General features: G+C 38.0%; 1 protein-coding gene across 1 annotated transcript; it reads right to left on the bottom strand.

Moving 5' to 3' along the window:
* Window positions 1–1616: 1616 nt before the first annotated feature.
* LOC135203035 (sarcosine dehydrogenase, mitochondrial-like) lies at window positions 1617–26693 on the bottom strand. The gene is made up of 15 exons (XM_064232616.1): window positions 26537–26693; window positions 19357–19534; window positions 18687–18840; window positions 18149–18312; window positions 13659–13806; window positions 12829–13017; window positions 11984–12189; window positions 10534–10696; window positions 9619–9766; window positions 8972–9110; window positions 8477–8671; window positions 4387–4587; window positions 3329–3656; window positions 3034–3158; window positions 1617–2787 (listed from the first exon to the last, which is right to left on the bottom strand). The coding sequence occupies exons 2-15, from the start codon at window positions 19486–19488 to the stop codon at window positions 2317–2319; spliced, it is 2763 nt and encodes a 920-aa protein (XP_064088686.1). The 5' UTR covers window positions 19489–19534; window positions 26537–26693; the 3' UTR covers window positions 1617–2316.
* Window positions 26694–60948: the final 34255 nt, after the last annotated feature.

Here is a 60948-nt window from a genome sequence, read left to right as displayed (position 1 = left end):
CACCGAGTCGTTTGACAGTGGGGATAGTCCTGTCCAATAAGGTTATGCAAAGCAGTGACGTTGCTTTTATGATTTTTGGGATTCTTTCATTCTTTTTATCCAATATGATTACGTAGAAGAGTAATGGGATTATAATGATCTTTTTGGGATTTCTTTAATTATTTTTTTCATGTCAGTTATTTTGGGAAATAAAGGTTATATTTTCGTATAGCAAGTTTTTGAATTCTCCTAAGATTTATTGATTGACTTTCAGCTAGCTACAGGGAAGGCAGGCGATAAGAATCAACAAAAGTTGGTCAAGCTATCAAAAAGTTCTCTCCTTTTAGTTAAATGAAGCCATATTGACACCCATAACATATGTCCTATACTACAGTTTGAAACATATCTTTTTGGTATTTGGAGAAAGTCCTACAAGGGTTTGCAACATCTTTTGGGGGTTTGAAAAATGTCCTATTTGGGTTTAAAACATGTCCAATTAGGATTTGAAACATATCCTTTTAGGGTTTGAAGAATGTCCTATAAGGGTTTGAAACATTTCCTACAAGGGTCTGAAACATATCCTTTAGGGGTTTGAAAAATGTCCTATAAGGGTTTGAAACATATCCTATTTGGGTCTGAGACATATCTTTTTGGAGGTTTGAAAAATGTCCTACAAGGGTTTAAAACATGTCCAATTAGGGTTTGAACCATATGCTTTTTGAGTTTGAAAAATGTCCTACAAGGGTTTAAAAATGTCCTACTATGGTTTGGAACATTTCCCATTTGGATCTGAAACATATCTTTTTGGGGTTTGAAAAATGTCCTACAAGGGTTTGAAACATGTCCTAGTAGAGTTTGAAACATGCCTAGTTTGGTTTGAAACATATTTCTGGGGGGGTTTGAAAAATGTCCTACAAGGGTTTGAAACATATCCCTTTGGGGTTAGAAAAATATCCTATAAGGGTTTAAAACATGCCCTATTGTTGTTGAAATCCTGTGTTGAAAAATAGCTCATGGAAATTGCCATACCTCAACATAATGTAGCTGTTGACATTTTGGAAAGTGGACACCCCACACCATTCTCCACAAGCAGACTCTTAAAGGCAACGCTATTAGTTCTTTGTAAAAAAAAAAAAAAAGCTTATGGAAGATGGACAGTGATTTAGTCCCTTCTGTGAACTGCCACAGAAAGGAATCAGTGTCCAGACAGGACAACAATATCTGAATAACAGTAGAGTAATTTTTGTGTATTACGTAACTTCCTGGTAGGAATGCGTTTGTGCAAGTACGGTCAAAATGTTAGCTTGGATTGGAAGGTTAATTCAAATATGGTCTAAAATTCTATAGTCATTGTGTAAGGCTTTCCTTTCATAAGTAACGGAGGAGAAGTAAAATACAAGATTGGCTAATGAAAATTGCAACACTTGTAATTCATTCTCCTAATCCACAGAATTCTGCACTTTCCATTTCATTCTAGAAGTTTTTTATGGCAAGCAGACACTTCATTTCACATCTATGTGGCGCAAATAACTGCCTGCACAAGTGGTATCGTAAGTGCGCTCCTGTAACGAGTCTCAAATAGTATTTGAGACACTTCAGACAGTGACAGTAAAGGTATTGCATGGAATAACATCAAGGGTTTTTTGTACTTCATATAATATTATATCACAGTATAAAATCTCCATTGAATTCTTGAGCTTATTTCTTAAATTTATCTCTTATACTTATCAACAAATTATCTTACAGAATACAACATGAGCCAATATGGCTTAAACGAAGTCCAAGGAAAGACAAACTCTCCTCTGATGCCCACAACATTAACCTGTCATTTGCACCAGAGAAGGTGAATGTGTAAAAATAGCTTATAAACTAAATATTCTAAAGTGGAGAGTAACCAGACAAATGGTAATGCTGTGTGACGAACTGAGGATGTGACGTTTAGATTAATCAAACAATTTAGTACTAAGGTAGCGATGGTAATTTAGACGCCCATATCACACGTCCCACTAAACAGGATACCTGCTTAAGTGGGACACTTGATTCTATTCATTAGGAAAGCAGTCACGGAAAATCTATGACATGACGACGTAAACAGTACATAATGAATGCAAATATGCATGCGTGAAAGATTTCTGTACAAAAAATGCTTACAATTTGCACCACCCTTGTCAAATACAACTTCACTCTCCACTATAAAACTGACGCCGTTTTCGAAGGTTGAAAGTTGTGTCAGAGTGGATGATAGCATTTCCAAAAGTCTACCAAAAGTGCGACATATCTCCTTAGCATCCTACAGCATAAATAGACTGAATTAACCTAAAATCCCTCCAACCAAGTTTACTGAGCTGCCACCCACTGCTCTGTTGGAGGCTCTTCGTAAAATCCTTTGACTCTGAGGTTCTTTGGGTCAAATGGTGGTCGAATGTGAACGGTTGCATCCAGGAGTTCTCCTCTTGATTCAATTTTCCACGTGCCAGTCTTCAAAAACTCGTTGGTTATCTTTTCTTTGTCGGGCCTTTGCACGTAACCGTACGCGAGAGCTCGGCCTAGGAAGAAGGTGAAGTCTGCTCTTCTGACATAGCCAACCGGCTCTCCATCTCTCCAGATACCTTCCAAGCCCCAGAGTGGCTTTGTGGGGTCATCCAGGGTGATGGTCACAAGCTTCTTCCTGATACCATGCAGCTTCTGTTGTTCTATGGCCTCGCGACCCAGGAAATTGACGTCTGTTTTCAGCTTGCAGGTGAAAGCCAGCCCACCTTCCAGAGGGGTATCGTCGGGTCGGACATCAGCGTGCCAGTGTCTGTAGCCCTGTGATGATTATATCATATTGCACGTTTAAAATCTATAAATATAATGGCTCCACATTTAGATGACGTAACTTGTTGTCATATATATCCTGCACACTCTAAGGGGAGGGAAAGACCATTCATATGCTTACTGGAGTGTAGATTCATGACTCACAAGCCTATAACGAAGCCTAGTATCTGTTTAATAGGAGTAAACTTACTTGTTTGTATATTAAGTAAAAAAAAAAAAAAATAGAAAAAAACTCACCTTTTCACATGATAAGGAATCGATGGCCCGATAGCCAGCATTGACTAGACCGAGCGGCTTGCCAGCCGCCATCAAAGCTTTGTAGACAGCAACTGCAGATTCATTGGGAATATGTAGTTCCCAGCCTGTTCAGATGAGAATGAAATGAGCACAACCCAAAAATAATTAACCTTCATTCATTTGACTCAGTTTTGTTTTGAATCTGTGGGTATTTACTAATCGTTCCCAGTATTTTTCAAAGAGCCATCCTTAACGGAAGCGAAATAGTAACATTCAGACTTTTAAAAAATCTTACCCATTTCCCCCACGAAGGACAGCCTCAGCGCTCTCACTTTGTGACCGGCAACTTCGATGACTTTGTGTGTGGAGAATGGGAAGGCCTCGTTGCTGAAATCAGCGTCAGAAACCATCTGGAGGATTTCCCTGCTGTTGGGTCCTTGCACGGACAACATGGCCATATCGTCAGTGTGATTGACCAGCTGGACATCCCATTCGTGTGTCCTCAGTTCCTTCAGGACGTGCGCCAAGTTCTGAAGAGCTGCCGCGCCTCCTGCCGCCAGGTAGAATCCTCGACCGTCGAACGCTGGGTCGCATGGCGATCCCTGGCCGCCTTCGCACACGCTCTGGAAAAGGATTCCGTATTATTATCATTAATTAATATGTAGTGTTCATAAACTTCATCAACTCTTATGGTGAAACGGTGCACACAGTTGTCAACGTACTTTGCGGGTTTTCGGGCAATTAGTTGCTCTTACGATAGTAAACAGGGAAGGAAAATTGTCTACAAAAATCAGAGAAGGAGGACAAACGTGAACTTGACAATGCAACACATTACTATCCTCATATCTTAATTACAAAGTAACACCTTCTAATTTTTTCCTAATGGTCAGTCATTTCACCTCCTTAATTAAGGATCTGCTTACAATATTACCATAATATTAAGCCAGGTTGTTTTAGGCTCCTCCCACTAAATGATGCCTTGGGTTTCTTCAAGTACATCGTCTGACAACTCTTCAAAAGCAACATTTTTTTTTTTCTTTTTTTAGCTGATAGGTAAGATGGGCGCAAGAAGAGTAGGGGCAGTTAGCTAGCTAACCATGGTAGGGAATAGTTTAGAAAGTTAAGTATTAGTAAGAGTAATGTCAAGTGTGGTTTATCCTCAATTTCATTTGGGTAAGGGTACAATTTTTCTAACTAATGTTAACATAATACAATAATGCTTTTACATTATATTAACATGGTGAATTGTACAGATGACTTATTTTGAATTTTATTTCTTCATAGCATAATCATATTTAACAAAAGTTCAAAGCAACATCGGAAAACAAAATCTCATTTCTCAGATTTACTCACGACAGTCAAATCAGCTTCGATGCCTCCGCTCTTGTTGAGCATGCAGGTGTAGACTGTGGAACCCACATCTTTCCTGACATCGGCAGAGAACAGCCAGTCGGCTGCCTTTTGAGCGTCGGGTCCCGTGACATAGAATTTCCCGAAATATGACATATCGAACACAGCTGCTGCATTGCGGCATCCCAAGCATTCCTTCTCGATCTGGGAGGAGAAGTGATTGGAACAATTTACGTCAAAAGGCTGCACGCAAAAAAGAAAGGAAGAAAGAAAGAAAAACTATTTCTACATTTTCTCTATTACACTGAAACATGATAAACCTCAAGCATTCCTTCTCGATCTGGGAGGAGGAATGATTGGAACAATTTAGTTCAAAAGGCTGCACGCCAAAAAAAACAACAACTTTATTTTTACACTTTATACCACTAAAGCATGATGAACCTATATAGCTTAAGAGTCCAGTAATCATCCTACGTTATTGCAGTTTTATGTAGATGGACATAGAAAAATTTACTTGAAAAAGTTTAAATCGATACAGAATTTAGTGAGTAAAGCAATAAAAGAACAGACTGATATTTGAAAATCTATCCATTACAAGCTATTAGCATATCATGTTCCATTCATAGACCTAGAAAAAGCATACGACAGAATCCCAAGGGAAGTGATGTTTTGGTGTTTAAGGAAAAGGAGTCCCAGAAAAGTTGGTTAGGCTGGTCGAGATGATATATAAAAGAATGCGCACAAAAGTGATAACAGCAGTTGGGGAAACAGAAAACTTTGGAGTTACTACTGGATTACACCAGGGGTCAGCATTAAGCCCATTTTTGTTCGTACTGAGTGAAGCGATAAGGAATGAAGGGCTGTGGGAATTGTTCTACGCCGATGATCTGGTGATGACTGCCGAAAATGAGGTGGACCTACAGAGAAGAGTTGGAGAGTGGCAGGAATCTTTAGAGAGGGGTGGCTTAAAGGTGAATGTAAATAAAACAGGAGTTTTGCTCAGCAGTATGGGAGATAGAGACAGAATAGTAATACAAGAAAAAAGAGGCTCCATTATAAAACAGGCCGAAAAGTTTAAATACTTAGGATCTACTTTAAGCCAAGAGGGAGGATGTGAGGCTGAAGTTGACAGTAGGATGAAAGCTGCATAGGGGGAAGTGGAGGGAGGTAGATGGAGTAGTATGTAATAAGAAAATGCCAATCAAGCTAAAAAGTCAAGATATATAGCACAGTGATAAGACCAGTGTTAATGTAAGGAACAGAAACATGGGCTCTGAGAAGAAAAGAGGAAGTAAAGCTTGAGAGAAAAGAGATGAGAATGCTGAGGTGGATTATGGGAATCACTACTTGAGAGATTGGAAAATGATGAAATAAGAATGCAGGCAGGCTTAGTAAAGATTACAGAGGTGATAAGAGAGTCAGGATTGAGATGGTATGGGCATGAGTCTAGGATGGATGACGAGGAGGGAGTGAAAAGGGCTTCGGAGGAACCTGTTAGAGGAAGAAGATCGAGAGGGAGACAGAGAATCAGATGACGAGATAAAGTGAAGAAAGATATGGAGAGAAGAGGTTTGGTGGAGGATGATGCCTTTGATAGAAGGCAGTGGAGAAGGTGCATCAGGCAACCGACCCCTTAAGGCAGGGATAACGGTGAGAAAGAAGAAGAAGCCTTCCATATTCCCTTAGGGTTTCTTGACTTTGTAAATTTGGCTTTATTCACAATGGGAAGTCACGGTGTGCGTGTGTGTGTGTGTGTGTGTGTGTGTATGTATGTATGTATATATATATATATATATATATATATATATAGATATATATATATATATATATATATATATATAAAATCACAGTATAGGCACGTAACTTTATTATATAAGCGACTGCCCAGGAAAATCATAGGCAGAAGGTCAGTACCAAACACTTTTTCCTTTATTCAGGCATCGTCGGGCCACAAATGAAATGCAGTTGGAAAGAAGGTTACATGAGAAGCAAAACGACCAAGAAAACCAGAAGATTAACTGTCAAAAGGTTAAAAAATCAAAGAGATAATGCTGGATAATCGAGGAACACGCAGTCAGAGACTAAAACTATTGTTTTATTTTGTGACCACGTGATCTCCGATTATCCTGGATTATCTCTCTGATTTTTAACCTTTTGACGAGTAACCATCTGGCATTCTTGATCTTTTTGTTTACCTTGTAACCTTCTTTTCAACTGCATTTCATTTGTGGCCCGACGATGCCTGAATAAAAGAGAAAGTGTGGTACTGACCTTCTGCCTATGATTTTCCTGTGGTAGTCGCTACATATATATATATATATATATATATATATATATATATATATATATATATATATATATATATATATATATATATATATATATATATACTAGCTGGTTACCCGCCTTACGGGCGTGTCCCAGCTAGATTGGTCCGTGTAACCCAGAGCGTAGTTTATGAAAAGAAAATAGTTAAACCAAGCCACAATTGAATACAGTACCACGACCTGAATTGTGAGGAATGCAAATCTGACAAAACAAACAACATCCTTGAAAATGAATATCAAAATGAAGCATCATAAACATATGGAAAGAAAAATTCTTGGTGTTGGTAGAGAGATTCCAATTCACCAGAGAGCCTTTTGGTAGACTATGTTCTTTGTTTTTCCCTCTGGTGACAAAATGAACAGGCGTTCCGCAGAGCCCACTCTTGAGCACACCACATGAAGCTGCCCGTGAGAAAAGCAAGGTTGCTCCAAGTTGATGCCAGCCGCTCTGAGAGAGACTGTCCCTGGGCTTTATTGATAGTCATGGAAAAAGCCAACACGACTGGGAACTGAAGGTGCTTGAAACTGAAATGGAAAAGAAAGAAAAGAGAAAGCTCCTTTCTCTGACTCTCTTTCTGTCTCCAACCATCACTGTCTCTTTCTTCTCACTAATACCAACTCTCTGTCTCTGTCTCCAAACAACTGCTCTTCTCTGTCTGTCTGTCTGTCTCTCCCTCTCTCACTTTTCCTTTTTTCTCCTACCTAACACTCCCTCAATTCGCTCTCTCTTTCTTCCCCTCTCGCTCCTTTCTCTCTCTCTTTTCCTCTCCCTCTCGTTTTCCTTTCTCTTACTCTCTCTTTCTCTCTCCAACAATCATTGCCTCTTACCCTCTTTCTCCTTAGTAATACCAACTCTCTCTCTCTCTCTGTCTGTCTGTCTTTTTTCCTCTTTCTTCTCCCTAACACCCCATCTACTCTCTCTCACTCTCTCTCCCTCTCAGTTTCTCTCTCTGTCAACCCCCTTCTAAAACCACCCTCTTTGATGTCATTGATGTTTACCCTTTAGTATTCTTTTCCAAATGGTAAGTCATATGTATATAGAAATTTGTAAAGTAACTAAGTCTACGGGCATAGCCAGTCCCGTTTCACGGGCAGAACCAGCTCTGTTTCAGGTAATCCCTTCTCACCCTTCGGAGGGGGTTTGGCGGGAGGGAGTAGAAATTTTGGGAGTCCGGGCCCCCGAATGTAGGTCTCGACCTTCCTGGGGTGGAAACCCAACTCCGTTCCGAACCTCAGTCCCGACAGACCGACGGCCTGGGCGCCCATACCAATCATACATACATAAACACATTGCCAAATATATAATATATATATATATATAATATATGTAAATAGATATATAATATTATTAGATTAATATATATATCATATATATATATATTAATATATATATATATAATATATATATATATAGTTATTATATTTCATGCTGATGATACAGAATAAGCCAATATACTAATCTTGAGGAGGTTTGGCATAGATCTGACAGTTGATGTCAATGATGTTGGTATATTTGTGCCGCCAGTTGTAGGTTTAAAACCAGTGAATCAATTAATCACATGAGGGAAGAAGGGAACAGGGGAAAGAGGATGTGAGAGGAAGGCGTGTGAGTGGTAATATCTAGAAAATCATAAGAAGCAGAAGAAGAAGAAGCAGACAAAGTTTAATGAGCTTTCATCGACACGGTGAGAATTACTGTAAGAACTCCCTATGCGCAAACAATGAAAAATCCTTGGCTTTGGACCTTAGTGGCCCTTAGAACTAACCACTGCATGATGTTTGGGGAAGTCGAATGAATAATCGTCGACCAAAGCATCCCAGTATCTCCTGTCGACGTTCTGAGGCGTGTCATAGGCGCCATACCAGTCGTATGGCTGGGTAGGCGTTGGGTGAGTGTTGAACCATCCTGGTCTCTCCCAGCCGTGGCGTTCCTGGAAAACGCAGCCCTGCTCCTCTAGGATCTGAGGAAGGTAGTTTTGAGTTCTAGTATAAAATTCTATAAAAATGGCCATGAAATCACTAAAAGAGCAAAGATTCATACAGGACAAGCCTATGGCTAAGGGTACCAACTCGCATGTGGAAGAGGAAAGAAGAGGCACAATTATGAATTAACAGAGGACAATCAACAAGCTGATGAAAATATACATAACAAACAACAATATAATTCAAACGAATTAAGGAAATAGTATAAGGTGTCTCCAGAATGACCTTTTATGCCAGAAGACTAGACGGACAACCTTCCAAAACCAACTAAACCTTACCTCGTGCAAGGGGGACATCCTCTGCCTCCTGGCTGCCAGAGGTTCGTCATGAGGAAAGACGATGCTGTAGTTCTTAGCATAAGACTCGTGAGATCTCCCAATGACCCAGTCTTTGTTCGAGTTTAGGGGAGTGTGGAATCTTGCAGAGTAAAAGGAAGAAACTGTAAGCCTGAATATGACGAGGAATCTTGTAGATTTATCACAGTTTTATACAGATATGTCTTATGGAACACTTGGCGACTGTTATGAGCCTCAGACTGCATGGATTTACTTGCATTAATATATTTTGTAATTTTAATGAACCCCAATGCCCTATTAAATTTTGGATTTCTTAACATTTTGGATACATCTGTCACTACAAAGACAGGATCCAAACGAAGAATGAAGTGGAGAAATTTTGATACCTGCGTCCGGAATATCAGAACAAGTTAACGTTATCCAACTGGCCTCTTTCGCGGGGCTCAGAATGTCTTCTTCTGGTTCTCCACTTGGATACTAGGCTTTGTAGCGACAATTACATCCAAAATTTGAAGGAAATCGATTAGTTAAGGAAGGCATTGTGGTAACATACTTATCAGATAGAAAAGTACCAGTGGAGTCTAAATCTATTCTGTCACTACTCCAAAAGCACCTTTCAGAATCATTACCTCCTGATGTCGTAACCGAACATGTCAAATTCGGGTCTGCCGTGGGCCACCCACTTGGCTATCTGATCTCCACAGCCTCCGCCCAGCATCATTCCGGAGCTGTTGAAGCCACAGCAGTGGAAGAATCCCTGGACGTTCGGGTCCTCACCTGAGTAAACAGAATCCCAGTTATTATAGTGCCACTCAGTGGGAATTATGAATACTCTTCTACCAACTGACTACTGTACCACAGAAGCTTCTAGAGATATTATGGTGTCCGAATCATGGATGCTCCTTTACTAACTTTATATTTTTCAGAAGCTTTTAAAGTCCTTTTAGTGCCACCATCAGTTAAATCGTGAATACTCTTTTACTTAAGGAATTCTATACTCAAACTTGCTAAATCCAGATAGAACATGTTAGTGATATTACTGATAAGCAGTTCAAAAAATTCCGCAAAGCTAAAGCTTTCACAACTGAATTTTAATCTTATTGTTACCTAATTTCGTGATATGAAGGCGACATACTACAGTTCAATATATTTGCAAATTCCCACACTACCAAAAGGTAGTACATGAAGCAAAGTGTAGCTATACAACGTCAGAAATAAAAACAAGATTTTGAATATCACTACTTGCACTCTCCTTTCAAGAGATGAGTGGAAACTTTGATTTTTGAGCACAGGATCTCTCTCTCTCACTCTCTCTCTCTCTCTCTCTGACTAACTTGTATAACTAGTACTATCATCAGCAATAATTTTCACGCAAGTGATATCTGAAAACTACTTGATCCATTTGTATAAGATCTCTCTCTTTACTATGGTAAATCATTTGCAATGAATCTGAAAAACTGCTTGATTTATAAGATCTATTTCTTTCTCGCTCTCTCTCCCCCTTTATCTGTCTAACCTTCTGTCTGTTTATATCTCTGCCTTACCCATGAGAGGCTTGTGATCTGGGGTGAAGGACTCGGGTCCGCAGACGGTGGATTTAATACCAGTTTGTTCCAAGACGGGTACGCGGTTCATGGCACCCTCGATGTGCGCGCTGAACACGTCCCAGTCGAGCTCGTACAGACCGAAGGCGAAGTCTCTGTCCAGCTGAAGGAGAGAAGAAAATCAGTCGTACGGCGCAAGCCAACCGCTTCATGGCACTGCCTCAGTAACAGAATAAAGGGGACCTTTCTTAGAGCGACCCCCAGCAAAGTCTGGGGGATCGTTATCCAGAACTAATATTTCTTTGTGGTCATTATCTTTGTGATATTTACAGTCTTTTGTTTTTAAGGTCATCCCCAACGGGCTCGTACTAAACACTCCGCACAGGTGGATACACGCCGGGTTAAAACCCTTGTGGGTCACTATCCAGGAAAGATCCCAAAAATGAAAGGATGAGTGTTAAAAGTCAAGTAGAAATTTATTGAAAACATTTGGTAAAAATTAGTTTAGAAACATCTCTAACTTTTTTGGGGGTTCTTGTTGCAGAAAAGAGTATTGGCCACGGATTAAAATAAACAGTTTGATGTAACTATTAATTAAAGTAAAGTTAAAGACGTTTAAATTTGTGAAAAAGAAAAACAATGGAATTCATCCAGTGTCAGTCTAAATAATGTAGTAAACAGTATGAAAGAGAAAGCATAGAGAGTAAAACAGTATGACGTTAAAAAGTGTGACCACAACTGTGTTTGTGGAGTGAGCTGTGAACTTCATTTTCTCATATGAAAATGATCGAAATTGATTAAAATGAACCAATTCGTGGTATCTTATGGCAAGGATTGCTGGTGAAATGCGTCTATAGGTTCTATAAGTGTATGAACCATGTTTTGCCTTACCTAACTGGATTGGATTCTTTTATAATTGAATGAACTAGACCTATTTTCCTTCAAAAAACATGGAACCCTTTGTGCCTTGTCTGAGAGAATGGGACCGCTTGAAAATGGTAACAACCAGAATTTATAAAGTTAAAAAGGCATAAAATCTTTTCCACTTATTTAAAAGGATTAAATTTTCTAAAATTTGTAAAAAATAACTGAACTTGTAACGTTCAGAGCAAGGAATGAAATCGCTCTTATCGTATCTAAACGACTTAAGGCATTTTGAAATGGTATAAAATAAAAAATGCGTCTAGAGAAGCTCATGAATCCGCATTACATTACATAAAAGAATTAGACCCTTAACAAATCCTACAAGCTAGAATAGTGTTTAAATATGAGTATAACACACCCCTCTTACCTTACCTAAGTGGATTCGATCCTTTATGAAACTGTATAAGGTAGAGTAGCTTCTAAACAAGAGTATAAGCCCTTTTACCTTATCTAAGACCAAACCCTTTATAAAATCGTATAAGCTATAGTATAACGCGTCTAAATGAGAACAGGAAACCTCTCATACCTTATCCAAGAGGATCGGATCCTTCTCATAGCCTCCGACGGACAGGGCGTCGCCCTGCAGCCGGAGGTAGACGGAAGAATCGTGATCTCTAACGTTAGGCATATTCTCGATCCCTTCTATCCTCTCGGTGACGACGTAGGCGTGTTTCATTGGCGCCAACGGAAGCTCCACGCCAACCATGTTTGCGATGCTGTTGGCCCAGGCACCTGAGGAGAATGATAATAATTCGGGGGTGATGATCTTTCGTTTCTCGGTTCTCCGGGCGATGCTTCGAGGTCATTGATTAATCAAATACAATTAAGTGAGACATTGATTAATCAAATATAATTAGCTGTGTTATTGAGTAATCAAATATAGTTCAATGAGTCATTGATTACTCAATATAATTCATTAAGCAATTGATTAATCAAATGAGTTAAAATAGTCATTGATTAATCAAATATAATCCCTTGAGTCATTAATTAATCAAATATAATTCACCAAGTCATTGATTAATCAAATAGAATTCACAGAGTCTATGAATAATCAAATATAATTAACTGGGTCACTGATTAATCAAATATAGTTCAATCAGTCATTTATCAATCAATATATATTCACTAAGTCATTGATTAATCAAATAAAGTTCAATAAGTCATTTATTAATCAATATATATTCACTAAGTCATTGATTAATCAAATAAAATTCACTAAGTCATTGATTAATCAAATAAACTCCCTTGAGTCATTAATTAGTCAAATATAATTCACTGAGTCATTGATTAGTTAAACTATAAAACTATAATTCACTGAGTCATTGAATAATCAAATATAATTCAGTGAATCATTGATTACTGGTTCCAGACCTGTGGCATTGACCACGGCGTTGGTCTTGATGACGCCATAGGGCGTGTGAACTTCGCTGACCTTCTTCCCTCCTAGAGTCGTCTCCACGCATCGGATGTCATCCACGGGGCATCCTTCGATCACTTTGGCCCCCGCCCGCGTCGCAGAGCGAGTGAGTGCAGTGCAGAAGCCGGCAGGATCGAGCGTACCTGTGTGTGGCGAATATTTTTAAAAAGAGTTGCATCTGGTGAGTCACTGGACTAAAAGACATCTGCAAGTCTTCCAGTAATCTTTAGACCTTGCTGTCTGTCTTGTTCCAGTAATCTCCGGACCTATCTGCCTATTTTGTCCCAGTAATCTCTAGACTTATCTCTCCATTTTATTCTGATTATCTCTAGACTTCTCTGTCTATCTTGTTCCAGTATTCTCTAGACTTATCTGTCTATTCTGTTCCAATACTCTTTAGACTTATCTGTCCATTTTGTTCTGATAATCTCTAGACTTCTCTGTCTATCTTGTTCCAGTATTCTCTAGACCTATCTGTCTAAATTGTTCTAATAATGTAGACCTATCTGTCTATTATGTTCCAATAATCTCTAGACCTATCTGTCTATTTTGTACCAGTAACCTCTAAACTTAGCTGTCTATTTTGTTTTAATAATCTCTAGACTTATCTGTTTATCTTGTTCCAGTATTCTCTAGACCTATTTGTCTATACTGTTCTAATAATCTCTAGACATATCTGTCTAGTTTACTCCAATAATCTCTACACCTATCTTCCTATCAAATAAAACTTATGCCCCCATGAATAAGCCTATCCATTTATCTATTAAAGGCACGCATGGCTCACCATCGCCAGGGCAGTACAGTGTACCGGTTATGTCACCGACGTTCATGAGAGGATAGAGTTCCTTCGTATCTGAAGGATCCAGTATGAAACTCTCGATTCCTTGGGTCCTGCCCATCGTCACGAGTCGCCTGTATTCGTCCAGGCGAGGCTGGAAGGAAACGAGTAAAAGATCTTTAGGGTTTTCGGGTTGTTGTGGAAAATGAGAATCATTATGTGGCTATTAAGGTTGGTTGTGAAAAATGGTAATCCTTATGACAGTTGGGTTCGTTGTAAAAAAAAATGAGAACCATTACGAGGTATCATTTTATTACATGATTTTTTGTTTAGTGGAATGCAAAAAGTTATGAGTATTGTTTTTTATTTATGACGAAGCTTTGAGGTTTAATTTCAATGTAAGAAAGAAAGATATATATCGTAATAATATCTTTTACATTTAGGTTTGACCAACTATAGTCATAAATTATATTAATATTCTCTTCCGAGTATCAGTGTCCTTACAAGAAAATATATGTTAATGAAAATTCTATATATATATATATATACATTATAATATTATATATATATATATATATATCTATATATATATATATATATATAATCACTGTCACAAAGATTAATATTAATTCTCTCTTCTATGATTAAGAAAAGTCGAACTTTTATAATAAAAAAAGAATTAACTTTTAGTACAAAATCTTTATCTTCATTTTGCTCAGTCCAGAATACAGACAACCCTCTTGAAAGAAAGAATATAATAGTAAAAGGGAAAAAAACACATTAATGGAATTCTCATTCATTTATTGTTTATATTATAACTTCTGTAACCTGACTTTCAAGAGCCAGTTTTTTTTCAATATCTCGTATTTCAGGTCTGGGCAGTACATAGAAACTTGTTGGGTGGAAAAAGGACACCACAGCTTGGCAGTATTAAGGAGAGACACAATACTCTATAACCTGTTTGCGAGAGAGAGGGATCATGTTTCTGATGTATTGTTATGTGGTGGGAGAAGGAATACAGTATTCTATAACCTGGCAATATGGTGAAAAAAAAAAAAACAGGATATTAAGGCTTGGTGTTAAGAGTGAAAGAAGTAGAACTATAAAGACAAGTGTCACATAAAATTCTCAAAACTCCGATATATGAAAGAAACTGAACTTCAGACTGACAGTAGAATGAAAGAAACAGACCTTCAGACTGAAAGTAGCGTGAAAGAAACAGAACTCCAGACTGACAATAGAGTGAAAGAAACAGAACTCCAGACTGACAATAGAGTGAAAGAAACAGAACTCCAGACTGACAATAGAGTGAAAGAAACAGAACTCCAGACTGACAATAGAGTGAAAGAAACAGAACTTCAGACTGACAGAAGAGTGAAAGAAACGGAATTCCAGACTGACAATAGAGTGATAGAAACAGAACTTCAGACTGACAATAGAGTGAAAGAAACAGAACTCCAGACTGACAATAGAGTGAAAGAAACAGAATTCCAGACTGACAAGTAGAGTGAAAGAAACAGAATTCCAGACTGACAATAGAGTGAAAGAAATAGAATTCCAGACTGACAATAGAGTGAAAGAAATAGAATTCCAGACTGACAATAGAGTGAAAGAAACAGAACTCCAGACTGACAATAGGAAGTGAAAGAAATAAAGAAACTCCAGACTGAACAATAGAGTGCAAAGAAACAGACCTAGACTGGACAGTAGAGTTGAAAGGAAACAGAACTCCAGACTGACAAAGAGGTGAAAGAAACAGAACTCCAAGACTGAAGTAGAAGTGAAAGAAACCAGAACTCCAGAAACTGACAACAGGTGAAAGAAACAAAGAAACTCCAGACTGAACCCCAATAGAGTGAAAGAAACAGAACTCCAGATGAAGTTAGAGTGGAAAGAAACAGGAAAACTCCAGACTGACAACAGAGTGAAAGTAAACAGAATCCAGACTGACAATGAGTGAAAAGAAACAGAACTCCAGACTGGACAAACAGAGTGAAAGAACAGAACTCCAGACTGACAACAGATGGAAAGGAAACAAAGAACTAACAGACTGGAAAACAGAGTGAAAGAAACAGAACTCCCACTGACAATAGAGTGAAAAGAAAAAGAACTCCAGACTTTTTTTTTGGACCACAGAGTGGAAAGAAACAAACGAGACTGAACGTAGAGTGAAAGAAACCAGAAACTCCAGACGGACAGTAGGAGTGAAAGAAACAGAAACTCCAGGACTGACAAGAGTAGGAAAGAACAAGAGACTCAGACTGACATAGAGTGAAAGAAACAGAACTCCAAGATGACATTAGGATGAAAGAAAAGAAATCCAGAACTGACAACAGAGTGAAAGAAAACAGAACTCCAGACTGACATGAGTGAAAAGAAACAGAAACTCCAGACGACATTAGAGTGAAAGAAACAGAACTCCAGCTGACAAAAGAGTGAAAGAAAACGAACCCAGACTGACAATTAGAGTGAAAGAAACAGAACTCCAAGAACTGACAGTAAGAGAGAAAGAAACAGAACTCCAGACTGACAGTAGAGAGAAAGAAACAAAACAGAACAGAACTGACATAGAGTGAAAGAAAACAGATCCAGACTTGAATAGAAAAGTTTGAAAGAAAAAGAACTCCAGACTGACAACAGAGTGGGAAAAGAAAACAGAAACTCCAGACTGACAATAGAGTGAAAGAAACAGAAACTCCAGAACTGACATTAGTGAAAAGAAACAGGAACATCCAGACTGAACATTAGAGTGAAAGAAAACAGAAACTCCAGACTGCCATTAGAGGTGAAAGAAAAGAACTCCAGACTGACAGAGAGAAAGAAACCCAAAAGAAAGAAACTCTAGAAACTGACAGTAGAGTGAAAGAAAAACAGAACTCCAGACCTGACATTAGAGTGAAAGAACAGAAACGCCAGACTGACAGAGAGAAAGAAACAGAAAACCTCTAGACTGACAGTAGAGTGAAAACCAAAGAAACAGAACTCTAGACTGACAGTTAGAGTGAAGAAACAAAAGAAAAACTCTAGACTGACAGTAGAGTGGAAAGAAACAGAAAACTCCAGAACTGACATTAGAGTGGAAAAAGCAACAGAAACTCCAGACTGAAACAGAGAGAAAGAAACAGAACTCTAGACTGACAGTAGAGTGAAAGAAACAGAACTCCAGACTGACAGTAGAGTGAAAGAAACAGAACCTCCCCCTAGACTGACAGTAGAGTGAAAAAAGAAACAGAAACTCCCAGACTGAACAGTAGAGTGAAAGAAACAGAACTCTAGACTGACAGTAGAGTGAAAAGAAACAGAACTCCAGACTGACAGTAGAGTGGAAAGAAACAGAACCTCCCAGACTGACAGTAGTGAAAGAAACAGAACTCCAGACTGACAGTAGAGTGAAAACAGAAACAGAAACTAAACCCCAGACTGACAGTAAGGAGGTGAAAGAAACAGAACTCCAGACTGAACATTAGAGTGAAACAGCAACAGAACTCGGGTCCAGCACTGACAGAGAGAAAGAAAACAGAACCTCTAGACTGACAGTAGAGTTGAAAGCAACAGAACCTCCAGACTGGACAGAGAGAAAGAACAGAACTCTAGACTGACAGTAGAGTTTGAAAGAAAACAGAACTCCAGACTGACAGTAGAGTGAAAGAAAACAGAAAACTCTAGACTGAACAGTAGAGTGAAAAGAAACAGAACTCCAGACCCTGGACAGTAGAGTGAAAGAAACAGAAACTCAGACTGACAGTAGAGTGAAAGAAACAGAAACCCAGAAACTGACAGTAAAAAAAGAAACAACCTCCCCCCAACCCCCTTCCCCCTTCCCCAACTAGAGTGAAAGAAACAGAACTCCCGACTGACAGTAGAGAGAAAGAAACAGAAAAACTCCAGACTGACAGAGAGAAAGAAACAGAAAAACTCTAGAACTGACAGTAGAGTGAAAGAAACAGAACGCCAGAACTGATAGTAGAGTGAAAGAAACAGAACTCCAGACTGACAGTAGAGAGAAAGAAACAGAACTCCAGACTGACAGAGAGAAAGAAACAGAACTCCAGACTGACAGTAGAGAGAAAGAAACAGAACTCCAGACTGACAGAGAGAAAGAAACAGAACTCTAGACTGACAGTAGAGTGAAAGAAACAGAACTCCAGACTGACAGTAGAGTGAAAGAAACAGAACTCCAGACTGACAGTAGAGAGAAAGAAACAGAACTCCAGACTGACAGTAGAGTGAAAGAAACAGAACTCCAGACTGACAGTAGAGTGAAAGAAACGAAATCCAGACTGACATAGAGTGAAAGAAACAGAACTCCAGACTGACAGTAGACTGAATGAAAAAACTACACTGCATGATAACACACTGAGAGAAACAATACTAAACCTCATTACCAGAGCGAGAGAAACAGCACCAAAACCATCTTACAGACGGAAAGAAACAGAATCCTCGGACAAAAAAAAAAAAAAAAAAAAAAAAAAAAACTCAAAAACTCAAAAACTCACCTTGCTGGAGGCGATGAACAATCCTCCGTTGTTGATCCATCCGGGATTGATCCCCGTCTCGTCCTCGAGCCTCAAGAGTAGTTCCCGTGTGGTATTGATGAGGTGGATCTCGGCGTCACTCGGGCGGAGGCGCCATAGAAGGCCTGCCGTGTGCCAGGTCGTACCTGTTTGTGAAAAGTATCCTGAGTTTCGAATGATCGGAGTAGAAGTTTCCTAACATGTTCTCTCTCTCTCTCTCTCTCTCTCTCTCTCTCTCTCTCTCTCTCTCTCTCTCTCTCTCTCTCTCTCTCTCTCTCTCTCTCTCATTACATTGCAACTTACAATGGATTATTATTTACCTGTTCAATTACGAATGTACGTTTCAAAAGTTGTTAGTCTTTATGAGACTAATGTGATTCATGCCAGATAGCGACAGATGATTATCTCAAATTTATCATTAACTTTTTGCATTAAGTATTATATAATGACTTACTAAAAAAATCTGACAAACTTATCTAGGATTCAGTACATTTGTAAACTCTCTCCTTGCTTGCCGTACCTGCTGTTAATTTATTTGTCTCCAAGAGGACGGTGTTAGTGATGCCAAGTCTCGCAAGGTGATACAATGTGTTACAACCCAAGGATCCACCCCCAATGACCACGACTTCGGCTTCGGAAGGGACCGATTTGTGTCCGGACGAACTCTCCTGATCCTGCGTTCGAAAGTCGTTATGTTAGAGTATTATGGTCTTATATTCTTCCATTGTTCATTTCTAATACTTTTATTATTTATCTAAACAATAAAATTTATCATAAATCGGTAAGATATTCGAATACACTGGATGATCCCGAAACCAGGTAGATAAGACGACTTTAGTAAAATTATAAACAGACTATCATTATTCTATTTGCTGTATCAGTAATTTTTAACATAATAATAATAATAATAATAATAATAATAATAATAATAATAATAATAATAATAATATACTTTCATTTAATTTAATTGCTGCTACAGTGCCATTAAGCTTAAAGTTATCTGTTTCTATTCTTCTGATGTTGCCTTTTTCTTCTTTTTATAATAATAATAATAATAATAATAATAATAATAATAATAATAATAATAATAATAAAAATAATAATAATAATAATAATTTAGGTACAACTGGCTTTAAAAAATAACTGATTTGCAGGGCCCATTATACATAATGTTACCAAAGGATTCCCACCTTTATCGTCTTCTTGTAAGGGACTCCTTCCTTGATGTCGCCGACGGGGACGCTGCTGGTGGTGGCACTTCGAGCGTGGCGGAGAGGATGCCACACCTTGTGCCAACGCCTCAGGGGCACTGTCGCCATCATGGCACCTGTTTGGGGGCTGTTTGTTTGTTTGTTTTGTTTTGGGGGCCTGAGAAAGAGAGAGAAAAAAAGAGTCAAATAAAGGAATTACTTGGGGACTTTCGTTAGAGAGAGAGAGAGAGAGAGAGAGAGAGAGAGAGAGAGAGAGAGAGAGAGAATCATTCAAGGGCATTCATTTGAGCACTGACTCTTGTCAGAGAGAGAGAGAGAGAGAGAGAGAGAGAGAGAGAGAGAGAGACTTAAGGGTATTTACTTAGGCACTGAATTTAGACTTTAAATTGAATAGCTTTGGTGGGTTTTTCCTAAAATTGGAGAACAAAAGCGGCCATAAATGTATAAAAATGTGAAAAAAATTATAAATAAGAAAAATGCGCATATATTTCAGTCGTATGTAAATGAATCGATATACAGTAATTAAATCAGTCAAGTTGCCCAAAGATGTTGGAAAATGGTGGCAATATAATACTTTAAATTCACAAAATATTAAAAAAAATATTGACTTTACTTTCTGTTATAAGATCAGCAAGGAATATGGGGACATTCCCTACATACATACATACATACATGCATAAAGACCAGCATTTTCCTTCCCCCAGTCTCAGAATTCAATCTATTTGTTGTAAAAAGCGATTGCCATGAAGTACTGCGTTGCTATCAAGTGCAGATAACATTTTTATCTTTACAAGTTCAGGGTAGTAGAACACAAAAAACACAGATCGAAGATATTGCCACAATGCTGAACCAGTTGCCAATAGATAATGAGTGGTTGCCAATCAGAGCGCAGAAATCTATCAGGCGGATTACTGGACAGGAGATGATTTACAATACAGAGGAGACTGACTCAAAATGCAGAACAGTGTACCAGTTAAAACTCATGTGAGCCTACTAGTCAGGAACCAATATAACCTATCAGTTAGAACACAAGTGAGTCTTACAGTGAAAGTACAAGCTACCAGTCAGAATACAAGTGAATCTAACATTCAAAGGACAGTCTAACAGTCATAACAGGAGTCTAGCATTCAAAGGACAATCTACCAGTCAGAACATAATAGTCTAACAGTCAGACACAGAACAAGCTGCTGATCAGAACACGAGAAACGCAACCAATCAGAACGTTAGAGAATATGCTAATCAGAACGCAAGATATTCTACCAGCCAGAATCTATGAGACAGGCAGAACGGAGGACAGTCTACAAATCAGAACACGACACTATCAGCCAGAACGTAGGACAATCTACCAATCAGAACGCAAGAGGATTTACCAATCAGATAACAGGATCGTGTACCAAGCAATTTAAATCACAGATAAGTAATGAATTTTTTCTTTTCCATGTTGAATTTCTCATTTCTTCATTCTCCCACCGTCCCCTCCCCCATCCCCCAAGTGTCAACAAGTATCATGATAAAACTCACAGGAAGGATTTGGCGACTTTCCAAGAGGTTATATGATAAACATTGGAATATCCAAAGCGAAAGGATAATTAAGAAGTATGATGAAGAACACTTCTCGGGAGGACATGGTGACTTTCCAAGGAGCTGAATTTAATTAGAAATAAAATCATATTATAAGCTACGGAACATTTACGAGAAGGTTGAATATTCTAATCAATACTTTCTTCAGGATGATTTTGTTGCCTGTGTTTGAGTCTCTTGAGAAAAGAGAAAGTTTACAAATGATTTGTTGTCCTTTGCTGAAGAGAAAATAGTTTTGTACAAGTTAACCTTGGCTTACCAGACACTGATTTCAAGTAGTGGAGCAGATGAAATCATTTTACTCACTAAAATACTCGCATGAAATTAGGTACATATCATTTTCTCCACAGCCACTTTTTGAAAATCACTGGGTGTCGACCCAAAATTCCAAAATGGCTGTCATTTTTCAAGATGACCGCTAGTCAAGGTTTTAGCATGGCACTCGTGCGCCTTTGGTTACGTTTTTATGCAATTATTTTGGTTATACACATTTTAGGCAAAATACCAAGCAAAAGTAAAATGTATGTCTGTTAAAGATTTCATATAACATATATAAAGAAAGATGTTATCCTATATGGCAACCAAAAACCTTAAATAATAATCGCGTCTCAGGATTCAGTAGTCCTGGAAATACGTCTTCCCATTCAATATAATAGCTCGCAAGTCCGTTTCTAATTTAGGTGGCAGTTTTATATTTAGTTTTCGTTCAAAAGAGCGAATGTCAGCGCACAAGCAGGGTACATTGGTGACTTCACGGCTTCATAACTTAGCATGGCGTTCAGTGTCAGCTAATCTTGTTTTACATACGCTGTACCCAGCTTTGCTTCAGTGTAGTTTAGTGTCCCAAATGCTGTCTGATAGCCCCATATCAATTAGCTGGTAGAAAGTATATATCTAGTTGGTAGATCTAGTTAGACAGCCGCGCGTGAATTGACAGGAGGTGCCAGCGCTTGAGAGCCGAGCCAAGGGTAAGTGGGGCTCCACATGGCTTGTTCATGTACTTACCTGGATGGTGTACAGATCACAAGGGACTTAAATGACACTGGAAGAAATACCGTGCCCAGGTGTAGGGTGACCGAACCTAGTTGTATCCTATAAATCAATGTGCATATCAGATGAAGGTGGTAAAAGGGTAGCCCCTAGGCCTTAGTCAATAGCTCATAATGACAAGTGTAAATTCAATCACGGGCAAAAGGAAGACAGGAAAAACGAAGGTCTAACTTCATCCTTGCCTCTGTATACATCATAATCCTGAATATGATGGGTACGTGATGATTTCAACCAATGTGCCATTGCTCCAGAACAATGGTGAAATGCCGCTTAACTCTGACCCAGCAAGGCTGGATGAAGGCAACACCACGACAAAACATGGCAAAATACCACACGAATTGTAGCTGTGGGGTCATGTTAAATAATGATCGTGCAAGAAAGCGAAGATCTACAGTTTTTTTTGAAAATGTGGTACCTGTATAACAGCTCTTCGACAAGTAATGGCTACGAGTCTCGACAGGAAACTACGGGAGTGCTCTTACACACTTAATGATGGTCAATTATTGGCAAAACAAGGTGCAGGTGATGCAATTGCACAAGAGCTGAAATACCATCTTGTATGGTTCACTGGCCTTTACAATAGGGAGAGGGGCCATCTTAGAAATCTTGAGAAAGAATAATGTCACAGTGAAGAACCAGATGCACTGGTTTTATCAGACCTGGTTAGTTATATCATTGAAACCAGCTCAAGTTCGAATGGTCCTGCCACATTTCCTCTCGCAGACAAATCCCAATTATACCAGCAGAGCCTGGAACAGTTGGGCTTTGCCTAACTCACTGTAAAATCAGAAGATTGAAGGATAAATTGTGAGCAGGAATCCCTGGATTAGAAGCTCACAATAAGGGAAGAGATGTGCTACTTGCCTTCCAGAAAGATGTAGCTTTACCCCAACTCAGGTATCTGACTACTCAGATACACTTGTGACTGCTAAAGCAGCAAAGTCCAGGTCTGATGGCACCTTTGGTGAAGGACGCATCAGTGATGTCATGCCTCAAAGTCTGCTCCAGTTCACAAGTATGGTCGAACATGGAGCAGACAGAAAGTCACAGCTAAGGTTTGGCTCATCAAAGTCAGACCTTGCTATTGCTCGGCTCCCACAGTACAGCCGCTTCTCAAAACAGAGGGAAGGACCAAGTGTACTTACTACATCGACACTCAATGGATAAGAAACCCCTTTTCCAGTGTTCATGGTGATGGCTATCTCTGCCAAAACCAGGAAGAAAAACCTAGTATGCTTCATGAGCAGTTCCTATGACAGGGTGGTGGGGATGTTGGCCCGACTGGGAGATACCACTGTCACCAAGATGTAATATTGATAACAGCCCAATAGATATGCTAGAAACAGTTCTCCGGCCTCATAAATGTAGGTATAAATAAAAATGTCATGTCTCTATCTTTCTTAGTTGCAAAGTTATCAAGCAACATGTTTCATGGCGGCCATTTTGTACGCCATCATTATCACTAATGTAAATATAGTGGCAGGAGCTCTGATGATATGTTTGATTAACTCTTCTACGGAGGAAAACATTATCTGAATAATGACATGCATTTATTTCAACAATGATTTACTCAAAGTGTCAGAAATCGAAACAACTAGTGGCCATCTTGAAAAGTGGCGGCCATGTTGAAATTTTGCGTGGACGTCCATAAATCCAAAATACGCCATTACAATGAGCTCTTGTGCCAAATTTCATGCTTGCATCACCAACTGAAGTCTTGTTCTGCCAAGTGGATCTGCTAGCGAAACATGGCAGGCTAACTCCGTAGAGTTTAAAACCATCTAAGTCACCATATTTTAGCCTTTATTATACTTTTCATCTTATATGATAGTTTTACAAACTACTGAGTCATTTTCTGAAATTCTGAATACATGATAAAATGAATAAATATATTATCAAATGATGAAATTATAAGCTTTCAGAAGAGAAGCCAAAATTGTATCTGAGAAAAACTGAAGGAATTGAACAATTTAATGGGGAGAGAGTAGTTTTGCAAAGACCCTTAAAGCTACTGATTACATTGCAGCATGAGGGGCACACTGTAAACGCATCGGTCGTTTTTATAATAATAGTGACGATTGGAATTACAGTTACTTAACTTTTTTCTTTTAACGGTTTATCCTTGGAACTCTTTGTCGGCTACTGATTTCATTTCCACAGTTCCATGCAATAAATGCAAGTTGAGTAGAGTTACACACACACACACACACACACACACACACACACACATATATATATATATATATATATATATATATATATATATATATATATATATATATAATGTGTGTGTATGTATTTATTAATTCTAATTTGAGTTTACAAATGTTCATATAAGACTACAAAACTTAACCCGCAATGATATATTTCTAACACAAACATACTTCAGAATTCCTTATATCCACCGAGTTCCTTCAACAGTCTTTTATAATAGAGTCAAATACAGACTGAAGGTCAAAAAGTGTCGTCACATTTATGAGATAAACCGTTGAAAAAAGTTGAGTGGCTGAAGAGGAGCCATTTGTCTCTTTTATTAAATCAATTGACGTCCACAGTAAGCCACTTGGGTTGCAATGTATGCGGTTCTGAAGATTTTTACATAGATTCCCCTTCTTACCCCAAGGCTTTGCCTTAGCTGTCCATCTCCTTCGATTTTTCCCAGATCCAGATATAGCATCTCAAATGAAAGTTTGCTTTATAAATCAGCGCAATTATAATCTAGGGATATGACGCCGCAGAATTGCTTTATAGGATAAAAACTTTGGAATAACGAAAACAAAGGTCACTGGACACCATAAAACTCTGCTGAGTCGGTTTGCTACATTTGCCTCCCAGTCCCAAGGGCCTGCCAAAGGGCCTGACCCTTGAAATCAAAGGTAAAGGTGTATGACAAAACAGCTTTCATATTAATGCAAGCTGACGAATTGCTGGGAACTTTCCCTTCTTTTCTCTTAACACACAGGAAGCAAAATCATTTCATGCTGTAGAGATCATAAAATTCTTTTACGAAAAAAAAAAAAAAAAAAAGATTGATCAAAATGATAGGTACCCTTTCACTAGAGAGCTCTTCAGCTGATAATGTCATTTTGTTTTCAATAGCAGCATTAGAAGAGGATTAAGCAATTTCGCATACATATTTTCATGGCATATCAATGAAACAAGATATTCCAGTGATCGGGGTAATTCCAATCTCGACAACAACTTATGACCATACCAGGTTGTGTTAAATATGTTTGTTGTACTGTATATGTATGTATATATTAATTTATTTATTTTCTCAATAGACATTTAAACATATTGTAATTATCTTAACGTACAGAGATTGTGGTAAGCACTATGCGTACACTATGTAGGTACAAAATCAACAAACAATATTCATACGGCAACTACTGATAATTGCTATTCATGATGAAATTTGTAACACATCAATCATAGAACGGTAAGACTAACTAATACTCGTCATCGATTAATCAAAAGCTATAATGATTACGATAATGAACATTATTAACAGACGAATAACGTCTAAAAATCGAGATTAACATGACATCAGCAATGAACACCATTCATCTGTCAAAGAGATGGGAAAGTTACAATTCACAATCCCTGTTGCCTCAACAGCAGAAGCAGAGACCGCAAGAAGTGAAAAGAAAGAAAGAAAGAAAGAAAGAAAAAACAATATGAAAAGAAAGCGTTATCCGGGGTGGATTTATTTCTAAAATAAAACGCGCAAAGGGAGAAGGACGGTGAACAAACTGTTCGACTATGGCTCTTAGCCAAGGGGTGAAACTGTTCGATGAAGAGAAAGGCTTGTTTTTGTTTGCTACACTTGGGTGTCGGCTACCTCTCTCTCTCTCTCTCTCTCTCTCTCTTGTACTCATTCTCATGTCGTTTCAAGCATTTATGCGAGAATTTTTACACTGATATTTTTTACTCTCTCTCTTTCTCCCAACGCCATCATGTATCGATTCTTACTTCGTTTCAAGCTTTTATGAGTTAATATTTACAGTGAGCTATCTCTAGATATCTCTCTCTTCCATGAGCATTAACAGTTATAGTAAACACGATTTCGAAATTATTTTAATAATAAGAAAGTATTTTTTTTTCAGAGTAACATTCTGTAAAAATGTTTGTAAAAGCTAAATATATGCAAATATTATTTTTCCCCTTCACATCGGAGTCGTAGTTTGTGTTTCATATTTCTGATTTTTTTCTTTTTGAATTCTGATAAGCATTCGTCATTTTATTCGCTATTCCACACTTCAGGATTATATAAATTCCTGTCAATATTTGTCAGTTCACAGCCAAATCCAAATACTATTGATATTTATAACCAAAAAGAGTTTTCCTTTAATAAGACAAACTTCATCTTGCATTTTTGTTTTGCTCAGCCATAAGCCTCACTCAATTTTACTCAGCGTACATCATTAGAATCATTACTCTACATCACAACATGAGGAATAATTTCTTAAAATTCAGTATTTCACTCCGAATTAGATCTTCACCAAGAATATGGTAATTTTAAACTTACTTGTCAAATCTTCAACCTCCCCTCTAGTGAGGACAGACCTTATACAAAGGCAACTAGTCTTCCAACTGAGCGTTACCCCAAACAAACGCCCTCAAATAATATTTTCCTCCGGGAGCTCGCTTCCACACTCGACTGTAACGTCACCTTGAACTCGGAAACCGATTGGCTCGGTGACTGACACACCCCCGCGAGTCGGGCGTCGCTATTGGCTGCTGCCGAGAGAGTAAACATCAGCCAGTGGGAGGGTGTTAGGTGGTACCTTCTGTTGTGTTTCGAAGAGTCGTTTTATTGCTTTTATTCGGCGACTTCTCAGAGCCGCCTCGGAGACGCATGTTAAGTAGCTGATTTGTTACATCAGTTACAAATAAAAGCAATTAACTGAATTACGATTAAACCCCGTCTATCGCAGTACTATCCAAAATTACGAAGGAAATAAAATCCGTGGTAATTGTTTTTCGAAGCATGTCTTTTTGTTATCAAACGATTGTTTTATAACGACGGTTTAGAGACGCTTACGTAGCAACTCAAGCTTTGACCCCAGAATCGATGCAACAGAGAGAGAGAGAGAGAGAGAGAGAGAGAGAGAGAGAGAGAGAGAGAGAGAGAGCCGGCCTGCCTCTCCTTTCACACTTAATTAATTTAAACAAGAAATCATAAGGCCAGTGTTTGAGTGCCTGCGGCGTAACGCGTAACACACACACACAACACACACACACATAGAGAGAGAGAGAGAGAGAGAGAGAGAGAGAGAGAGAGGGACATATTACATGGTAATGATAAAGCGAAAAGGTTGGGAAATAACCGGTTTTCACCGGTCAGATCCAGTTACGGATTCCGTCGTTATCGTATAATACGAGAAAGAATTTCCTGATAAATATCTTTGTTTAAAAATGCTTATACCTCCCGCAGTGCTTTGCCTTACAACATTAATAAGGTCTTTTACTAATATAAAGTAACCTGGTAGAAGCATTCATATCTTTGTATTATTATTGTTACTATTCTTATTATTATTATTAGTCGAAAGTTGAACATTATCCATATGGAATCAGTCCAAAGTGGCCAATGAATTGAAATTCAATCTCGCACATAATAATAATAATAATAATAATAATAATAATAATAATAATAATAATTATTATTATTATTATTATTATTATTATTATTATTATTATTATTATATTTAGAAGATGAACAATATACATATGGAACAAGCCAACCACTGGCTCGAAATTCAAGCTCTCCAATAATAATAATAATAATAATAATAATAATAATAATAATAATAATAATAATAATAATAATAATAATAATAATAGTATTTAGAAGATGAACCCTATTCATATGGAACAAGCTAGCCACAGGGGCCACTGGCTCGGAATTAAAGCCTCCAAAGAATAATAATAATAATAATAATAATAATAATAATAATAATAATAATAATAATAATAATAATAATATTTAGAAGATTACCCTATTCACTTGGAAAAGCCCACAGGGGCCACTGACTCGAAATTCAATCTTGCCAAGAACAGGAAGTAAGAGAAGGTAAAGGAAAATACAGAAAGAAGAAATCAGTTATTAGAAGAGAAAAAAGATAAATATGCAAGTGAATTAGTAAAATAGCAGGAGAATTGCTTTACGGTAGTAATACAGGGCATCTTTGCTAGAACTGTTCTAAGTTCATAATTTCATTCTGAAGCCTTTTCAATAAAAATGTTGACTTATTAAAACGAAAATAGTCTGGAGAACTCGAAAGTTGAATTTAAGAACTTTGAAAAGATTCACTGACACAATGACCCAACATTCTGACCTGTGGAGACTCGAACCTTCACTTTAGTCTTCTGTGAAAGGTACGGGTATGGTCAGTTCTTGAATGGGTGACCATCCATTTAGGCCAGATTCTGTCGATCATCTCTGTGGCACGGGGGATGTGGCTCGCAACTTCACCCGCGAAGTGAATGTAAATACAAGATTTCAAAACGAGGTCGTTATTCTTTACAACGTTTTTTCTCGATTTGTTTCCAAACTTGTTTCTTCAGAAACTGGAATGAATCCTGTGCTTTCATGGCCTTCAAGAAGGTCACTTTAGTTATTGGTTCGATCCCGTTATTATTATTATTATTATTATTATTATTATTATTATTATTATTATTATCACTCGGGAGATACAGCCCTATTCATATGGAACAAGCCTACAAGGGCCATATTATTATTATTATTATTATTATTAATTCAGACAATAAACCCATAATTATATTGAAAAACCATACAGGAGCCATTGTCTTGAAATTCAAGGATCCTAAGAAAATTAGTGTTCATCTGAAACACGTTACAGAAGACGATAGAAAGCAAAGAAGACAAGAGCTCAGTTATCAAGAAAAAAGTATAGAAAGTAAATTAATAAACTGATAAACAAATGGATGAGATTATAAAGAATGAGGACAATCCAAGATGATGTGTTTGAGGGCAACAACGCGTTGCATCTTCGTTTGAAGAGTTAAGTATATCTTAGTTTAACCAGACCACTGAGCTGATGAAAAGCTCTCCTAGGGCTGGCCCGAAGGATTATTAGACATTTTTACGTGGCTGGGAACCAATTGGTTACTTAAAAACGGGACCTACAGCTTATTGTGTGATCCAAACCACATCGAGAAAAGAATTTCCATCACCAGAAATAGATTCCTCTGATTTCGCGTTGGCAGAGCTAGCGAGAATCAAACCCGGACCCTGAGATCGGTAATCGAGCACGTAACCGACACCTTCGTTTGAACCTATGAGATTCTAACGGCACTAATTATTATTATTATTATTTATATTATTATTATTATCATTATTATTATTATTATTATAAGTAAGAGAAGGCAAAGGGAAATAGAGGAAGAAGAGATGAAGCCCACTAAAAAAGGCGAATAGCATTAGAGTAATAATGCATTGTATCTTCGCTTGAACTAATGACCTTGTTCCAGTCGCACGATGATATATCCTCAGGGTCACTGTCCCAAAGTCCAGCGGTGCTCCTGCCCCTTCCAGTAGGTGGTCGACGGTCGACTGTCGATGGCTGTATCTGAACCAAAGGCTCACCCAGGTTTGAATTCTTCTGGCCGGGCCAGATGCGCTCGTTGCTTATAATTCACACGGGGTGTAAGTTATTTCAAAGGTATTTTGAATTTGTATACTCGTATCAATGCGCGCACACACACATATAGATATATAGATATATATACATATATATATATACAAATATATATTTATATATATATATATATAGTATATATATATATATGATCTAATATTATATATATATATCTATATACAATATCTATTTTATATATATATATAGTAATATATATATATATGTCTATATACTATATATATATATGAGAGATATTATATATTATATAATATATATATATATATAGATTATATATATATATATATATATATATATATATGTGTGTGTGTGTGTGTGTGTGTGTGTGTGTGTGTGTAGAGAGAGAGAGAGCGAGGGCGAAATAAATTTAAAGGATAGAAATACATCAGAATATAGTTAAATAACCAATTTAACATTCAACTGAACATATACGAATAATAATAATAGTAACGATTATAAATGCTAATAATAACAATAATAATAGTAATAAAAAACATCAGAATTTCATTTCAAACTCAAAGTTCGAAAGGAGTCTTTATTTAAAAAAATCGTTTTAGAGGACATTCGAACATTTCGAAGGAATAAAAGTCACCAGATGTTTTGGTATACTGTTATCGTGCAATACTTGAACGGCGACGAGCCTCGTGAGGTTATCGCTTCCTCAGGGGAATAACAACATCCGATTAAAGTGTTATCTTGGACCGATAACAGCTGCTGACGGAGTTTCGATAACAGGCGTTTTAATCGTCTTCCTTTCCCACGGAGCCGGATGCCAACAAAGAGAGCCAGGCATACATATATACGTACAGACATATATGCATACATACATATATCTGTGTGTGTTTGTGTGTCCAGATATATACTATTTACTATACACATGCATATACATATACGTATATATATGTACTATATGTAATTATTAATTATTATATATATATATATATATATATAGATTTATAATATAATTATATATACATTATATAACTATTAATATACAAACGTCGAATCTACAGTTCAGCAACAGGAGTGTTGGATACACCTACAGGGGTCGCAGACGCTGAATAATGGTGGATGCTGAGTTGTTTCAGGATGGTTCACACGCTCAGCCGGGATCTACAATTATTCGAAAAAGGTGTTCGTGAAACACCTACATCGAACCATGAGGCGGTTCAAGTTCCGCCTACATTGGAGATGGTTACGGTTCCACCGCTAGAGGATAATGACGAGGATGAATTCTTCTTCGACGAAAGTTACACAGTTCCAGTGATTGCGGTTATGGTATCCCTAATGATAGTTGAAATATGTGTTATAGGGGCTATCTTGCAAATATTATGAACTAGTATATACCAGTTGCCGATGTGGTGCGCGACAGGAGTGCGCAAAAGACAGGTGGCCGAGCCATCTTAAAAGGCGCGGTAGTGAATTGTTAATTTCAGCTCTTTCTGGTTAGAGACAGGTCGGTTAGAGACAAGCGCTGGATTCCTCGAAGAATGCGGAAATGAAAAACACCCAGGAAAGATGATCAATGCACTTTGAGGTTGGTGACGCCTCGGAAATCACATGCCTTGGACATGGAGCACCTGTGTTTGCTGGGTGCCACACAGGGCGTGTCTGCGTGTGTGTTCGTAGCGGACGATATATGGCTTTGGTTATGAGAAATAAGTGTTCAGAGAGGGCACTCATTGATTACTTGTGACAAAGTGTGAACATGCCTGGAAGAAGTGTTGCAGACCCATCGAATAAAGTAACGTAAGAGAAAACTTTGAAAAAGTTAACCTTTGAAGTGATAATTAATATGTTGGAGAAAGAGAAGTGTGGTACGGTACACCAGACAGATTAAAACAACACAAACACTCAGTAAGAACAGGTCCGAGAAAGAATGCTGTATCTTTATATTTAAGTGAAAAGTCCCACAGAATACCTCAGACTCCAAGCCAAATATTGTCACGTTGTCACGAAACTATTTCAAGGAATTTGTGAGAATCTGTTTTAATTCAGTTAACCTGGGCGAATAAGTCAAGGACTATTTTCTTTTGATTCGGTCATAAAACATATGTTCCAGAAGGAATTGAAAGATAGAATAAAAAGGATCACCAATAAGTGGATTTAGATTTTAATCTGTTGACCGTTCTGTGACATCCCGACCTTTTTGTATTTTCTTATGACTTGTACCCACCATTTACAGATACCCTTGCTTCTGTGTATCTTTAGTGGCTGTGGCCATGTCTTGGTAATAAGACGAAAGTACTTAGCACCTCCAGTGTTTCAAGTTTCTTTCGTGGCTGTAACTTTGTTCGTATAATCATCACGGCTTTTATTTCTTCGTGATTTAAAATCTAACACACACACACATATCTAAGTCTTATCGCTTGGCGATAGACTTTTTGTGTTCTCCTTACGACTGTCATTCGTAAGTATTTTTGGTTCCTCTCATCTCCCTTGGATATCTTAGTAGAGAGGTTCTTTCTTGACTAAAGGAGATGATTCAAACAGGCAAGTTGAACAAGATAACAACTTTATTCTGTAACTCCATACTAGGAGATGCAGCTCGGTCGGAAGACCGATATGTTTGATGGTTGGCGTGGAACTGCCATTCTAAAGCATCGCGTCGATAGCGGAACATTAGCTACCTCAGCAATTCATATAAAAAACATACGTAGTCCGCCGGCTCGGAAGTTACAAGTTTCCGGCGTAGGTTAACAGGTCAACCGCTTCCCATGGAAGTTGTTGTGCAAAGTTATCATAGACATAAAATGTTGACAAAGCTTTGAGCTAGATCAGGCTACTGCAGACAGCGCATAGCGTAATCTAGGTCTGCTTTGGTCACGTAGAACCCTCCTAATGCCATGACCCCAGGTCATTGGTTTATATTTACAGATCTTGTAAATCTAATATATGTAATTATTACATTAGGCTCGGACTGCTACCTATTCAAGCCTTGAATAACAAAAAAAAATTACTTTAAACATTGTTCATAGGAGCGTGCTCGTAACATATGTAAACAAAGATAAATGCATGGAAAATATAGATCCATGTTTGGTAATACTAATGATTAGGTACCCAAAAATAATAAAAAGGTAAAAATCAAAACATGTATACATGATTAATATGATAACAGGAAACCTGATTAAGAATAATGGTTACTAAATAATGATTATAGCATGATCATGGATAATTGTTAAAGAGTACTTGACACTCTTTGTAATAGATAAATATAATTGTACAATGGTATAATAGTATAACTATGGAAATCTGCAGAAAAGCAATATATAGGGCTGATATATTTTATTAGGTGCCCGAAAAATACCTTTAGGAATATATTAATGTATAATATTGGGCTATAATGCTTTATTAGGCGCCCTGGAGATACTTTAACTGTTCAAATGCAAAGGCGTGAGTCTTTCTTGTCCTACATTTTTGCCAGCATACGGACCGCTTTTCACACACAACACAATTCCAGACAATTCCCTAGGCACGAACTGAAGTGGCCAGGTTCAGGCGCCACCCCTAAACTTAAACGACTTGAGTTTAACGGGTACGTCATCTAGACGGGCCAGTACGTTCCCTTGGAGATCCTTCTGTTTACGCCTCAGCCTACGCCAAGCAAAGATGTTGACGGCGATAACCAATATGGCCGTCACGCTGAACACGGCTAGCAGAATGTAGTAGCGAAGATTTTCTCCACCTGCATAAGTCGATGACGCGTGGGTCATCTCAGCCAGTTGCGTCAAACGATGAGCTACTCGCGCGTTGTATGGGAGAGGTAGTGACGGGATGATTGTGGAAGCCCACGTGTAGTTCGCGAAATACGCCTTCTCACGTATTATCGTGTTGACCCCTCTGACGGTGTAGTTTGTAGATGTCCCCGTACAACCATCGGCTGCTACGAAGATAGGGGCATGGGCGGTGGTACTGTCCGGACACACGACGTCGAATCCGGCCTTATCATAACGGATCCAGGAACCATTATTCATCCTGTAATTGAATTTATTACCGTAAAAGGGATAAAGTTTTCCCCAGACAACCTTCGCTTGTATGAGAGAGAGAGCCGTTTAGCACTATGTCTAACTCACATGAATCCGTTGATATAGGATAGAATTCAAAAGAGTCAGCTGTACAAATTTTATTATTCATGGCTTCTGAACAGTGAGTGAGTTTATCTAAGTCTTTAATGATTGTAAATGATTTCTTATCAGAAGAAATCAGTACATGCCCCGTTAAATTGGATATTACTGGATTTGAGTTATTCGTCATGAAAGTAGGAAACGGTGCTATTTTGTATGATTGCCAAGCATCGGAAGAATCAAAAGGAATTGTGATCATAATTCTATAATTTTCTACGCTGACTGATATTAGGCTATAATAGAACTCTACTTTATGGGCATCTAATAAAGGAATATAACCTAGCTTCTCCCGTCCGTTTTCCAAAGTTAACGTCAGATCTTTAATAGGCATGAGGTGAGGAGATAACACACCCTTTGTTGCTAACGTAATTGCTTCTACGTAATCTTTTGACTTTTCAATAAAATGTGATATTTTCACACGGATATGATCTATTTTCGAACTATAGTAAGCTAAAGTAGCCAGCAAATGTTGAACTTCCATGACTGATCGATATTTTTTTGAATGTTCATTAACGATACTCATTATTTGATTGATCGAAGATAACTGGCTGCGAAGTTCAGATAAGGCCAGTTCTGTTTTGTGTTGCAAAAACTCAATTCTTTTATTTTGATTATTTATCTTGAGGCGATTTGAGATTCCTAAGCCTAGATTCGCAACTGATCCTAAGATGTTTAGTCCAGCCAGAATAAGCGGGTTGCGGCGTTCAAGAGTATTGTGCCGCACAGACCACATCAGCAGGTCACGAGCGAGTTCTTCTGCCTCGGCGGTTTTATTTTGTATGTCATAAGACAACATTTCCGCGACGCTTAGTGTTTGAGCTAGCGAAATCTCTGAGTTAGCATGAAAATTACGTTCGTGCATTTCCTTAAGGGAAATACCAAACCTCATCAGGTCATTCTTTAAGTTAAGGACGTCATCTTCAGGCAAGAAAATAGCATGCATATCTACTTCGATAACAATATTACTTGACACGATGAATACATCATCGATTCTCTCGATAATCGAGCCATGATTAAATTCTATTTCTTTCGTCCTAGCGCTCTTTCCATACAACAAAGATGTCTGAATACACAATATCACTCCTAACAATAACAGATTCATTTTTGAAACCTGCAATGAGTAAAAAACATATGTAATAACTCGCGTAAAAGAATAGGTTTACATACAATATGATTAATAGATATATATTAATAACTAAAGATTATAAAAGTTTCATAAATACAACCATTTTTTCCCTCACTCCATCTACCCTTCTTTAGATTCTGATATGTGCCAATGGGACTATTCTCACATCAGTGGGTTTGGATACATTTTGAACCCTAACTCTATTGGCCGTTAAATTTTCTAAAATGTTAAACGGGCCTTCAAACTTAGGTGTCAGTTTATAATTTAAACCTTTGCGTACGTATACTTGTATGTATACCTGATCGCCCATGGCATATGTTCTAGTTGGCTTAGCTATTTTATCATGATTTTTTTCATTATGATCTGTGCTTCTTCTAAATTCTTACGAATTATATTATATCGACTTATGCTTGCATCCATAACATCCTTTAGAGGATTTGATAAATTAGTTGTAGGCTTTAAGATGTGGAAAGGCGTTCGGGCCGGGATACCGTACAGTGCCTCGTGCGGTGTCATTTTAATAGACACATGATACGAGTGATTAAGTGTGCTTAGTACCGCAGGTATGGCAATGTCCCAGTTGGGATCTGCCCCCCCTAAGGTGACCCTTAAAATGTTTAAAACCTTACGATTTGCCCTTTCTACTAGCCCATTAGACTCTGGGTGATAGATCATGGTATTGATTTTCTTTATACAAAGGAATTCGCACAAGGAGTTAAGGAATGATTATTGAACTCCCGCCCGAGTCTGAGATAATGATGTGTGGAATTCCATGTTTACAAATGTAGCACTCGTAAAACTTCCTAGCGCACTCGACCGCGGTTTTTGTTTTAAGCGCTATAAGTTCTGTATATCGAGTCAAAGCGTCTATAATACTAGGAGGTGCTTATTTCCTCTGTCTGACTCGTTACAAAAATCCTGTTAATAAATCTAAATGTACTCTTTCAAAGGGTTGATTTGGCACGGGGTAAGCCCCTAGGCTGACAGGTGTCTTCGTGTGCCCTTTGTATTCTTGACAAGTGCGACAATTTGCTATGTGCTTTTTTATATCTGTAAGCATCGTATGCCAATAAAATAAAGATTTGCTTTCTGTGACATCAAGGTATAACCCGGGTGTCCGTGCAGTGGATTTTCATGCAACCACTTTAAGACAGTGGGTATGAGTGAGATAGGCACCACCACCTGGTTGTTATTCAACTGCGGTGTGTTGCGGGTTTTCCTCGTCACGGATCTACACAGGATATTGTCCTGTAGGATATAATTCTGCTGCTTATACTTTAGGTATTCTTTTTCCTTCGGATTTCCGTTTAAACGCAATGATGATTTTTTCTATTTGCGGATCTTTTCTTTGTTCCGTCTGTAATAGTTCAGCACTCCAGCCCAGATCTTCCTGTTCATATAGTTTTAACAACGGGCGTGGAGGTTGAGATATCTATTAATTCAGCTAATGGCTCGGTACAAGATGAAGAGGGGTTGCGTGATAATGCGTCAGCAATGATATTTGCTTTCCCAGGTAAATACCCGATCCTCGCGCCAAAGTCCTGAATGATCATGTGCCACCGAGTTCGCTTGGGGCTGTGACTAAAGCCTTTAAAGAAGTCGGTTAGGGGCTTATGATCAGTGAGAACCTTGACGGGATAACCGTATATTATGAATTTAAAGTGCACGAGTGAATTAACAATAGCGAGCCCTTCCTTGTCTATTACTGCATATTTACTTTCGGAAGGTCTCAGTTTACGTGAATAAAAAGCTATAGGGAAAAACTGTTTATCATATTGTTGAAGCAATACCCCACCTACTCCTAGGTCTGAGGCGTCTGTTGCTATGAAAAATTCCTTACCGAAGTCAGGAAATTTCAAGATAGGAGAACTACACAGTTCATCTTTCAATTTATCGAACGCCTGTTGATGAATTTCAGACCATACGAAATCTACGCCCTTTTTTATAAGATCAGTTAGGGGAGCGGCTATGATTGAGTAGTTGCGGATGAAGCGGCGATAGTAGCCGCTGCATCCTAAAAATTGCTGTATTCCCTTGACGTTAGTAGGTATCGGAAAGTTACGGATAGCCGACACCTTATCGTGGACGACTTTAAGACCTTCACTAGAAACCGTGAAACCTAGATAGACTAGTTCTGTTTTAAAAAATTCACACTTACTTATCTTTACCCTTAAATTATGCTGCCTTAATCTCTGTAGCACTAACTCCAATTTACGTAAATGTTCTTCTAATGTGTTGGAAAAGATTACTAAGTCATCCATGTAGGCATGTAGGATATCTCCCAACAAGTCTCCAAACACGATGTTTATCATACGAGTAAAAGTTATAGGAGCACAACGTAAACCAAAAGGCATACGCAAAAATTCATAATGTCCCCTGGCTGTGCTGAAGGCAGTGTATGGGATACTCTCTTGTTCCAACGGAATCTGATGAAATCCTTTTAGTAAGTCTAGGCTTGTGAAATATTATTCTGGCCTAGTAAGGATAGGATATCATCGGTACATGGTACTGGGAATCTGTCAGGGATTGTTTCTTCATTTAAACGACGAAAATCTACGCATATCCGCCAAGTTCGATCTTTTTTCGGTACTACTATTAACGGAAAATTATAAGGGCTGTTTGATTTCCTAATGACTCCTTCTTTTAACATTTTACCTACTTCCTCTGTTATCTCATTCTGAAATTTCATAGGAAGTCGGTACGAAGGTACATAGATTACTTTCTGTTTGTCCTTGAGCCTTATTTGATGCTCGATGACATCCGTTTTTCCTAAGGTTCCATCCGTAGTGGAAAAAAACATCATGATATTTAGTTAAAAGATTCAAAAATTTCTGCTGAATTTCTTCTTCTTGAATGTCCTTATTGATTTTGTTCTTTATAGATTGCAAAAGGGGTTCATCCGCAACTGATTGAGCGTGATTTATCTCAGCTACGGTAAGAATGCGATGTTTATAAACTTCGGCATCCAAGATATGTTGATTTTTGTGGATTACTAAAGTGGTATTCAAATGATTACAGACTTCGATGTTACATTGTTGTTGTGAGCCGATTGTATAAATGGCTTGTGTGACGGATAATCCGTGTGTTTTCAGAGTTTCGGAAAGGATTAATGTTTCAGATCCTGGCAAGGTTCTCTTTACACGCACTAATATATTTGAAGTTACGTTAGGCTCGAGAGTTTGCGTGCAAGCTGATATACGGGTGAGCGAGAGTTCTGTTGGGTTGCCTGTATTATTTCTTGGTTCATGAGACAGGTGATTGGTTCCGTAATGTAAGTGACAACTCTGTCTGTCTCTTTATTATCTAAAACTGATTTTAGGGTATTAGAAGACCTATAGAATTTCCCTTTGATATACACGCCGTGTTTTGCAGGTGCTAAGATAATATTTTGAGTGCCCATAGACGGGTATCCGATAATTACTGCGGGATACATATTAATGTTTTGTACAACGACAAAGGTATCAGCAAACGTGCGCTTACCGACCTTGTACTGTACATGAGTTACGCCCACAACATTTAATTCATTATTCCCAATGCCTGAGAGCCTTATTCCGGACTTTTCTATAGGGAAATTTGAAAAGAGTAAATGATGAGTCCTTAAATCCATTATATTACGTGGACTACCAGAATCAAAGAACAAAGTGAATGACTTATGGTCCAAATTTACTGCATGTAAGGTTGGTCGGTCGCAACTCGTCTTGACTAATAATTGCATGAATTTGTTGCAAATCTACGGGAACCTGCACAGATTTTTTGATTCGGCCGTGTGTTTCATAGGAAAATCAATTGTCTCACAATGATCTGATAAATGATTAAACTGATTATTTGATATAAAAGATGTTGATATTGATGACCCAACATCGCCCTCTCCCCCCTTGGAGTGGACTACGTGGTATTTGTTTTGTTTATCACACCTTGAAAATTCGCTTGCCCTTGCGAGTTCTGGCTAGACGGCCCAGGAACAGAGGTACCTGAAGCACGATTTGTTTGTTTCTGCTGTTGTGCAGAATTTCCGTTTGGTTGTTTCTTCTTATAGTACTGAGGACCCTTCTTTTTATTTGCACTGGCAACTGGTTGCGTGTTTGTAGCATTCTGCTGTTGATTCCTCGAGTAGCAACGGTTATATGAATGAGTTGAACTATTGTGTATTGAACAAAACCGCGTCCGACAGTCTGAAATCATGTGACCTGGTCGTTTACAGTTATAACAAACCATCCCTGCAACTTGATTATTATTATGTACCACATTTACTTGTTGTGGCTTGTTCTCATTTTTTGCAAAAACTTGAATGAGCGAAGGATCTAGGTCGGTACATTTAGACATGTGTTTTTTGATTTGTTTATACACATCTAATTCCGTACTGTCGGGCTGCAATTTTTTATCAAAACACCGTACTAACGCTTCAGGCAACATTGCAGTGATAGATGTAAGGTAGATCAAACGGATAAAATCTTTCACTTTGATTTTAGCACCCGCAACCCACCCGGAGTTACTTAAACTATCCTGATATTCATTTAGCCGGTCGGCAATTAGCGCTGCCCGCTCGACACAAAATTGAGCTGAGTCATGGAGGCTTGGTTAAGGATATTTTCTCAATGCCAATACTACATCTAAAGCCTCTTCACCCCCATACACGGCACGTAATCTAATTTTGAACTCGTCCCATGTAAGCGCCCTCTTGGAAAGAAACCCCCCTTAGATACGCACTTGCGTCACCTTTTGCAAAGTCAATGAAGCTCTTGGCCTCCTGTAATTGTACTGCTGGGTCTGTGATGCTTTTTGCTTTTAAATGAGCGTCTACAGATGAGATCCATGCCTCAACATTTGAGGCAGGAACCCATTGACCCGACCTTGAAAAGGGACAATCGCTGACCTCGCGCTACGAGAGTCACCACATTGGGGTTGCCAGCCGGAGTAGTTGCCATTTCGACTTTCACTTTTTTCTTATCACTTCTATTCCTTGCAATCCTATCAAAATATCTATAAGAGTACACTCGACCACTACGTAAACGCATAAGCAATGTACTGTATAAGTGTGTTATAATAATAGGAAAATCCCCCAAAAGATACAAAAATACAGATAATATGATAAAATATTATACGGAGAATTCCTGCAAGAAACGGTTAATGACAACGAGAAGAGAAAAAAAAAATTAATCTGCGGGCGAGAACTCGTAGTTGAAGATTGATTCTGTAATGAAGGAAGATTAATATGGCGAACAACTCACCCCAGAATACTGGATGATCGACTCTTGATGAACAACACTTCACTGAGGAAAAGACCTGAATAGATAAAAATGGTACTTAGCTCCAGATTATATTGCGAAGGATTGTTGACATGGGATGACGTCTCAGTTCCTGTCTAAGTCTCGCGTCGGAAGTCGTGATGATGTCACGGTCTTCTCTCGGTGCACGATGCGTGGGGAAGTCCAAGATTGATGACGTCACAGCCTCCGTCCTTGCACTACTGCGTCTAGCTGTACACTCTGCGTCCTTGCTCGTGATCGGGTGATGTTCCCTGTGTTTGTTTTCTTCTTTCCGTTGATGTTCGATGCTGCTCTCGTCCGGTGTAGATTCTCGAAGATAAGTGACAACAGTTGCTCAAACGTCGGTGTTAAATGCTTGTATTCCTCTCGATGAAGGACATAGTTTGCGTCTTCAAAACTGTTGCGTTTGATTGAAGATCCCGTTTCCCTCTGTTTAGTTTGATGTTGAAGGTGGAAGTTAGTTCTTGTAGACCTTCGGTCGGCTGATATGGGTCTTGTTAATTATATTCTTCGTCATACGCTGCCACCACATCTAAGTCTTATCGCTTGGCGATAGACTTTTTGTGTTCTCCTTACGACTGTCATTCGTAAGTATTTTTGGTTCCTCTCATCTCCCTTGGATATCTTAGTAGAGAGGTTCTTTCTTGACTAAAGGAGATGATTCAAACAGGCAAGTTGAACAAGATAACAACTTTATTCTGTAACTCCATACTAGGAGATGCAGCTCGGTCGGAAGACCGATATGTTTGATGGTTGGCGTGGAACTGCCATTCTAAAGCATCGCGTCGATAGCGGAACATTAGCTACCTCAGCAATTCATATAAAAAAACGTACGTAGTCCGCCGGCTCGGAAGTTACAAGTTTCCGGCGTAGGTTAACAGGTCACCGCTTCCCATGGAAGTTGTTGTGCAAAGTTATCATAGACACAAAATGTTTGACAAAGCTTTGAGCTAGATCAGGCTACTGCAGACAGCGCATAGCGTAATCTAGGTCTGCTTTGGTCACGTAGAACCCTCCTAATGCCATGACCCCAGGTCATTGGTTTATATTTACAGATCTTGTAAATCTAATATATGTAATTATTACACATATAGTTTGACCCGATAACACACACACACACATATATATATATATTATATATATATATATATAAATATAATATATATATTATAATATATATATATATATATATATATATATATAGTATATGCGTGTGTGTGTGTGTGTGTGTGTGTTACAAACTTACCATTCTGTCATCATAGTTGAAATTTTTTCATTTATCTTATAATAAAAGAACTCGAATTTCAAATTAACTTTTACTTAAACTTATTAGTTAAGAGCAGAAAGAACAAGTTCACTGTCATCCAAACGTGACCGAAAAATATATGTGTTCTTTTCCTGCCTGAGCACTAGATGGATATTTATGTAATCTGTATAATCTCTGCACTACAGGGTTCAAGGAAGTTTGATTGCTCGTGTAACCAGTAAGCAGTACTTAGGTAAAAAACATTACGCCAGATAATACGCTGCGCGATACTTAGACCTTTGACTTTAAGTCACGTGATGCGAATGGATTCCCGTGCCATAGCAACAGAGTCCAGCCAGCTTTGCAGCTAAGCTAAACGCCGCCCACTGATTACTTCACGACCATTGCTTGAAGCTGATTGGTTGGAAATAGTTTCGAAAAGTTGGTTAATTCTGTAGTTCTTTACATCTTCATTTATTTTGCTAAATAAAATGCGTTGACCGATCATAAAGGAAATAAAGTCATAATACACATCTTAAAAATGGTAAAAAGCACGACAATATGAATAAAGTCAGAAGTGTACCACGGGTCTGCAATCTCGTGTTTCGTAAATGAGGTTCACCTGAATACGGAGGTGTCTCTGGGAATGTCTGCGTTCGAATCGGTGCGCTTGAATCACGGGAATATGGTAATTACTGTCTGCTAATATCAAGTGTGTTCACCATTCTTAACTTAAATACAAAAACTTTCTCAGAGCTATGCAGACTGGTATTTCATATTGAATTCAGGAAATTTTACTATCTTTCAATAGTCTTAAAATCGATTTCATTGGAATAGTTTACACATTCGGAGGGATGAATGCACTACACAACACCAGAATATACCTTTGTTTAACAAAAGGTTACAGTATGATAGGCTGTACTAGTCATATTGGATATAAATTGTTGAGAATTTTCTTAAGGACATTGCCTCCTTTCGAAATAACAGGATCATAAAAAAAATGACGTAGACCTATAATATAGGTCTACGTTCAGATATTTGAGAGCTTCAAGACATCGAGAATGATCAAATTAGACTGTCAAAAATGACACTATAAAGGATACACACACACACACATATATACTATACCTATATTATATTTATTTGTCTTATTAAATGAAACCAATGAAATTAGAGATATTTTATTCAGACGCCTCCCTACAAAATTACAGTCTTGATATAATATATTTACAGACACAATTCTATATCTAAGACAATTAAAACAGTTGTCGAAAATCTGGCTGGTACGTTGTCAAGGCTGTGAGAACTAGCCCTGTCAGCAGGTGTTGGTTTGTAAGGATTAGACGAAGCTTCGACTTTACAAACAGAAGTATTTTGTGCTGAAAATTGGGATGAGCCGCACACCTGGTTTCTTCAGCTCAGGATATTTTACTGACCATAAAGACTAACCTTAAGTTCCACAGTGGGGTCTCAATTCAAACCTAGTAAATAATGATAAAGCTTGAATCTTTTCTTATCTACCTTTTATAACTGTGATAAAGATAAATGACTATGCTTATTCTGCAATGTTAGGATACCATATGAAACAAATTTTCGAAGACAGTACAAGCACCATAAAACGAAAGAAAAATATTAGCTTTACTTTCAGTTATAAGATCAGCAAGGAATATGGTGACATTCCCAACATACATACATAAAGGCAAGCATTTTCCTTCCCACAGTCTCAGAATTCAGTCTATTTGTTGTAAAAAGCGATTGCATGAAGTACTGCGTTGCCATCAAGTGCAGATAACATTCTTATCTTTACAATAGAACACAAAAAACACAGATTGAAGATATTGCCACAATGCTAAACAGTTGCCAATAGATATTTGATTGATTGCCAATCAGAACGCAGAAATCTATTAGGTGGATTATGGGATAGGAGATGATTTAGAACACAGGGAGACTGTCTCAAAATGCAGAATAGTGTACCAGTCAAAACTCACGAGAGCCTGGTAGTCTGAAAACAGTTTAACTACCAGTCAGCACACAAGTGAGTAACAGTCAGAACCCAACTGAGTCTAACAGTCAAAGGACAGTCTACGAGTCACAACACGAGTCTAACATTCTAAGGACAATCTACCTGTCAGTTAAGTATATCTTAGTTTTACCAGACCACTGAGCTGATTAACAGCTCTCCTATAGGGCTGGTCCGAAGGATTAGATATTTTTACGTGGCTAGGAACCAATTGGTCACCTAGCAACGGGACCTACAGCTTATTGTGGGATCCGAACCACACTATATCGAGAAATGAATTTCTATCACCAGAAATAAATTCCTCTGATTCCGCGTTGGCCGAGCCAGGATTCGAACTTCCAACCACCAGATTGGCAGCCGAGCGCGAAAACCAATCGTCCAGCGAGGAACCTTCTACATGTCAGAACATCAAGGTGCGTACACACGGTCGAACAATGTCCGACGGACAAACATTGTTACCATATCATATGCGAAGCAGGATGACGTTATAAGCGTTGAAACGATGGAAGTAGATCTGGCAACAAACTGTGGTATCAGATGAGGTTGTATACCACTGTTTTTACTCTGCTCACAAGGCAAAGACCGGCAGACAATTGCTGATTGGAAATAATGTTTGTCCGTCGGACATTGTTCGACCGTGTGAACGCACCTTAAAGAGAGTCCAACAGTCAGAACATAGAACAAGCTGCTGATCAGAACACGAGAGATGCTACCAATCAGAACGTTAGAGAATTTGCTAATCAGAACGCAAGACAACAGCAGCAACAAAAACAAGAATAACCATAACAAGAACCGACAACAAACATAGGATCTTATTGGTCCTAAAAGATCCTATGTTTATTGTCGGTTTACGCAGCTTTAGACGTTTGAATTATAGGTCTATCTTATATTCAGCCGTTTTATTGCGGTTGTTGTAGATATTCTTATTTTTGTTGCTGCTGTTATGCTGCTTGTAGTGTCTTCGGAAAATTTTCTGTGGCTTCCTACATTGCAGAATAAACATAGACCTACTATTCATAAAAACCTGGCGTAAAGAATTATCTGCCTTCATTGGTAACTAAAATTTAGTAATTTGTTTTAACTAAGAGTAATTGAGATCTTTATGAATATTCCCCTAACAACAAAGAGAGAGAGAGAGAGAGAGAGAGAGAGAGAGAGAGAGAGAGAGAGAGAGAGAGAGACTGACTATAAAACCAAGTGGTTCACTGGCTACTCGCAAACTGGTTTGGATCATCTCATACATAACTTTTCAGCTATCATATATTTTTCTAATTTGTTAAGTATCTTATCATACCTTCTTGCTTTTGCCTTCATTTTCATAGAAATTCCGCTGCAGCCTTACTTTTACTCGTCACAGTAATATAGTTTGCTATCTCTTTAGTAAATATATTTTCAATATAGTTCACTGAAAGCAGTTTGATAGTTGTGTGTAAGGCTGAAACAGTCCCAAGATTTGGCCACCTATACTTATGTATGTGTATGTGCTCTTGCTTATACGTATACATTCCACTTTATGCATATGCATTATATATCGTAGAGTTGTAACTACTATATTAATTAAAAGCAACTCTATTTCCAACAGATACAGGTAGAAGACTATTTGCAATAAGAAATTGACGTGTAGGCCCATGCCCTGCCATTGTCTTAAAATATATGAATTTGATGTGTGGGCCTTACCATGACATTGCCCCAAAATACACGAAATTGACGAGTAGGCTTATGCCCTGTCATTACCTCAAAATATAGAAATTGACGGGTATATTGACGTGTAGGCCTAATCTTTCAATGATACTAGCATTTGACAAGAAGGACTAGGATGAATTAATACCCTAACATTGGAACTGGCTGCATAAGTAAGTCTATGTTTCATTTCAAATAATGTGGTCTATGTCGGATTGCTAATGTAGCCCAACACCAATTAAAAAAAAAGGCAAGATGCATGTGTATTTAGACTGCGCATGATAAAAAAAAATACACAGACAAAATGATCCAAGATCGTCATGATGATATATAACTTAATATGTCTTTTATCGGAGATATCAATTGCATACTTCACAACTCCGAGAACTCAAACCTGCGGTGTCATGATTCATGCACGAAACTCAACATTTGTACTGTTAACTAGTGTGACAACATTCCACCTTCGAGAGCTAGCCAATCACTGGCGTGCAGTGGGTGTGGGAGGGGCTTGGCTGCAACGCTTTAAGGGGACTCTGTTGTAGTTGAAGTGACGGTTTCCGAGTGCAACTTAGCGCGCACTCAGCTCTTCTTCTCCTTCTTCTTTGGTCGAGATTGACCCGATAATCTATCTGTCTTATGATATCGGAAAGAAAGAAGCACCAGAAGTAGGAGGTGATAAGAAAGGGGTCTTCTTCGACGCGGCTCTGTAATCTCTCCGTTCGATGATCCATAGTTGTCGATACATAAACAATTAAGTAACGGTTTGTTGAAAGCTGCCTAGTCTCTTACTCCTCATTTAGTGGCTTATTAAACCATAACAAACTATCCGAAGCCATGTCCCAAATATGCTTACGTAAAAAAGGCTTCTGTCGCTGAATAATGTGCGAAGTACAAAAGATTCCGCTGCCCGGTTATAGAACTGAAGTTTTAATTTTTTTTTTCGTTTTTGCTAAACACTGGAAGCTAGAAATCTACAGTGACTGCATAGTTACACTTCTCTTCTTTTTCTTTGTCAGCACAAATAATGTTATTAACAAAGCTTAATAGAACACAAATCGCCAATTATATTGTTTTACAGTTCATTTAATTTCATTATTTGCCATGTAGGACTTGCAAATAATACATGAATAGACTTTTTTTTTTTTTTTTTTTTTTTTTTTTTTTTACAACAGGTGTACTGCAGTTTTCAATCTTAATCATAACTGACTAAGGCGATTCTTCGTCAGATGAAATCATATCAATCACAAGTGACTTATAGTAAGCACATTAATATTTCTATAATTTTTGATGCCTCCATTTACAATTTTTCCTACACAATTAACAGCCTTGCTTCGATTTTCGGCACTTGCAGGCAGACGCCAAAGGTTCATGAAGAAGTACCTTTAAGTCTTATTATTCAAAGCAACGTCATTTTTCACCAGAGCCCAGATCAACTCATCAGTGATATACTTGGGATTACATGAATTTCATTCATTTTATATTTTCAACTAATTCATATTTGGCAAGGTGATCATGGGGGTGTTCGCCATTTTTGCTCGCATATCGCCCTTTGTACTTGACATTGTTGGAGGTCTGTCAATGTCCATGGTGTTTAGGGCAGCTTGCTGTAGGAGACAATGAATACGGAAGAATATCTGCACCCATTTTATACGATCTGACCAAGGGGTCTCGGTGAACTGACCCAACTTGTCCAAGTGAAGAAGTGGCAACAAGTCTGCCAGATCTGCGTTTGTCATTTTCCTTCCCCAAGGCAGCCGGATCAAGGAGAATCGGCAGGGCTGGAAATGGGATCGGAATCCGCTCTTTGGAATGGTTGGAGTACGGCGTACTCTATTACTAAACACAGCGTCCCAAGGAGCTTCCGCCATGATTAGTACTAGGATCGCGGAGTAGGTGACGGGTAGACCATGGTTTAGAGAGTATACTGTATACTCTCTAGACCTTGGGGTACACAACAAACAAAAGTAGCTTCCATTTTCCTTTCTTGAGCCACCTTCATCTGCCAGAAATCGGCTCCGTAAAACATCGCTGGTCTGACTCCACTTTTGTCGAACTTTCCTATAACCATTGCACTAATCCTCCCGTATCGTAAAATCCTTTCAAAGATACACATACTGCGCTTATTTACGTCATCTATTACTCGTACAAGGGTGCAATTAGCAGAATTACCCAAACAAATATGCGTTTTATCGTTGCAAACAGCAGGCAGCTCCAATTCAGTGACATTCACAATGAATACAGCGATCAGATTTACAGGAGATTCGTAACCAAAACCTACACAATCTAGGTTAGGTAACAAGGCGTTTTGCTTTGAAGACAATACAGTCAACAGTGACGCTATTCATCTAATTCACCAGCTTGCAGAATTAAATAGGTCTTTGTTACTTATAAATACACCTCCTTTTTTATGGGGTTGGTGAGGACGTGGCAACTCATTCTAAAATACACAAAAACTCGTTTGTCCACTAAGCGGAATGTTTGAAAAACCCTTCTGGACTTAGAAGTTTTTTTTTTTTTTTTTTTTTTTTTTTTTAAGTGTTTATGTTTTCAGAATATTTATTTTTATGGTGTTTGAATTAAGGAGGGCTGCATATTGGAGGCCGTATTCCAGACGCACATGCAATATGATATTTTACCATGAAGCACAGACGTCTTGAATTAAGTTGGTAAACTAATATTCGCTGAATTTAGTCTGTTTTAAAAAATCTCTCAATTTGAACATACTTACAGTGGTACTATGTAGACACATTGCATATACATATTCTATATCAGTGCCATTGTAAAGCAACTCCCCAAGAGTATTTGTATGTAATGTTGTAAAATGTAAGTTTTATGTTCAGATTCCATAATAAGATTAACTGTTGTGACGTCACTATTTGCTTGCGATAGTTATTTATAATCATTTCTTTCATGTTAAGGGAATTTAATGTTTTGAAATCATGTACTGTTAATAGTTATTAATAATCCTAATCTCACTCTCTCTCCCTTTCACTTGAAAAGGGAATCTATTAAGATTTTTGCAGAAAACCTAGACCTCAAAATGATTTGACGTCATCCATTTTGCGTCTTGCTGATCGGTAGTTCCCAGAGAAGAGAGATTCATTATTCTGATTCTGTTTTTGTAAGAAGAGTTGTGCTTACGCCTCTCTTTCTCCCAACCCACCTCTCTCTCTCTCTCTCTCCTCTCTATTCCGTCTGAGAGATTTGTTTTACTTTTACATTAACGTAAGAATATTGTACTTACGTGGACACTTAGGTTGATTTGATCAATTTCTTAAAAGCATAGTGGTTATTTATGGAATCTGAACAGATATTGTGAAAGTGTGTTTGTGGATTTAGGAAGCTGCAGCAAAAAGGAAAAAATTGGAACCAGGTGATGTGTTATTACAAGTTATAAGTGCAATGAAAAAAATGTAGTGTCTAAAAAATTAATAATTTCATTTTTTTTTCCACGTTTCAATTGTATGTGTGTACTCTTTACCTAATTCTTTTGAAGAGTTTTGTTTAAATTCTGTTTATTATTGTCTTTGTGTTTTTCATTATAGTGTTTTTTTATATTTTGGTGTTGAATTTAATGTTATTATACATTGTGCATTTTAAGGTTTCACATTTACAATTTCTTTTTATTAACTTAAGTATTTCTTAATGATATAATGTTCCATATTGGATTTAATTTAACATTTGTGAAATGAATCGCATTCACTTAGTTTCCTTTATAATTTTTATTCATCTACTAACAGTTTGAATTTTACTTGAGTCATTTGATATCTTGATTAATTAATTAATTAATTTTCTTGGTAAATCAATTCTGATTTAATTTTGTTTAATAACTAATTCAAGAATTAATTAAAATGTGTTGTTTTCAAGTAATAGTAATTTTCGCCGAGATTGTGAATGTCACTTATAAATTTTGAATTTAAAAATAAAATTTTTGTATTCAAACATTTTATAAAAGTGTTTCATTTATTGACCACCAGTGATAGAATTTGATTTATGTAGAGTTTGAGTGATAAATTGTGCCGTTTTCCTTCGATTTTCTTGAAGTTACTTAGAACAGGGAAGATACTTGAAATATTTAGACTTTGAAAGTTGTTGTTGGAGTGATGACCTTCAATTAACTTGAGCTGATTATTACCTCACACTTGTTTAAATGAGCTTAGTCTGATTTCTTGCATGATTAATAAACTTTTTAAGGGATCACTGTTGCCTACTATAGGGCTTTTAGTCATATTCTGTCTGTGTTAAAGGTTCAGGTGTCTGGCTGTTGTGAGGTAACTAATTTTATTTGGTAAGGGTAGTAACAAATATTTGGGCGCTTCGTCATATATACATATATATATATATATATATATATATATATATATATATATATATATATATATATATATATATATATATATATATATATATATATGTGTGTGTGTGTGTGTGTGTATGAGAGAGAGAGAGAGAGAGAGAGAGAGAACGGTTCTCCTGGTACATTCCACGTCCAATGTTACAGAGAAGGCACCGGGCACGTGTCCCAACCAACTGTTCGGTTTCTTGAGGAGAGAATAAGAAGAACCAGAGAGAGAGAGAGAGAGAGAGAGAGCCGTTTTCTCCCACAGCGTCTAGAGGGACGTTGGTAGACTTTGAGACTTATTCATCACTGAATGAAGAAGAAATGCCAAGATGTTTTTCAGGACTGAACTTGATCAAAAATATTTTTCGTTTCGTTATTCACGATGACCTGTGCTTTTGTTTGGTTGAATAATCTTGGAAACAAGTTTAATAAACTCCTTTTAAAATGAAGGCTTTGTTCATTCGCCATGAACATTTTTCGTTTCGTTCTCCATAATAATGACTGGTGCTTTTACTGAGCTAATTCTACTGAAATTATGACTTTGTATACATTTGCAATAATACTTACACCTGATTATTCATCACAGACAAACTTAGACCAGAAAATATTACGAAGAATTTACGCTGAAATCAAATCTCATGTTGATTTGTATTGTGGTTAACTTTCTCCCTAACTCCTATAACCTTCCTGTCTCTAAGAGACGATTAAATTGCTCCCTTTGGAGTGCGCCCTATCTTTCTTCCTTCAATTTCATCTGAGTTTCGTCTTTTATCACTGTTTTCCAATAAACACCATTTTTTTTCTTTTACTCTGATTTTAATACATGAAATCAGTACAATTATTAAATAGAGATGCAATATTGTTTTTTATATAAGAAGGATAAAAATATGATACCAATATAGAAAAAAATATCGATTACAAGAAGAGAAAAACAAATGTGGAAAATTGCTGGTTATCTAAGGTTGTTTTTATTGCTGGTTATCTAAGGTTGTTTTTATTGCTGGTTATCTAAGATTGTTTTTATTGCTGGTTATCTAAGGTTGTTTTTATTGCTGGTTATCTTGTTCGTAAATATGGGGCAAGAGATGCAAGTGAAGGTAACATTTCAAGTGATTTTATAGAGGAACTGAATTGTGGTGGACTTTGTGTTCCTACACTTGACATAGTGTATATTGTATTCTTTTTGTTTGAGAAATTAAGTGAGCTAAGAAAATATTCTGGATGTGACGTGGCTAAGCTTTTAGAAATGATCGATTCTTCTTTGGCAAAAAAACAAGAGAGCTTTTCAATCTCTCAAAAATATTTTGTTCAAGGCATATATGTCTTAAACAATTCCGATCGAGAGAATGAACTAGGTTGCGTAAGACGACCAGAAAACCTATCAATTTAATATTAATGGGTAACTGAAAATAGGAATTTAGATGTTTTCTTTATTTTTCCGTAGCATTTTTTTTCATAGCATTTTTGCACTGATTTATTTCTCCTTATATCTTGGAACTAAAATACTACGTAACTTTATCAAGCCCTGCCATATCCACGATTATTGTTTTTCTTTTCTTGTTACTGATATTGTTTCCTATATTGGTATCATATATTTATCTTTCTTATATAAAAAATATTGCATCTCTATTTAAGAAGTGTACTGATTTCACGTATCAAAATTAGAGTTAAAAAAATAAAGATTTTATTTTACCCTAAGCTTTGATAACAAGATAATATTTAAATGATGTTTATTAGAAAACAGTGATAAAAAGACTTTACTTTTTTTTTGGAAATCAAATATCATATGAAAAAAAGTTAAGTAAACAACAACAAACAGTTCATGTAAGAGCGTTTGTTAGAGCGAGCGCTATTCCAGTATGGGAGTCGACCTTGGGGACCAGAGCGGCGGAGTCGCTAGTCCTCTTTTCAAGTAGTCTGTGCTACTACTATACACTTCGAAACATTAAACTAAAATTCGTTCCCTTTCATCTGAACTTTGTGATCTTTAAGTCTGGGCAAGTAAAAACCTTCAATCATCAGAAGAGTTTTGTCGGTTATTTATAAAAGGAGTTCTTTTAAAATAGCACCAACATTGAGGCCGTTCATTAACTCGCTGGGCAAGTTTAAGGATGAGAGGAACTCGCTGAGTATGAAACAAGAAAGAGAGAGAGAGAGAGAGAGAGAGAGAGAGAGAGAGAGAGAGAGAGAGAGAGAGAGCCAATGTAAATAAAACTCAATTAATGAAAAAAAACTTAAGCATTAAGAGTCGCGAGGAAACTGCGATCCTTGACGGAACAAATAGTATTCCTTTGGCGAATAACTGGCACGAGAATGTTTCTCCTCCGACGTCCTGTTGTTGCGTTCAGGTAGAATCCTTGATCAGTCAATTCAGCCGTTCTTCCACACAATGAGAGGTTCCTCGGGCGTCTGAAACCGGCTGAGGGCCAGGGAAGGCGGCGTCAAACTGGAAGAGTCATTTGTTGTCTACTGCTGATATTGGCCACCCTCCTTCCTCTTGGCTTAATATTAGGACGGGTTTGCAATTTGAATAAGCCTCCTTTGACTGTTTTGTACCTTGTATCCTCCATTCTTTTATTCCTTTGTCTTCCATTCTTCTCGAATTCAGTCTTTCTATCTCCTCTTGGGCCTTCCTGTCTTCGTGTCCATTATTTCTCTTCCAAAATGGCGTCATCATCTCCCCTCCTTATGACATGTCCCAACCATCTTCATGCAAAGCTCTTTCCAGGAATCAGAAACCCAGCGAAGGAAACGAGACAAGATTCGACCGTCTTGCCACGGTGACGCGCTAGAATTTTCTCTGTAAACTCGGCCTCTTGATGCGGCGTCGACGTCCCCAGATGATGTAAGGTCATCTGCCAGAGATTCCTGGTAGTAGGTGTCTGCGCGTCTGGGCATCAGCTAACTAGAGAATAAGGTGATATAGGTGATACCTGAGTAGGGTGGCCACACGTCGTCGTCCTCTTTTTGAGCTCTTTGTCCTCCATCCTCCGCAACCTTTGTTGGGGGGGTGGGGGCGGACATGCATTTGTCCTCCTTTCTTTGGAGGAGAGAAATAAAGAAATAAGAAAATAATAAACGATGTAAATTTAGAGGTTAAAAAAAAAAATAGAAAAACGATAATGCCGAAACTGAGGCTAAAGTCAGCGGACGCAGTCGGATAGTAGACATTTATTACCACAGGGATGAAAGTTATCGTGTACTGTTCAGTAAATCTAAGTGGTAATACACGTACCTGAAGAAAGCGAGCGCTTATATCCTGTCCATTCCATGCAGTAATGCTCACTCAGAACGAGTTTTTCCACTGATGACAACAGCGTAAAGAAAAGAAAGAAACAGGTTAGAAGTTGACACGATCAAGGCAGAGCTTCAAATCTGGAGTATCAACTTCTTACACGAATGCACAGCTGGGCTGTGTAAACACCACATTTCTGGACAATAACTATCAGAGGTGGCACGTACAGGACAGAAATACAAGAAATAAATCTCCAGGCAGTCAAGGTGAGAACACAATTCGGTTTTATATATATACAGTAATTTCAGTAAAATCTATTTTTTTTTTTTTTTAGTTTCATTGCCAGTGAAAGTTATTATATATCTATCCAGCTCTCTTCTCTCTCTCTCTCTCTCTCTCTCTCTCTCTCTCTCTCCTCTCTCTCATACTCATATTATATATATATATATATATATATATATATATATATAGATATATTATATATATATATATATATACACACATACACGTATGGGGTGTCCTCCGTTTTGGAAAATTAGAAATGGTCACCCTATACCTGAGGGAGGAGGAGAAGCGGGATGATTTTGGGTCATCCCCCTCTTACAGTTGCAGGAAAGCGAGAACAGTGGGATGAAAACATCATCATTTATTAAGCTTATTTGCTTACAATGGCATCTATTGTGATGGCTCACACATGGCTGAATATGTGTGTCTGAGAGAGAGAGAGAGAGAGAGAGAGAGAGAGAGAGAGAGAGAGAGGAGAGAATGTTGGGAAGGTCACATAATTTCTCATATCAGAAAATTAAGAAGAAGTCACGTGGATACGTCACATACGGAGGGACATTGAATAATGCTTCTCTTCTCTGATATGTAACAGTGGCCACTTTGGTTGTTTGTTTCAGCCTGTATTCTCTTTATTGGATAATCTGACTTCTTTAGACCTATGATCATATAGTATTTAGAAACACAATTAGCAGTACAAAGTATACTAACGATTAAAGCAAGAAACAGTTATCGTTTACGAAGGAATTTTAAAATATAGTACCAGATGTATTGCTTCTCGTGAACGCCATATAAAAGCACGCTAGAGCCTTCCGTAGTCCGAAATTGATGCCGCCAATTGTAATAAGAAACAAAACCATTTCCCTCAGAGTAAAGGGTCGTTGTAAACAATCATTGTTTTTATTGTGTACTTTATCTAGTTCTCGTTTTATATTGTTGTTTGCTTGAATTTTTTGTATATACGCCAGTTTTGTTTAGATCTCAACCTGTATATTCTTGCTTCACTCAGGAACGTGGCTTTTTATTCTAAGGTCTTTAAGGCGGGCTATTGTTGTCTCACCTCCGAGGAATGTGGATTTTTCAAAAGTCATTGAACCTTGCTATCGCCACGATATAGTAATGACAAAAGGAAATAAACTTTAAAACAATTGACAACGAGGTCATAAATGCACACAAGGACAAGGCTGGGAAGTTTAAAAAAAACCGTGGGAAAAAATCCCATGACATCAGTCTCTAAAATTTTCACACACAAAAAAAAAAAAACGCTTATTTTTGCAATATTTCGCCTATTCGATTTCTCCAATATCGATATTCACACGAACTAAATATTCCATATGTCCAAAAGCGCATTCACATCTCAAACCTCTGGAAGGATATTTATCAAATCGCATTTCAAAGTGTAACAAAGGCATTTATCCCCCTATGTTTACATCAGTAAACTGTGGCTTCGACTGGTTTGGGTGACGTCACAGATACTAATAGTCGGTTACATAAACATACACCGGACCTGGGCGCGGGACTACCTGTCGTTTCTATATCGAGGCTATCGCCGTCTTACACGGGAACGTGGGTCTTTTCAAAAGTCTTAAAGCTTGGCTATCGCAGTTCTCACACAGAAACGTGGCTTATTTTGCCTTTTTTCCCTTCTTTCAAACTTTTGTATGTAGTGTGTGTGTGTGTGTGTGTGTGAATATATGTGTGTGTGTAGTGATTAAAGCCACTCCGACCATTACGAGAGGGGTGAAACTTGACAGGATACTAAAGATGTTTGACCGAGGTCAACATTTAACCTTTTCAAATCCTGAGCTGTAGCACAATACGAGGTCAGATCTTCGGGAATCTCAAAGAAAGGCACAAACGCAACAAACGAGTGAGTTCTGCAGCAAATGTATTAAGAAGCTGTTTTTCTTGTCTAACGGGTCTTGTTGGATTTTGGGGTTGGGGAGGGGGTCGGCTCGTGACCCGTGGTGATAAATGATCTTGTCTAAGTTTATTTCATACATGTCAACAAGACAACAACTTCGGATACTTGCTTGTATCATCCTCTGCGAAAGAAATTGAAAATGTAGACTCAAGACTTTTTTTTTTTACAATATACAAGCATCAAGAGGCTATCACTATATGCAACGAGCAGCAAGGTTTCAAATTCTTTCATTAATGTAAACTAGGGAGAGATAGAGAGAGAAGAGAGAGAGAGAGAGAGAGAGAGAGAGAGAGAGAGAGAGAGATCTATGATTGTATCTACATTGCAGGCAATGCTCACACATTGTTGCAAGCAAACACTAAGTTGTGGGGGGGGGGGGGTGGGCCGGGTGTAGGAGTTGGGGTCGGGAAATGGTTGAGTGAGGGAAAGTCCGAAGCAAGGGTGCCGTTGATCTTCTATATTTCTACTACTGAGGCAAATGACTTATAAATATGCTGACAAAGTTAGCGTATTGTATTCATGACGCAAAAGATATGCAAGTGAATTAATTATATAATAAGTTAAATACAAGTAAACATAAACAAAAATGAGCCACTCAAACCGGTAGAGAATCGGAACACCCTGATGGTGGGTTGTTCTAGACCTTTATGGTATCTATAGTTTTAATCGACTTTTCCTGTGAATAAATTACTGTTACTGCTTTTTTTTTAACAAACACAGAACAATAATACATTGTTTTCTTAACACTATTTGGACAGCTTGCAACAAGTTACCGGACTTACGTTTATATATGACCATAATCAGCCTCAATGGATAGGCAATGAATGCTGACAAATTAGTTTATTGCACTCTGGTACAAAACAAAAGAAAGCAACTTAGGAATTTCATAACAATTAGGGCACAAACACGAAAACGATGCATTCAAGTCTGTACAGAATCTGAACAAACTGAGAAGCTTCCTGGTAGATTCCATCAGTTCACGATGATATATGTATATATATATATATATATATATATATATATATATATATATATATATATAATTATACACACACACACACACACACACACACATATATAGTATATATAGTATATATATATATATATATATAATATATTCAACTGTGGCCTAACGAATTTTCTCCTAATAAGAAGTATGAGTAAAATGAATAGACCCCGTATGGGGGTATTGCCGTCAGTGCACCTCATGCGGTGCAATGTAGGCATGACTTAAGGTTCTTTGCAGCGTCCCCTCGGCCCCTATATAGCTGCAACTCCTTTCATTACTTTTACTTTACCTCATTTCTTATTATCTTTCTTCCATCTTACTTTCCACCCTTTCCTCACAATTGATTCCAAATGCAACTGCTTTGAGGATTTCCTTCTGTTATACACCTTTCAATTTCCGTTTCAGCGTTGAATGGCCTTAGTTGCCCCAGTGCTTGGCATGATGCCTGAGACCTATAAATCAATCAGTCAAATGAATAGATGCTGAAAAACATTCATTATCCTACTTCAAAAAATTGTTTTCTGTCCTTCAGACCTGCAAACCTTTTCATAGCACTCCTTTACGAGATCAATTTCCATTGACTAAATGGCCTAAGAAATGAATGAGTTGAGTCTTGGACAACCGTAAGGCCCCGTCCACACGGCCGAGCTTTGCTCGACGAACTTCGTTCGATGTGACGTCAGAAGCGGAGAAACAGGGGATGAGGTTCTGACTTTTCTCGCTGTTTCTCCGCTTCTGACGTCACATAGGACAAAGTTCCTCGACCAAAGCTCGACCGTGTGGACGGGGCCTAAGTGTCTTTGGAAGCTTTAGTTTACTATAGTTTCTCCCTTCGGTGGCCCACACATACGTAGGTATCGTGCGCATTGTTTTTATGCAACTCACAGATTTGATAACATGACATCCTGCAACTTATTAGCTTTTATGAACCTGACGGTTTCTATCGGACTCTTTACATTATCCGTGAATAATTCTTTTGCAGTATCCAATTGAGTCAAGACATCACTTCCATTAATTGATATCACTATTGGTACCTAAACTTATCTTCCAAATGTTGACATGCTTAATTTGAACTTATCTATATCCGGTACATCTTGTAGGTTATTTAAAAACCCCCATGTGTTGCTGAAACTTTGTAGCTGTTCATCTCTCTCTGATAAAGAATTATTAGCTTTGTCGAGTATTACTTTGAACACAAGATTTAAAAATTTCCTTGTTCCGGATCATCTGCATTTGGAACCTCGTCATGGCACTCATATTCAAACAGCCTCTCTTTTTCCGCTTACTCTGTTCATGCCTCTAAACATGGGTTCTACATCTGTAGCTAATTCTGTTGCGGACTCCAGCGCTTTTTCATAACCATTTGCGCGACGGTCGTGAAAATTTCCTTGTCTTTGAACTGTTGTTTTTCACAGTTTGTTTGATCAATAACAGGAAGGATTAATAATCAGATTCTCGAAAATTCTACTGCATTCAGGACTTTTTACATTTTGGTTTTACATTCTTATTATTTTCACATTTCTTTTTAACCGGGGCTGCCCGAGTCTGCGAAAATATTCAAGGGATTCTTTTCAATTTCGTGCGCTCTGTGAACGAAAGCAAACCGAATATGCAACTCTATTACAAAGCAACATTCACACAAAGTTTAGCAGCACTAGAAAGCTTATTTATCTGGTTGTTTTGTTCAAAAAATATAATAAATCTCCCACGAAGAAGAATCTTCAATCCTTTTTAAAATAAATAGACCTGTACTTTCCCAATAATCTTATACCAACATCGTTTCCTTCCTGGTCTTTGCATCCGCGGAGAAAAATCGGTTATGATAATCATCAGCCTTTACCAATAATGGTGAGACAGTTATCACCATCAACTTTTTTGCTCATTCCTATCTTATCCCAGTATCCCTTGGTGTCTGAAGCCTCTGTGTGTGGCCTTGAGTTGATCAGAACTGGGAACATTTTCAAGTTACATCCCTAATCATCATTATCGTCATCACTTTGGCGGTCTAATATAGTTCTTTGGAAGTGATCGGTCACTCTTGACTTGCATTTGGTATCTAAGTATCAGCTTATCGAAATAAAAATAAGAATAAAATAAAAAAAAACCTATCTGAATTTGAGACTGAGCCCAGATCCAAAGTCAGAGATGTATAGAAGTAGTAGATGGTAGGAATGAGATGTGGGCGGAGAGATGAAGCTGCTTTGGCGTTTTGGGTAAGCGTGTGAAGCCACGTGCCCCGAACCCTGGCATTGTATTTGCTACCCAAGTTCTCCTTCTCTCTCTCAGTCTCCGAAATCTGCTCACACGAGGTTGACGATCGGAAAACAAGAGGGAAAAAGGTTAGAAATCGAAAAAAAGAGCAATGGCTTAGAAATCAAAAGGTAGCATATTATTATTATTCTCGTTTTTGCTTCACTAATGGTTCCCGACGTCTATTGTTTCGTCAAAAGTATCTAAGAGAGAGAGAGAGAGAGAGAGAGAGAGAGAGAGAGAGAGAGAATTTAACGTCTCAGTTGTCATTCAGGAAATGTCTGTGAACGTTACGACCTGGAACAGGAATGTTAATTCATGAGGGACAATTTAAAGAAGCATCATATGTTCTCGTATTGTCTCAAAATCAGTGAGAGCGATTCTAATGGCTATACATCAACAAAAACTACTACTACTACTAATAATAATAAAAGTATTGACAACAATACTAACAATGTGATATTGTATGATAACTTTCAAATCTCAAAAGATACGGAAGGCCGGGAAAATCGAGATATTAAGAATTGTGTCTTTAATTTCTAATATTCTCTTTTAACTTTATGCCTCAAGAATCAAACGCTATCTAAACCGTCTGCCTGTGTTGTCTGTCTGTGTGTCTGTCTCTCTCTGGCAACAGAGACTAGGTAATTGGTCACGTTTTTATTTTCTTTTTTCTCTCTCTCTCTCATTCTGGTCCGTCTGCTAAGAGCTACAGCGGAGATCACGTGTCCCGACACACCTAAGCATGCGATTCCGTGTACGATCTCTTTCTCATCTTTAGACACCATATTCCGCTCAGAAATACCTTCTCTTTCTCTCATGTAATGGCACTATATTCTTTTCAGAAACATCCCCTCTCTCTCAAATACATTATCGCTCTCTATCTCTTGCCTACTGCATAAACATTCTCTCTCTCTCTCTACCGCGATAGAGCTGATAACTATGCAATGGCTAGGCCATGACTGAAATGTTTACAAAAAAGAAGAGGACAACCAAGTCTCTTATCTCTAAGTGATGCCAGCTTCCCAAAACAAGATGAAGTTTACGGGCCTTCCACCACATCCGCTGATGAACTCGTGTTACTGCCACAAAATGCACGATTCAAATTTACGATATTCTATAGTAACTTTAAATTACACTTTTGTGAATTCTGAACATAGTTATTTGAGCATATTTTGCATGCATTATACAAGGCAATATATGTATATATATATATAAATATATATATATATATATATATATATATATTATATATATATATATATATATATATATGTGTGTGTGTGTGTGTGTGTGTGTGTGTGTGTATTAGACTTGCTTAATGGTGTTCGTGCCCATCTGCCCAAAACTTGTTTGCAGAGACTGTACTTAATCTAGTGCTCATCTACTGATAACTAACTCTGAAGTTCACATTCGTGCACATACGTACACCAATGCGCAAGTGGAAATGTACACGATGAAAAGCAGAGTTAATTACAGTATATGAACACAAGTTTTTGTGCAGATGTGCACGAACACCATTAAGCAAGTGTACTTGGTCCAGGGATTAAAGGGATAGAAAAAGTGAAATAGATATTCTACTACAGCTACAAAACAATTTTTCAAGCTATTTAATAGTCATGTATAAAAAATTTATTTACAATGCATAGATGTTTACAATAGCATATTTACAAAAATATAGATATAAAATAAAACCCAAAATCAAAACATATTTTGCAGACACCAACCACTAGATTGCTGGCTGTTTTTGTATATCATATCGGCCACGTCGTGTCCAGCGTTCGGGGGCGCACTGCCCGCTCTGGAAGGGAGAATGTGATCACTCTTGCTGGATGTGAAGACCCCGTTGATGGATGGCGATGCTCAACTTTTCCCCTATTAAAAGACGACCATAATTGCTTTCTTTATGGCCGACCTGAGCGCCTTCGATTAGTTCTTGTGGGGATGGCTTCCTATCATGTAAATCAATGAAGTGCTTGGTATACGTATGACCCCTTGGCTTCTGTGGGCATTCGCCTCCGAAGTGTCGTAGTAGTGTGTCTGATGTAGGCATTGCTGTGAGATTGACGCATCTTCTCCGGGAACATGAATTTATACACTACGTTCGTACACATCTCCTTTGGTCTCACGGGAGCGATGCTGTTTTCCATTACTAGGGATGCTACTAGTAGTAGTTTAGTCTTACCTTGTAGCTCCGGCATTCCAAGAGTCCCACAGTGCAGACGATGATCAATGGCGAAGTTCTTTCTCTTCTGCCGTCGTCTTGGTCGGTTGGTAGAACTCTCCAATTTTCTTTTTCATTGCGAATCCGTTGTTCGTTAATAACCGTCGAATTCTGTCCAGTTCATCGTTCACATCTCTCCCAGAAGTGGTGTGGGTGAGTGCTCTTTTGACATAAGCACTCACTACTAATTTTTTGTAAGCGTCAGGGCCGTCTCCCCGGCCATTCAAGCAACGGACAGCGTTCGTTGTTTTTGTGAATCCCATAGTTTTGAATACCATAGATTTAAATGCTTCTTCCTGGTGTTTAACTAGGACATCTAGAAAAGGCAAGGTCTTCTGCTGATTATGCTCTATGGTGAAGTTAACCATCGAGTTTCTTTTTAAGGCATCCGGTTTTTTTTCCTGGCGTCGTTTATTGTAACGAAGATATCGTCAACGTATCGCCCGTAGATCTTCGGTTTTCGGTGTTCACAGAAGGTCCTCTCTTCGACGGTAGCCATGTAGTACATGTTTGCGAAAAGGACCACTTGTTG

This window comes from Macrobrachium nipponense, chromosome 33 (genome assembly GCF_015104395.2).
Source record: "Macrobrachium nipponense isolate FS-2020 chromosome 33, ASM1510439v2, whole genome shotgun sequence".
In the NCBI taxonomy this organism is placed as follows: domain Eukaryota; kingdom Metazoa; phylum Arthropoda; class Malacostraca; order Decapoda; family Palaemonidae; genus Macrobrachium; species Macrobrachium nipponense.
Note: the sequence above shows the minus strand (reverse complement) of the source record. Positions and strands in the feature narration are given on the sequence as shown.

Excerpts from the sequence above, each read along its gene's own strand:
- LOC135203035 (XM_064232616.1), bottom strand. The coding sequence starts at position 19,488 with ATGATGGCGACAGTGCCCCTGAGGCGTTGGCACAAGGTGTGGCATCCT. Across the intron at positions 4,588-8,476 it reads TCCCCAAACATCATGCAGTG|ATCGAGAAGGAATGCTTGGG; the intron begins GTTAGTTCTAAG and ends TTCTCCTCCCAG. Across the intron at positions 3,657-4,386 it reads TCGAAGCTGATTTGACTGTC|AGCGTGTGCGAAGGCGGCCA; the intron begins GTGAGTAAATCT and ends ATCCTTTTCCAG.